General features: G+C 32.5%; 6 protein-coding genes across 6 annotated transcripts; 4 read left to right on the top strand and 2 right to left on the bottom strand.

Annotated features, from left to right (window-relative positions):
* Nucleotides 1–8,506: 8,506 nt before the first annotated feature.
* LOC147803447 (uncharacterized) lies at nucleotides 8,507–9,832 on the bottom strand. Its single transcript, XM_087151317.1, has one exon. It carries the CDS (start codon nucleotides 9,830–9,832, stop codon nucleotides 8,507–8,509), a length of 1,326 nt encoding a protein of 441 aa, XP_087007443.1.
* A 24,843-nt stretch (nucleotides 9,833–34,675) lies between these two features.
* On the bottom strand, nucleotides 34,676–67,048 carry LOC107456476 (uncharacterized). Its single transcript, XM_016074348.3, has 5 exons — nucleotides 66,232–67,048; nucleotides 60,208–60,313; nucleotides 47,333–47,439; nucleotides 41,959–42,131; nucleotides 34,676–40,749 (listed from the first exon to the last, which is right to left on the bottom strand). The coding sequence occupies exons 1-5, from the start codon at nucleotides 66,365–66,367 to the stop codon at nucleotides 40,474–40,476; spliced, it is 798 nt and encodes a 265-aa protein (XP_015929834.1). The 5' UTR covers nucleotides 66,368–67,048; the 3' UTR covers nucleotides 34,676–40,473.
* On the top strand, nucleotides 38,138–39,038 carry LOC139426886 (tigger transposable element-derived protein 4). Its single transcript, XM_071187012.1, has 3 exons — nucleotides 38,138–38,255; nucleotides 38,355–38,584; nucleotides 38,640–39,038. The coding sequence occupies exons 1-3, from the start codon at nucleotides 38,138–38,140 to the stop codon at nucleotides 39,036–39,038; spliced, it is 747 nt and encodes a 248-aa protein (XP_071043113.1).
* Nucleotides 48,454–51,399, top strand: LOC139426779 (uncharacterized). The gene is made up of 2 exons (XM_071186725.2): nucleotides 48,454–50,993; nucleotides 51,093–51,399. Exons 1-2 carry the CDS (start codon nucleotides 50,390–50,392, stop codon nucleotides 51,131–51,133), a joined length of 645 nt encoding a protein of 214 aa, XP_071042826.2. The 5' UTR covers nucleotides 48,454–50,389; the 3' UTR covers nucleotides 51,134–51,399.
* Nucleotides 51,503–54,548, top strand: LOC147803446 (uncharacterized). Its single transcript, XM_087151152.1, has 2 exons — nucleotides 51,503–51,660; nucleotides 52,463–54,548. Exon 2 carries the CDS (start codon nucleotides 52,464–52,466, stop codon nucleotides 54,531–54,533), a length of 2,070 nt encoding a protein of 689 aa, XP_087007278.1. The 5' UTR covers nucleotides 51,503–51,660; nucleotide 52,463; the 3' UTR covers nucleotides 54,534–54,548.
* LOC147803445 (uncharacterized protein C17orf113-like) lies at nucleotides 61,289–64,081 on the top strand. Its single transcript, XM_087150454.1, has 2 exons — nucleotides 61,289–61,807; nucleotides 63,218–64,081. The coding sequence occupies exons 1-2, from the start codon at nucleotides 61,448–61,450 to the stop codon at nucleotides 64,079–64,081; spliced, it is 1,224 nt and encodes a 407-aa protein (XP_087006580.1). The 5' UTR covers nucleotides 61,289–61,447.
* Nucleotides 67,049–72,089: the final 5,041 nt, after the last annotated feature.

The following is a 72,089-nucleotide window of genomic DNA, read 5'->3' as shown; positions in this document are numbered from 1 at the left end:
CCACCACGGAGTCCAACCAAGGGGATGCAAGTAACAGAGTGGAATCTGTTACTTAACACCGATGCTGACCAATAGTTATACGACCTTGAGTCACCCCTGAGGCAGCCTCCACCCTTAACGAAGTGCCCAGTAGGTGACCCCGGTCTTGACCCTAGAAACAGATGACGATTGTGACCAGCCGATTGATGCACACAGGCCAATATGCACCTCCCGTTTACCTGAAGCACGGGCCAAAGCAGTGTATTGGGGTACCAACACAAAGCAGTGTATTGGGTTCCCATCTATGTCCAACACAACAGAGTGGTAATCAAACACAGATGACAAGCCCTTACCAGTAAATTTGGCAACCACGACAAGGGGGAAGAGAAAGGGGAAAGTAGGAGTAGAGGGAGAGGAAAACGAAGGGAGGACAGATCACTAGGGTACCCCGGGGCGTGACTCCCTGTGTTTACCTAAAGAAGGTAAACCCCCTCAGGGGATGCAAAAGAGAGAGAACTTAAATTGGAACCAAGACTATTTGCTATGATGGTATTGGAAATGCGTTTGTATTATTGCATCACTGAGCACAACATTGCCAAACATGTAATGCCTTATTTCCCCCAACAAACAATGACATTGGGAGAACTTGATCTGATACATAGATTAATGGTATTAACGAAGGGAGCAGACACTGAAACTCACAACATATCTGTTAATATCAATTTAGATTTTATTAAATGGAATCTTCAATTGAGATATGAAACATTAAGAGGGGTTGCATTAAAGTTAGATCAAATGTTTGACACTCCAGGATTAATGAATTACACTCATTTATTTTTTGAAGAAAGCACAATGATGTCTTCACATAGGTTTCAACCACCTGAAGGCCATTCTCCGGGAGAACACTATCCGCCGCTCTGTGCTACTGTATGGGGTAAAAAACAGAAAAAACCTCACATAGGAGGAAATGAGGGTTTAGCACAAAAACGTTGGACTCTAGACAATCTGATGATATTATTGTTCTCCTCTTTTCTAGCTCAACTACAGATGACCATAACAGGTTCAGGAGACAATAACGTTTTGAGATTAAAATTAATGAAGTTAGAAGCTCAGTTGCCTGATAAGCAGTATATGGAGAAGTATGAGAATGAAGTGATTGAGCAAATAGAGGAATTCATGAACATATTGGAGAAAGTAACTGAAGAAGTCGGTCTTCCTATAAAAAGAGAGGAGACAGGGATAAGTCAAAATGTTTTCATTTATGGGAAAGAAATCCTAGTATTCGGAGCATTTTTACCTGGAGCTTTGAAGAAGATAGGAAGAGTGTATTTTGATGTCAATGAAATCTACCCCACATGTGAGAGCAAGTTGGTAACCATCCATACCTCTTCTCAAGCAGCAGCCCAAAAAGGTGACAATCCTTTAATATCTTATGCTATAGCCCTTATTGCATCTTATTATTCCTTACTTCAAGATCTAAAAACTCCCTCATATTGGGGTGAAGCACTTATATATTCGCTACCAAAAATGGAAGAAGATGAGTTGTTAAAATTTGTCAGATTTTGCTGTTTGTATCCTAGATCTTTGGGCGGCTTTCCTGTATCAACTCTTCTATCTTATTTGTACAGGGGTCATCCTGATCCAGTGACAGAAGGATTGTCCTTTTTAAAAATATTAGGACATGAATTAAAATTGTACAAAAATGCCATGCAATATATAATCCAAGATCCAATATTCAAGAGCACCCAAGATCTTACTATGTTATTACAAGATCCAACTGCCATCAATTGGCCAAACCCTATTATTGCTGTTAATATACTTAAAAATCTATTAACAGCAACTGTTTAAAAAAAAAAAAAGCATTGGTTATACCAAGCTTATCACAGTATTTACATGGCTTAGGAGGCAACTCCTGGGAAGCCTGGGCGAAATTGACTAGTTTGTTGTCTATTTCTTTGAAACTTTTCATTTTGAATTCTAGGTCTAAATTGGGATTGTTGGTTATAACTTTGACTAGGCCGGGGAAAATTTTGATTTTGTCGAGGATTATAATTTGGATTACTTGAGTTGTTAAAGAATGGCCGCCTTGGTACCCAGCCTTGATATTGTGGTCTATACCCATTAAATTTAGACTCTGATAATTTTTCAGTTTGGGGTAAGACCGTAGGTGCATCATGAATTATTTTCGAAACAATAGTGAGCCATTCAATTGGGGTTTTAGGTTCTTTTAAAACCAAAAGTGTTCTGATTTGGTGGGGCAAACCAATAGATAGACCCTCAATTATATGTTCATTACTTAAATTTATTTTTCGACCCAACTCTACCTTTTCGGTAAAATACGAATTTAGGTCTTTAGCTTGGCCAGAAAATTTTAAATTTTGAAAATCGTTAAAGCCAAAGGGAGGTGAAAAATAATGCTCTCTAAAAATTTCAATTATTTCTTGATATGAATTACAATTAAGACAGTTATTAATATACAATTTTAAAGCTGAACTTTTAATGAATTTTTGAAAATTTCTAACTTTCCATTCGTCATTACATTTAGCATCTAGAGTTTGTTTTTCGAAATGTTTGAGCCAGGATGTGAATTGAACACCAATGTCAGGCTCAAAGACTAGTATGTCTGGTTTATCCTGTACACTTTGATCCATACTTAATTTTTGTAAATTATCACTCAATTCTTTTTCAGAATTATCTGTATTGCTTTTAGCGTTTTCATCCATGTTAAAATTGTAGTTTTTGCCACTCCGTAAGGGCATTCAAATAACCAAAATAAATTTTAACAATTAAATATAGCATTTAGAAGTAAATTAAATCTCATAGTTGCTTACTTATCGTTACCTTACGATAAACACTAAAACAAAATTTAAAAAAAAAATATTCAATTGATCATATATTACAACACATAATATAATTAAAACGAAACTAAATATCCTATAACATTTTTATGCTAATCATATTAAATCAATTTAATAAAATAAAATTCCCCAAAGAATAAGTAAATTTCAATAGCAATAAGTTTTTGAAAATGCAAAAATAAACAATCAAAATAAGAACAATGAATAATAATTAATAATCATGAAAAATTCATAATCATAAAAATTAATAATCATCATAATGAAATATCAAGAATGAGAAAAAAAAATTTCAGAATATAACCAAAATCTATTATTATTTTTGATGTTCAAGCACCAAATATTTTGATAATCAAAAAATATTTCGAAATTATTATCAAAACAAAAGCACGGATCGAAGTAAATTTTCATTATATAAATACCATTGAAGAATTTACTATTGTGGATTATCACTAAACACTGGGAATCACTGCACTATCACTAAACTGCACACGCGAATAGAATCGTAGCCACCAAGATGAACTTCTGGAAATGTAGAATCGCTGTCACTTTGAAATAGGTATGGACTCAAAAATATGGAACAGGTCTTTAGAGGTATGGAATTCTCGAAAAGGTGAAGCAAACGAAACATCTTTTTTTTTTCTTAATGTTTTCTCCATAGTCGCACCATTCCAAGAGTAAACACGACAGTTAGTTGAAAAGGGGAATAAACCATCTTCTTCGTTAAGATGAGTCACTGACTAACGCCGAAATTAATAAATTTGCAGACTATGCTTTCGATTTCTGGGTAGAAGGGGAAAGTGTCGCCAGCCAGGGTCAAGGTTCATCCAAATCCAATTCTGTAATGGTTATAACGGAAACGAAGACGTCAGGCACTGTTAAAATACAGTTGAGACCACTCCAATGGACACTTGAAAGAGAAGTCCCAAAAATCTTCTTTTAATTATTTTTGGCATCCAATTCCTTTAGTCATGTTTCAAAAGAATAATATGTTTTTCACGAGCAATGTCAGTTCAGCAGCAATTTTGTGATTCATCCAGTTGTATTTTTATTTTCACTTTTGAATTATATTTTGAAGAAGCATTTTAGCAATTATTATCCTGCGCCCGTTTCAACAGTTCTTATAATCCTGCTCGGCTTGTAAAATGATGCAGTCGGACCGAGCAGGAAAACAGACACAGTATTTTAATTAAATCAGAGTAACTTTTATTTGATCATTCTTAGTTGAGTGGGAGCGAAGAAGAGATGTTTACTCCATCAGCAAACAGTCTTTCTGGTAGGGAAAATCTTGCAAAAAATCCGAAAATGCCTTTATTTAGGGAAAAGAGGGAAATCTCAGAAATTACTATTGGTTAATTAAATGGATCACGCGATTCTCACAAAGCTTAAAAGGAAAAATATCCTTATTTAAATTTATGTATAATTGGCTAAAAATAGATTTAGAAACAGGATGTGGCTTTTTAAAAGTATCATTAAGTGCTTCGATTTGAAGAATTAAGTAGTAATAAATTAGGAGTTGTTTTATAACGAAGAAACTAACATAAAAAGATTAATTGAAGCTTTTTATGTTACACACACACATATATATATATATATATATATATATATATATATATATATATATATATATATATATATATATATATATATATATATATATATATATATATATAGCGGCTAAAGCGGGAATTACCAATGCGCAGTCTATAATTGATTATAACCTGATTCAAAAGCCATGAAAAGAGAGCGGCTCATTCACAAGCTGTATCGAGTCATGAGCAGAAAAACCCTCCCATAGAGAAGCAACTTTCTACGATAAGAACCTAGCAGCAAAACATTGTTTCTGGATCACTGTTAAACATTATCAGCAGTCTAAAATATCTCGTAAGACAAGGACTAGCAATCTGGTTGGTTGGTTGGTTGATTAAAGTTTATTGGCACAAGAGCCAAACATGGCTATACTGCGCCAGCCACTAGGTTAAAAAAATTATTTTGTTTTTAAAGCAGAGAGTAAAGTCCTATTTTTTTAACAAACGTAATAAGGTTGTGATGTATAGGGTCACCGATTAAGGATTTAAGATCAGGGCAAGAGTTGCCAAAGAGTTTGTTCCTCAAATGTTCGAATCGTTTGCAATTGGTTAAGACATGCTTAATAGTTATGTCGACTTGACATAGAGAACAACAAGGTGCAGGATCAGCAGTCAGTAAATGTTTATGGGTGAAACGGGAATGACCAATACGCAGTCTATTAATTATAACTTTGGTTTTGCGATCAACGGATACTAATTTGTGGTCTTCTAGAGAGGGAAAAATTTCATGCATTTTATTGTCTTTTTGTTCGCTCCAGTGTTGTTTCCAAGCCAATTGTATTGCAAACTTACATATTCGTTTCAGATCCAAAGGTGTTACGAGTTTCCTGCATACGTTTTGAGTGGTTTTAGCCGCGGTATCAGCGCGGTCATTTCCGTGTATCCCAACATGGGATGGTATCCAGCAAAAACGAATACTGTATTTTTCACCACATAATTTTGTGAAGCAACTTTGAATTTTCTGTAATACGGGGCTTTTTCCAATGTGGGAAAAGCTTGAGATGAAACTATAAGAGTCTGTATAAATAATCCACTTACGGTAAGTTTGGTTTGAAATAAAATTAAGTGATAACAAAATAGCATAACATTCCGCAGTGAAAACTGATGAGTCATGATATAACTGTTCAGATATAGTCAAATTTTCAATGACTACACCGCAACCAACATGATTATCGTGCTTAGATCCATCTGTAAAAATCGGTTTAAAATCAATATAATCATTACGATGTTCATAAAATTTTTGAATAAAAACACTTGAGCTCGTGTCAGTTTTTTTAAAATTATTAAAAACATCTAAAATCCAAACTGAAAGATCAACCCAGGGTGGAATTGTCTCTGTATTAGTAAAAACATGGAAATTTAAAATGTTAAGGTCATTTAAAATGCGGATGATTCTAATTCCAAATGAAGGAATGTAAGAGGGCCGTGAAGAGAAGTGAGTGATGCACTGTGGGTCAGTAATAGTTGAATACAGTGGGTGATTTGGACTCGATTTAATTTTAAAATAATAATCCAATGAAAGTTTAAGACTACGAAAATGAAGAGATGGCTCAGAACACAACGCATACAGACTTTCAACTGGTGAGGTTCTAAATGCACCTGATGAGATTCTAAGACCTTGATGATGGATGGTATCGAGATATTTTAAAACAGATTGACGAGCTGATGAATATACAGGAATGCCATAGTCTAGTTTCGAGCGTATAACTGCACGATAAATTTTAATCATTGAGTCCATATCAGCACCCCAGGAACAATTTGTGAGGACTTTTAGAATATTTAGTGATTGAGAGCATTTTTTCCTGATGTAATTAATATGTGGCTTGAAGGTTAATTTAGAATCAAAAATCAGTCCCAGGTATTTTGTTTCTTCGAAAACCGGAATGACGATGTTATTTAGAGTGATTTCGGGATGGGGATGAAGACCACGTTTGCGGCAGAAATGCACACTATGAGTTTTCTGAGATGAGAAAGTAAAACCATTTTCATTTGCCCATTTTAAAATTTTATTTACAGCCAGTTGCATTTGTCGTTCAATGAGTGACATATTTGTTGATCGGCATGAAATGCGGAAGTCATCCACAAATAACTCGCCATAAACTGAAGCAGGAAGTTGATTTAAAATGCCATTTATTTTCAAAATGAAAAGCGTCACACTTAAAACACTTCCCTGGGGAACTCCCTGTTCCTGAGGGTAAATGTCAGATAAAATTGAATTTATTTTTACTCTAAAAGTTCTGTTGGATAAAAAGTTTTCAATAAAATGAAACATATTTCCACCAATACCACAATTGACAAGATCCCGAAGTATTCCGTAGCGCCAAGTTCTGTCGTAGGCCTTCTCCATGTCAAAGAAAACTGAAACTAAATGTTGATTTTTTAAAAAGGCAAGGCGAATATCAGTTTCTAATTTAATTAAATTATCAATAGTGCTTCGCCCTCTGCGAAAGCCACTTTGATGTTGAGTAAGGCAGTGTCGGGTTTCAAGGAAATAGATTAAACGTCGATTGACCATTTTTTCGAACATCTTACAAAGGCAACTTGTTAATGCGATAGGCCTATAACTTGAGGTCTCTTCGGGATTTTTTCCAGGCTTGAGAATGGGAATCACAAACGCTGTCGACCAGTTTTGGGGGAAAATTCTCTCTGTCCATATGCGATTATATAATTGCAGAAGCTGGTTTAAAGCTGTATTTGGTAGATTCTGTAGCATAGAGTAGTGAATTCCATCGGGACCAGGCGTTGTTGAATGGGTGTTTTTTAAAACATATTGAATTTCATTAAGTGTGAAAGGTTTATCATAATCATTGTTTGAGTTCTTAGGCATTAATTTAATTTTTTCACTATTTCTTTTTGTTGTGGCGAATGGTTCTTGATAACCAGATGAGCTAGAGACCTTAGCAAAAGCATCGGCGAGAGCATTTGCAATATCTGGAATGTGCGAGATAGTTACATTATTACTTTTGAGGATTGGGATATTATGCTGAGTGTATTTACCGGATACTGCTTTTATTTTATTCCAGATAATGTTGGAGGGCGTATTATATGTTATGGAATTAACGTATTTTTTCCAGGATATATTTTGGGCGTTACGTCGGACTCTACGAGCTACGGAACGAGCTTTTTTAAATGCTATGAGGTTATCAATAGTAGGGTGTCGGCGGAAAACTTGCCACTGTCGTTTTTGTACCTTTTGGGCTTGTTGACAATCATCGTTCCACCACGGTTTTGGATGTTTCGGCAATTTATGTGATGACATTTTTGTACTTTGTTTAGCTGCTTCAAGTAATGTGTCTGTGAAATATTCAACTGCATTATTAATACTAGCTTGATTTATCAAATCTTCTTCGACTTGTATGCATGATGTAAATTTAGTCCAATTTGTGGTGTTCATCTTAAGTCGAGGAGTTCTGGGAATTTGGTAATTATTGAAAGCGGTATGAGTAAGTATTAATGGAAAATGGTCACTATTGAAGAGATTGTCATGCACATGAAATGACCAGTATGGAAGTTGAGATGGACAACAGATAGCTAGATCTATGGCGTGAAATGATCGTGAAGGTGCGTGGAAATGAGTGTTTTCTCCTGTATTCATAATGCATAAGCGATGATCGTCAATAAATTTCTCAATTATGAGTCCTCTACTATTGGAATCAGAGCTTCCCCAAATAGGGCTATGGCCGTTAAAATCTCCCAATATTATAAAGGGTTGCGGAAGTTGAGAGATCAAGTTATCTAAATCAGTTTGAGACACGTTATCTCGAGGAGGGAGGTAAATGCAACAAACTGTAAGCAGAAATTGAATGGAAATTTGAACAGCAATTGCTTGTAAATGAGTGTTAATTGTGATTGTATGGGATGGATATACAGTGGAAGTCATGATCATGACTCCACCACAAGCTTTATTATTGTCTGTATTGTCTTTTCTAATTACATTATAGCCGCGAAGTTTGGTTGTTTGATTTGGCTTTAAGGAGGTTTCTTGAATACAAATGCAACATGGTGCGAATTTATTAATAATGTCAATGACGTCGGGTTTCGTAGAGTTAAAGCTTCTGCAATTCCAGGATATTATTTTGGCCATTACCTTTTAATTTTAAGTTTTGTATTTTTCGGACAGAGGTTTGGTGGAGTATCCAACCCTTCATCGATTTGCATTTGTGGGTTTGGAAGTTCATCTGCAGTATTTTCATCTGTGCTCATTGCATCAGATTGGGAACATTGATGTTCTTGCTGATCTTTAGATTGTTTTAGTTTGTTTTTATGAAATCTGTTTTGCCTGCTTTTTGGTATGTATTTGTGTTTGGAAACTAATGGAGACTGGGTTAGTTTCTGTTGTAGTACACTTACTAATTTTGGTGTCAATTTCAAGTATTTTTGTTTTTCTGAAGTGCTTTGTGAAGGTGTTATAGATTTTTCAATATTTTGTGTTTGTCGATGAGATTGGGAAGATATTGTTTTTGATTTGCTAGCTGTTTGTCTTGGTGATAGAGTTTTTAGTTTTTCATTATGTGGCTCTGTTTCATTGATATCATATTGGATGCCAATAGATTTTGTACTTTTTGTGTTAGAAACTGCGGCAGCATATGAAATATTTTGTCGGGGCTGGGAATTCAGGAATTTAGCTTTAGCTTCAGTATAGGATAAATTTTGTAATACCTTTATGTTTAGAATTTGTTTTTCTTGTTTCCATTTCAGACACTGACGAGAATTAGCAGAGTGTGGTTCGTTACAGTTTATGCATTGCTCAGGGAGTGTACAGGTTTTAAATGTATGATTAGGTTGACTGCAACGCGAACATGTTTCTTTTCCTCTGCAGTTGTTGGTTGAGTGACCGAATTTCTGGCACTTAAAGCAGCGCAATGGATTTGGTATATATGGTCTCACTTTGCAATTGATATAGCCTACTTTAATGTCGGTAGGTAGCGTGGCTGAGTTAAATGTCAAGATTAAGTGTTGAGTAGTTATAATGTCATTGCCTTTTTTAATAGTTATATGGCGAGCATCGATTACATCTTGATTAGAGAGTCCTTGAACAATATCAGCAACAGAAAGGTCTTGAAGAGATTTAACAGTGATAACACCTTTGGATATGTTTAGAGAATTATGAGGAGTTACAATGATAGGAATATTGTCTATTTTATTTGATTTCAGAAGAGACATAGTTTGCTTATTTGAAACTGTTTCGACTAGTAAATCGCCAGATGGCATTTGACGCACATTTTTCGGATTTCCTATTTGTGATTCTAGAAATTTTTGTACTATAAATGGGGACATGGTGGAGAGTTTCTTTTCTGATGAGCTAAGTATTAAGAATCTAGATTTTGCAGCATCAAAGTTTGGACATTTGGAAAGATCAAATCTAGGTGGATATTTGTTGAGACTGGGTGAAACACCTGTTGAAACCATATCAATAGATAATTTTCGTCTGAACACTCTCACGCCCACCACCGAGCCCAACAAGGGGGGTAGAAACACCGGCTCTGAACACCTCAGCCTCGGTGCTCTGCCCAGAGTAGTGTCAGATATAGTACTACACCAGGGGAGTGTGTATCCGCCAAAACGATCAGAGTTCAGGGGCACTCTCCTTATGCAGCGCTAGTCCCTAGCAGGATGCTAAGCATGTCCTACCAGCCGGTTGAAAGGGAGGGGGACCTAACCTCCTTCCACTCGTCTACAGTGAAGCTCGGGCCAAAGAGTACGCAGTCTACCAACTCCGAGATTGAAATGCCCCCTTGGGCGCCACACTCGTATGAGCGAGCAGACAGGTAGCTCCAGGCTCCCGTTTTCCACCTTACGAGACGCAGCACACGGCAAACGTGCTGGTCAGCAAAAGCTAACGTTGTTAGTCTGTAAGTTTTAGAGAAAAATTGGTTACTTAAAATAAATAGGTGAAACATGATAGATCAGGAAACCTGACAAAAACAGTAAAACACAAACAAAAATCTGAAGATCTGTAAATGATAAAGTGTTTTTGAATGAAATGAAATAAAATTCGCTCGCTAGGTCATTATAAATATTTGATAAAAAGTCGGAAACTCAAAACAGGACCGTCGCAAGAGAGAAATGGAAAAATGCTCAGGTCCGGCTCGGGGCCCCGGGTGCGCCGTACCCGTCACACAAGGGTGTGCCCCTGGGGGGGACTAGCAATCTGAGGACATGCCAATGATGACGGAAGCTTCATGTAACTCTTGAGAGATGGAAATGACGAAAAGTCAAATCTAAAGCAATGGCTTAAAAGAGAGAAAAATCACACCCATCCGGATATTCAAAACGAAATCCTTGAAATATTTGGGAGAGAAATAAGTCTTCCTCTTATAGGGAGAATCAAGTCGATTTCTCCTTTCATTTTTTCCGTGATTTGTGATGGAACGAGATATTTCAGGAGTTGAGCAAGAAAGTATTTGTATAAGGTGGGCAGAAGACAATTTAGAACTCCGCGAAACATTTCTAGGATTTTACAAGCCTCCGGCAACAACTGGAGAAGACATTGCGGCACTCATAACTGGTGTCCTATTGAGAACTATAACGGAGCAGCAAATATGAGAGGAAATAAAAAGGGTGTTTAAAACATCTTAACCGTGCGCAACAACCTCTTGCTTATTATATCTACTGTGGCACCCATTGTTGTGATTTAATCATGAAAGATTTTTGTGATTCTTCAAAGGAAGTGAGGAATTTCTTGGTTTATTTACATCAATTGGGAAATTTATTTCCAAATGCTAAGGTGAAATCACTATTTACTTTCACTCAAGAATATTTGGCGCAATGTCCTTTAATCAATGCAGGTAGAATAAAGACATTGTGCCCTACGCGATGGATTAATAGGCATTCTGAAATCAGTGAAGCTCTTAGAAAATATGATATAATCCTGAAAACCTTAGAAGACCTAGCATCGAAAAATTACGATGGGACAAGTGGCTTACTGAGCACTTCCCAAAATGGAACGGCCTATTTAGGACTGATCATGGGAAAAGAAATAATAGAAATGCTAGAGAATTAAAATTCAAATATAAAGTTACTAAGAAATAACAAGACCAATATTTTGTACATTTGCTGGCACTAATATTGCTCAGGTTAACATCTCAAATGTCCATATTTCTTTTTAGTGCTGATGAATATATGAATACCGATCCTAATATGAATACCGAAGAACATTGGAGTTACAGATGATCCATTTTTCAGGGGGACGAAATTATAAAATAAAAAACAGGCAAACTAATTCTCCAAATTTCACTCATAACAAAAAAAAAAAAACGAAAAAAAATTTATTATTGAGGGGGACCATCGCCTCCAACGATACTCATGCTGAAGAAAGAAAAAAGAATCATGTGACGTCGGCCCTTTTTTCCCCCAATCGACTTACACTATCAGTCGAAGGGGTAAGAACAGAGAGGGAAGAGTATGCTTTCAATCGTTTTTATTTTATTCTCACAACCAAACTGACTTTTCGATGCCTATTAAATACAAGGCTGTCACCCAATTTTAATTTGAGATATAAAGAAAGGTATTTCAGATTCTCTTTATTTCTCTTGACAATTATACCAAATATAATTCTTCAATCAAAGTGTTTTTGACAGGGAGTAAAGTAGTATGCATTTTTCTGTGTTTGGATTTTTGATTAGCATCTTTGTTATTATGCTTATCAAATCTCAGGTGAATTTTTTTTTTTTTTAACATCATCCAAACCGGTCGGTTGAAACTGTAATAAATTAAGTGTTTAGAAACTGACAAACGTGTAGTTTTATATTTGTGTACTAATAATCACAAATCGCATTATTTATTGTTTTAAAGTATAGAGGAAAATTTCATAGGAGTAAAAATAAATGAAATAAAATAAAAGTTCATTTTAAAAATTTAAACTAAAATCCAAGATGGCGGGGATAGAGGCCTCATAAGAAAAGTATATTGACCTATCCATTGGACAACAAGAGAACAGAAAAACAAAGGTATACCAACGGCATGCGGTAATCCCAGGTAGTCACCCTCCTAAGTACTGACCGCGCCCGATGATGCTTGACTTCGGTGGGGACATTCCCAACTAAACCACGGAAGAGAGCAGACGTCCCTTTCCCTCTCTCCGATCGACGTTAGTTTTGGATTCGTTTTTCTCCCTCAGCTGGGAAACATGCGGCGCTCCGCGCAGCCGAGTCATTCTACAAACTATCAAAACAATGCACACGATTGCGATAGATCTTCTATAAACTCATCATCATCGTCTTCGATAATGGATTTATACGAAAATCACCAAGGTGAAAGCCCCCATCTCAGCAATTACGAGCAAAGGCCGAACCATTATCCACATTGCTATTCCGATCATAGTTCTGGTTTCGCTTTGAACACCGAAACTCAACAAAGATGCTACGATAGATCATCAAGAAATTCATCATCATCATCATCTTCGATTATAGATCTGTCTGATAAACAAAGAGAAAGCTCCCATCTCGGTAACTTCGAACAAAGGCCGGATTTTCCTCCACCCTCCACACCTTTTACTGATGTAAACAAACACCCTACCAAGCCCGAAGAGGGACCATCTCAATACTTACAAACGACACCTGTGCTCCCCCTAACGAATGAAGAAGCGGAGAAACATTTTTTCATCGAGTTCAACGAAGGGCCCCCATACCCTCAATATAAAGACTCAATTGGATTTCTCACTTTTTTCGATATATACGAACATGTATTAGCCCATGGACTACTATCTACCGTGGACAATGCGCATACTTTCGATCTACTAAAAAACATACCTATTCCAGTGCCAAAGGAATTTGTCTACGAACTCTGTGATTGCATTAAGAACTATAAAGCACTACAAACTTTTATGAAAAAGCTCACTGATGAAGAGAGGAAAATTATCTTTACGGTGAACTACAATAATATCATGACAAAAACAAACACCATTCTTCGCCAAATGGGTGAGTCTATACTGAATACCAACTACTCTTTTATTATAAGCAATTTTTGCATTGTTCGTGATTCATTCCCTTTTATCATTACCCATGATCAGAAATTATCGTTATTCCCAAATTTAACCAACCAATATGATCCCGTTTTTAATGAATGCCTTAATGATTTTATTGTTAGAGATTTGTCACATCCCCTAGAGATTGCATCCAAACACATTATTGATATTATAATGCGCACTCTCCAGAATGAATTTTACGATAATTATGATCCCACCCCCTTTTCAAAAATGTCAAAAAGGGTTTGCTCCCCTAACACCGATGAAGAATATCCTTCTAATAAAAAAAGGAGTAACAATTGCTCGAATTCTTTCGCCCCCTTAACTATGCTGATAATTCAGCTAATAATTTCAACCTCCCGCAATCGAATCAAAATGGAAACAACATTACGGGAGATTCTAATCCTCCCCATGATAATAATAATTATAGTAATGCTCCCCCGCAACCTCCACCCCCCAACCCACCTGCTATTATCATACAAACCGATCAACCTTTCGCTAAATTACTAGAATTTCTTAACTCCTCCCTGAACTTCAAAATTACTGGCAAGCCAACGGGAAATCATCTAAAAATCTTCGTTAAAACACCCGAGCAACACAGACTTACTACCAAATTCCTTATTGATCAAAAAATTAACCACTACATTATAAACCCCCGAGCCACCAGACTCCTTAAATTCGTAATCAGAGGATTACCATTAAACATCTCGATCGAAAAAATTACAGAGGACTTAAATAAAATAAATTTCATCCCCATAGAAATAAATCAAATGAGATACCCCAAGGGAGATCGCAGATTACTCCCCCTTTATCTAGTTAAAATGCCAAACAATTCCTTGTCGTACAAGTTACTAGAAATTAGTGAACTCGGCTATTTTCAAATCACAGTCGAAAAATTCAAAAATAACTCATTCATATCCCAATGCCATAGATGCCAGCTATGGAGACACTCCAGCAAGTTTTGTCAAATGCCACCCAATTGCGTTAAATGTGGAGAAGATCACCTCTCTTCTAACTGCCATATTACTGGAAGAACTAGCGCACCTAGATGTGCCAATTGTCAAGGAGAACACCCGGCAAACTACAAAGGGTGCCCAAACATCCCAACCCCCCCCCCAAATAGAACCAAGTAAAGTTTAACCAGTTCTCCAACTATCAAAACTTCGATAAAACCCCCTATTTTAACCATAGAACGGATTATAACAAATATGAGCTAACGAATAACACCCCCAACCACAAACAACCAAAAAATAACACTAACTGGTACAACCAAACTTACTACCCACATAACCACCCGAGTAACTCACACGTCACAGCCCGTTCCATACAAATTCACCCCAACCACAACGGACAACATTCCAATGATAACGAACTCCCCCATCATGACTTCCTAAACTCTCTACAATTAATACATGATCTTTTTAATGATAACGTAAATATTTACAACTCTTGCCTTAAATTAAACTATTTCCCAAAGTCATAGAAATTAGCCACTATTATCCTTTTTCCAAAACCAGGTAAAGATCCAAAAATTCCAGCCAATCACAGGCCGATCAGCTTGCTTTCCACCATATCTAAGATTTTTGAAAAAATTATCTATAATAACATCAAACCTTTTCTAAATCTACTCCCAAATCAACAATATGGGTTTAGAGAAAACTTATCTACAGAAAAACAACTACTTAGAATTGTAGAATATATTAGCAATGGTTTTTATAAAAAAGAAACATCAGCAATGCTAATGCTAGACGTAAGCAAAGCGTTCGATAGGGTCTGGCACAAAGGCCTAATTTATAAACTTCACCAAATGAACTTGCCAATAAACTTCGTCCAACTTATTAATTCATACCTAATTAATAGAAAATTTCAAATTAAGTCAAATAAAAAAAATTTCAACCATTAGGAAGATCAGTGCAGGGGTACCCCAAGGGAGTATCTTAGGCCCAATACTATACATTTTATACACGGCTGACTTTCCTAAAAATGAGAATGAAACGCATCAGTTGAGTGCATATGCAGATGACACAGCCATCATCTCTAAATCCAGAAACCCTAATAATGCAATAAAAAATTTAAAACCCACCTGTGTTGAAATAGAAAACTGGTGTAAAGACTGGAAAATTAAGATAAACGCAGAGAAATCGCAATTAATAATTATCAGAAGGAACAAAACCAAAATGCCCATAACTGAGAATTTAACACTATTCAACGAAAATATTCCAATAGTTAACAATGCTAAATATTTAGGTATCATCATAAACAACAAATTAACATGGAATGAACACATTGTGAACACAATCTCAAAAGCCAAAAATGTTTCCTTTGCACTCAGATTTCTAATAGGCAGATACTCAAATCTTCCATTAAAAAATAAAGACTATTATATATAATGTGCATCAGGCCCATTCTCACATATGGTACCATAGCCTGGGGTACAGCCCATAAAACTCATCTAAATAAACTTCAAGTTTTCGAAAATAAAAGTCTTAGACGAATTACTGGAGCACCCTGGTGCATGAGAAACGAAGATATAGCCAAAGACTTAAACATTACACCTCTAATAAACTATCTAGAAATCAGAAAAGCCAAATTCTTTAATAAAGCACTTGACTGTGATGCTGCAAACTTTAATGATCTTTTTAAATTAGAACTCATTGTAGACAACATTAATCATAGCCCCTCAACCAATTTCTTACTCTCCGATGGCATTTTATCAAAATTTTATAAGCATTAAATTTTTAATTAACTGTAAAATACCCCATAAATTTATATAACCCTTTTTTCTCTTCTCCCTTTCTATGATAAAGCTGCTGCTCTGTGCACCAATGAAGCCCTCTAGGGGGAGGGGAGGAGGCGAGGCAGTGTAGCAGTGATATCAAACCTTAATTTTATAGTATTTCTTTGATTTTCAATTAATATAAATATTACTATTTCAATATTAAATAATCCAATTTCGTACGAATACTCGATTCCCATTGGCTGATGCAATTTTGCTTAAACATTGTACTTTTCCCGTGGATTTCCCAATTTCTCACGTTATTTAACGAATACCACTCGTTCTCGCTTCTGATTGGCCGTCACTCACTCGACCTAGCGAATCAATTTGCTGTATATATTTTTAGTTACATCTATTGATATTATTACCTACTACTATATATATTTCTTAGGACACTACGCTGTAAATAATATTTATTCGGATTTCTATTTTAATCGGACTTTTGCTCTTAGCAGCACCTTTTGTTTTTATTTGTATGTTTTTTACTGATCGTTTTTTGTATTATCACCTTACGACTCCTACGCTCGTTGCATACGCAATTAATTTAAGATGAAGCGGCAAGTGCCGAAAGGCAGGTACCGCGTATTCAACCATTACATTAAAGCATACCTACTATCACCATTCACCAGACACGGACAAGCAAGGTTATCCTGCAAAACCGGTTCTTATGAGCAACGACGAAATTCACGACAAGGCTGTAGCCGTGGGTCAGTCCGAGTGTCGCGGGGGCCAGTCCCCCGGACGGTCGGGCATCCCGGCTACAGTTCCTCTACTTCCCGAGTCTACCCATTAACCCCAGCCCTTATCAGGGCTCTCCGTAACGGAAATGGGAGACGCGGCCGAGCCACGGGTTGCGGAACTACTCGGCACCCTTGCAGTACCGACGGGGACGGCTACGCCAGAACCGCACGGGCTGCCTGGGAGCCGTGTAGGATCCAACATGGTTAGGAACGGCCTTCCCCAACAAGAATAAATTGGAAGAATAAATTGGGATTAGACGAAGAAATCCTAGTTAAAGAAAATGTGAAAGACCTAGAAGAAATGAAATATGGAGTTGATCGACTAAAGTAAGTCATCAGCAATAGAAGCCCCGACAACGAAATGCAGGCGATTGTCTCTATTTTAACCAGCTACGTAGAGCAATTAATTGACAGAGTCACCAATGACGGAGACAAAATTTCCAAACTTCAACAGATAGAAAGTTATTACATCGAACATATGAACTCTGAAACCAAAAAGAGTACTGTTAGCAATATAAATACAAGAAGCGAAGGTCGCACTGGTAGACGAAAGACATTAGATTTGTTAGGATGGGTGTTAGACTTTTGTAATATGGCCAGTTCATATTTTTGTATGCTTAATTATTAACTTTTATTGGCACTTTATATTTATTAACATTTATTGGCACTTTTAAATAACCAAGGTAATTATAATACAAGCTTAAGTAGTTCGGTTCATCATCAATAGAGGGCGACACCAAATGCTCACACCTCCAGGATGATGGTTGAGTCCTGTTGTCTGGACCAATTGGAGAGGACCGCTGTCAGCGCCACCGCCTGCAAACTAAGGCAGAAAAACCATTTTCTCGCACTCTGCCCTTTGCTAGCATCAACTGGAGACGTCGATCCTTGGAGGTTTGGTCGCTAGCGACTACCCGATTTTAAGCATGCTGTCCCGATAAGTTTATATTTTTCTTTTTAGCTGCAGCTAAATTAAAATTTAATCTCTAAATGAAACTTAAAATTTAATTGTTAATATTAATCTAAAAGTTAGTGCCAATTTAATCATGTATTCCAAAACACTGCTAGTAAAGCCATGTGCAATTTGTAAAATTCATTTATATATTCATATCAATATTTTATAATCAAGATGATTTTGTTTTTCTAAAATGAATAAACTTAATGATTTATTTCTTTAACGGATTTGTTTTATTTTCAACTTAATATTCTTATTTTTCAGCTTAACTTTTCTCATTAGTTGTAATCACGTTCGATTTGCATTCCTTAATGTTGTATCTTTATTAGTAAAACACTATACGATCAAATATTTTAGTGCGGCCTTTTCGTTAAATTCTTTTTTCATTTAAACCGATACAACAGATTTGAAAGAGCCAATTTCCAAAAAGCATATGATAACTGATAGGAATTACCCCCCTATATTCCTATCAAATAAATTTCACATTCTTAATGATGAGCAGGAGACAAACGAAAATACTATGAATATGGACACTCATAATATTAACACCGAAAATTCTGCGGAAAGCAACAAGAAAAGAAAAGCATCACCTGAGAAACAAAACGCTGCAAAAAAAGCAGCTACGGAAGAATACACCCCTGTCTCAATAGATGAGAACTTGTGTGATTATGAAATTAAAATAATGAGCCATTTATTCAACAAACCAAAAAGAAATTAAAACCACCTCCCATTATTATTAAAGGTGATTTTGACTATAAAGCATTCTTTGAATATACTAAAGATAACAACATTGAGGACTATGGCTGAATTGTCAGAACGCAGTCTAAACTAGGGAGTTTAAACCTCGGTTTCGCGGTTTACGTAAACCTGGTCTAAGCGAAAAGCTAGGCTTCATTGCTCAAACGTAGTTTTGCTGCAGTTTAACTAAACTTAGCTTATCGCATGTAATGCATTGAAACTTCGCCCCACGTGATATTTTTATCCAATCAACGGGTAGAATCGAAGCATTATAGTTACGTCATTACATTTTCCCGTTTTGTTGCAAGTAGTTTTCGCACTTGTATTTTCTTCTATATTTATCTTCTTCGCGCTTGTATTTCTGACAAAATGGAAACTATTAAAGAAAAAAAAGAACTTAAAAGAACAGCAAATTTTTCTGAGTTTGAAAAGAATTCACTCATAGAAATTTGCACCCAACATCCCGAAATTGAAGCCAAAGCCTCGGACAATTTCGCAAATATGCAAAAAAGGAAGGCTTGGATTAAGATTCATGAGCAATTTATTGGAATTAATGGAGGAGAAAAAAACCATTGGGAATCTTCAAGGTAATTCATTTCATTTTATTTTTAACTTAATTATTACTTGATATTATTTGAATACGCAGATAATTTTAAGATAGCTTATGATTCATATAAATATAGAACGATGTCGCGCAAAGTTTGTAAACAATCTGATTGCATCATTTGAAATTCTAATGAAAGATCACAAAACACGGTAAACTGTTCAAAGGAGTCTTATGGTAATTATAACATTAAACCAAAGTCTGAAATGACTCATAGAAGAATCAGACAATATCTAGAAGAAAAAGATATAGGTTTCTACACCTACCTCCTCTCCTCAGAGCGAAATCTCGGAGTAGTCCTCAGAAGTGTTCTGCAGGATTACACTGATGAAAACATCGATAATATCTTATGGAGAAATCATAAAACTCCCACTCTGTATTGTTACTCTAAAAAAAGAAGGAAATTTTAAGGACATATATAAAGTCATCCACATAGATAGAATTAGAGTAAAAGTCGAGAATTACAGAAACTGATCAGGCACAGTGGCCCAATGTCACAATTGCCAGAATTTCTTCCATTCATCCTCAGCATGCCATCTTCCTCCAAGATGCGTTAAATGCGGAGAGAATCATCCAACCAGTGCTTGTAATAAGAAAAAAGAAGACCCAAAATGCTGCAATTGCGGGGAAAAACATCCCGCAAGCTATAGAGGTTGCACTAAATTCCCTGTGGTTAAAAGGTAAGAACCAAAAAGAACAGAAAAAGTGTTCCATAACAAATCTTATGCTGACGCAGTAAGAAAGTCAGAAACGAAAGATTTAAAAAGCATGGTTAACGAAGTTAAAAAAGTATTCAAAGACCTTAACCTCTCCGGAATGTATTTATCGATGCGGATGTCGTAATAATTTTACTTCCAAAAGTTATGCTGAATTCAGAGTTCACTTCATTTCGATACAAATCTTTTTCCTGTGAATTATGAAGATCTTGCTCCTTCTACATCACATGATCAGAGTAATTATTTACTTTTTTAAGTTTTGTATTACATTTCATTAAATAATTATTGTTACACTGTATAATATATGTAATAAAGTTACTCATGTATTTTACTAAGTGTAATTTTAGGAAATCAGAGTAAAATTGCTTTAACCTTTTATCTACTGACGGTACTTATAACTGCCAATTACTTTAAAACTTTATAGGATGACAACCATTACTTATATTCTGATGGTATGTTACAGGTACAGTCTTTTAACTCTACTTTTTCATGATAGATGGCTGTAGTTGCTCTATGCTGATGAATTTCGCGAGGAAGAAAGCTATTTTTTAACGGACATTGTGTTCTTTTGCTGCCATTTTGTACGGATTGATTCTTCATCCAAATCTTATTCTGATCTTCCCCATTTATCAACTTTAGCTGGAATGATTCCTCATTCAAATCTTATACTTAATCTAAAGGACGAGGGATATTTTCCTCTTATTTAAGTTTTTTTACATTCAGATAAATTGCAATCTTACCACAGTAACAGATTTTCATTTGATTCAGCACTAATTTTAGCCTTGTTATCCTGTTTTTAAACCTAGTTGATTTATTTTAAAAAAGTTGCTTGAATTTTAATCTAGTTATTTTGCTTTTTACCAGGTTTTAGGCTCGGAATAGTCAAAACATGGCTCTTGCACCGAAAATTGATATCAATCAATCAATGAAGCAGTACAAACAAAAAGGTTTTCGGAAGATTTATCGCATGAATTGTGCGAGTTAAGTGTATTAGAAGTCTTTGAAAAGTTTCTAAGGTAGGCTACCGAAGTGAAGACTTAGGTATTGACATAGTAAAAAAAATTATGAGTCGCAATTCGTATACGAAGTTAAAATCTATGTTGCAATTTAATGACAATATTTTCGCCGAATAAAACAAGGCAAACAAATCTTTAACACTGGGGAGTTTTTCTAACACATTTCTCTGTTGACGAAATGATGGTTTGATATTTCGGACATAATTCTTTGAAGCACTTTCTAAACTCTAAACCAATAAGATTTCGGTATGAACTATGAGTAATGTGTGGTAAAAATGGGTATTGTTTTAATTTATTTTTTTTACTAGGGGCAAAAAAGATCTAATCAAACCCTTCCTCTTGGAAGTAAAATGGTGGTAGAAATGCTATCAATTATTTCGAATCCAGCAAATCATGTGGGGTTTTTCTTAAATAATTTTTTTTACTAGTTACGAATTGTTTGTCATACTGAAAGAAACAGCATTTTGTTCCTGTGGAACTATCAGAGAAAACAGAATGGCTGGAAAAGCATGCGCAATGCAAATATTTTGGCGCCTCAACCAATTGTAAATAGGGATAAATTGCCAAAAGTTGCAAACGGAATTGAGTAGTTCATCAAATCAATGCCAAATGTTGTTGTAATTTCAACAACATATGACGATAGCAGCAATTAATGTCAAACTATTTCTGTGCTAATCTTTCAACAGATAAATGCTCACATTAAGTTTCAATTTGTTCTTCGCTCAGAATTAAGTCTATCACGTGAATTTAATCTGATATGTAACTCAACCTTCTTATTTTAAATTAAATGCAGAGATTGTGTTAACTCGGGGAATGAGTTATCAGATGAATTTATACTTTTGCAGGGGGAAAAGTAAAAATGGGAGATAAACAGATGCTTAGTAATAAAAACTGATTTTGATTATTTAATCAATTTGTTTTTCTTACTTAATTTTCAATGCAACTGATGGAGCACACTGTTTTCCAAAGCAATCTATAAGCTACCCAATCTGGAAAGAATCATATCCCCTACTTCATTTCCAATCTAATGTCGTTAAATAGAGAGTTTGATAAATTATATAAAATTCGATCTTTAATTACTTATTTTTCCTAAAAATTTCTTATCGTGCTTCGACTTCGACCTTCTAGAAAACAGGCAATCGATGAAACCATCGTAAAATTCAAAGGTCGCAGTTCTTTGAAACGTTATATGCTGAAGAAAACCTATAAAAAGAGGCTATAAATATGGATCCCAATTCCAAATACATACTGGAAAAAAAATGAAATAGAAAGAAATTTAGGTGAAAGGGTGGTGCGAGAAATTACTCACGCATTTGACGGGAAAAACTACATTTCATACATGGATAATTACTTCTCTTCATACAAGTTGTTTCAATGTTTAGAAGTTCATAAATTTTTATGTGCAACTGTAAATATGAAGAGGAAATATTTACCTAAATTATATAGTAGAAGGCAAAAGTCTAAAGAGAAGTGAATTTGACTACGCGTCAGTAATGAGGACATTAGTTGCATAAAATGGAAGGACAAGAGGTGCGTAACTTTATTATCGTGTTTACCTAGCTGTACAGATACAGTGATCATAAAACATAAGGGAAAGAGTGGGGAAAAGCTTGATGTACGGTGCCCCTATGCCGTATGAGACTACAACAAAAACATGGGTTTTATTGATCACTTCTCATTGAGCATTTGTAGAGTCTGTATGAAATCGAGAGTAAAAGTGGTGGCACAGGCTCCCCCCCCCATTTTTTAGATATGACTGTGATAAATGCATATATTTACACAAAATGCTTCCAGATACTAACACAGATATGAAAAATATAAAATAAAAAAAATCGAACGGAAATAATTAGGTGTCCTGTTTGTACGGCTTAACATTATAGGTAAATGCGCAAAGTATAATAAAAACTTTCAAAAATCCTGGCTAACCGATAAAGAATTTTGTAAGTGGATTCAGGTGGTCAGAGATGACCCTGAAAAGGCTTTTGGCAAAGTGCAGCAGAGAGCCAAACGAATAACCTCAGTGACCAAGCATCTACCAAAAACATGTAAGAAATGCTGGTACCATAACTGTACCAACTCAGCAAAAGTTGCCTGCAATATTTTTTCAAAAGACTGCAATTACTTAATTTGAAATAAAGCTAGCTGCATTTGTTGCCTGTCTTACGAGCGTACGTAGTGGGGATCAACTAACAGAACTTTCGAAAAATGAATTTCCATCACCAAGTTCTATTTCTTCGTTTAACATCAACTTAAAAGACAAACCGCACAGAACAAAATTATCTGCCATAATAAGAAGAGTTATTGATCCTGCACTTTTGCATGGAGAAAATCTATGAAGAAATGTTTGCCATAATAATCAATGAATCCACAGATGTTTCCAGTGAAAAGCATTTATGGTAATGCAATAGGTATTGCAACTCAGAAGAGAACAGAGTTGTATGCCAATACCTAGGGTTAATGCATGTAACAGTAATTACTGCTGAAGTCCTTTATGACACAGTAAAAATTTCTCGTGAGAATAAAATTAAAATGGAACAGTGCGTAACTACTGTAACTGTCGGGGCATCCAATTTATGTAGAGTTAACAACTCGTTGTTCAGCCTTATGAAACAGGATAATTCTGTTAAAATCTTTTTGCATTCTCTGCGCCTGGTGTGCTCGCATGATTCCAAGTAATATTGATTACTTACTGAGAGAAAGATACAACTGGCTTCACTGATTAACATTGCGGTGCGACTTCTGTATGGAATTGTTCAAACTTATCAATGATGGAGACAAGCCTTTAAAAATTCTCAAGCAGACTGGCAAGAAACAGCAGCTTGAAGAGAATAATGCAGAAATGGGATGCTTTAGAGTTCAAAATGGTTTCATCAAACTGTGATAGATACTATGCAAGAGAACTCTCAGCAATGTATTCTGATCCTGGTAATAAATTATAAGCAACATTCGTTTTACCAGTTCTCACAGAGATTAAGTAAATTTACTCTTTCAGAAGGATATGGATGATATCTGCAGCATTTAATCAGTTTTACTTTATCCATATTTAGAAGAATTGCATGCCCTTCTGTTAAAACTGCCAAGAATATCCCCCAAAATATCACAGAAGAGGATGATTTTGACAATGAATTTTTAAATTTACTAGCAGAAAAATTTGCTTCTGTTAAGATTATCGCAAAAATGAGAGCACGTGTAAAGAGCTGCTTTACAGGAAGCGAATCGATAAATGATTTGCTAACTTTTGGTTTGTTATAATGTTACTTTTTTTGTCTGGTGACTGAAGAAAAAGGCTTATTAAGATACATTTATAAAGTTATCACTAATGAATCTGTTACTAAGATAAAAGAGCATTGTGACTTTTCAAATTTCAATAGCATAAGAAAATGCATCAGCAAAGTTTCGATTGAATTTGTTGCTGGCAATATGCTGAAAAAACATCTAGGTATATTCGTTAAAACTTTTTTTGAAATTTACTTTATAATTTTTTTATAGACTTAACCATTAATATTTATCATTTCAAATTATTTTTCAAAACATTTCTTTTCATCTCAGATCAGCAGAGAGTCATATAGAGAATGAAGTGGATATGTACAGGTTAAACGAGATCAGACTGCCTGCACTTTCAAGGGACGAATCACGCTAGAGCATTTAAGCAAAGCGTATTAGTTTGTATTGAGATGGTTGAAAACATAATATCAATTCAATGTGATGGTTGTGCTGCAAGCACAGGTGGATGCAAACATACCATTGCATTCCTTTTCTGGGCTCATAGAAAATGTCCAGTGCCATCCGCAACAAGAGTGGAGTGTTACTGGAAGAATTCAAAACTTTCATCAGTTAATACATAAATAAACTTTACACTGAAACTAAGTTTCGGGGAAAAATATTAAAGATCTCCCTCCCATAAACCCTTCCCTCTTGAAATAATGCATAGAAATTGTAAATGAAAAAAAAAATATTAGAAATAAGCAACTCTGCAAAAATTGAAACTAAAATTTTATCATCTTAGTTTTCTAAATATTTACTCAGCTTTTGCAGTTCCCGTTCTTTTTTAAAATGCTACTTTAAAACCTCAAGTAATATTACATTAAAAATTCATTTATCTAATCCAAATTTATGTTTGTTTACATCTTTTTCAAATTGACGCAGGCTATTCTATTCGCTTTTATTACTCAATATTTGTTACATAAGTTGTTTCGTTTTAAATTAAATTTTTGCTTTATTTCTATTTTTTTAATAAATTGTTTTATTACACGAAAAGTTTCGAACACGAAGGGACGAAAGTTTCGTCAGAAGAAGCGAAAGTTTACTGGAAATCAGTCCACTGCCCTTGTTATAGGTGACACTAAAGGGAATGCTACTGATCCTACACAAAGTGCCAGTTCATCTAAAATTGGAAAAGGGTTGACTGATATTTCCTTAAATTAAGATTTTGAAACCCTTTCTGGTAATAGAATTTTTGATATTCAAGTCTTGATGTCAATATTCATGCTACTGTGGCGTCATCACAGAAGATTCCTTCATTAAAATGCAACGCGGCTGGAAGAAGCCGACCAGCCAAATGCAAATCAGCTTTCCCGAACGGCGCGCGCCTGCACTCAACGAGTATAAAAAGAGCTCGCCGTTGATCAGCATTCGATTTCGACTTTAGCCCTCACCTGGAGGTGTGGGCCTGACCTAGCCAGCCGAGTCCGGATGAATTGGTGCCGTTTCTACTTACTTAGATGGTTGAATTTACTTTGTTAAGCTACTTAGTTATTTTTATGAAAAATTTATGGTGTTCTATAATTGCTAAACTACTTCCTTGCCCATATTGTTTGAAGCAAGGACTGTTGTTGATTGAAGACTCCAATCAAACTTCTCTCTGAAATGCAAGGACTGTTCTTTCGTGAAGGGATTCACTTTAAGTGGAAGTGTTGGCAATGGGAGCACACTCAATCTTCTTGTTGTATTAGGAATGAGAATTATTGGTAAAGGATTTTCAGCAGCACACAAACTGTTCAGCACACTTGATGTTCCATTCATGACCAAAACTTCATACAGGGTGCAAGAGATAAAACTGCCAGAGGCTGCATATACAGCAGCACAATCTTCAATGTTACAAGCTTCTAAGTTGATTTCCACTCATAAAAATAGATGTGGTGTAACATGGCAGGAACGAGGATATTCCTCTCTAAATGGATGTGCAGCTGTTCTTTCTGTGGACACGGGAAAAGTTTTGGACATAGAAGTGCTTAGTCAATTCTGTAGGATTTGCAACAAACATGCAAAAGAATCAAGCACATCAAGTAGCTCTCTTGTCAAACATGCGTGCCAAAACATAACCTACTAGAAGGTCAAGGCCTGCTGGCTCAACGATTTCAACTCCGTGACGTCACGAAGAGAAGGCAATAGCGTCTGTAGCTTTAACGTAGAAACGCCATTTAAAGCTCCATTAAACACGTGAATGTTGCAGCAAAATTTCATTTTTTATCGAACATTTAAAGAGATATCAAAGTAAGTAAAAGTTACTATTTTTTTTATTAATGTGTTATGTTTGATTTCAATAGATTTTTCTGTAATATGTTGTAAATTAAGTTTGAAATCGGATTGAAAGCACGTATATAATTTAACTTGCAGTGTTATGTTGTGAGACATTATTTGAGTCTCTAATGTATTTATATGTGTTATTTGATCTATTTCCATTTGAATTATAAAATAACATAATTTAGTATTCAAATATAAAATTACAAAAGCATTCGATTGTATTTTATATTCAATATGCCTGAGAAGAATTTTAATATTGAAGAATTTCTAAATGTACCAATGTTCGGAGATAAAAATATTAGTTTCTAATTCTATATCAAGGTTTGGTGTCATTGTTAACTTATTGTTCCTCTAGTGTGCTGCTAAAATACTTTTAAAAAAAGTATTTTGAATAAAAAAAAATTTAGTGAATTATTACTTAACGTAATTTTTACTTAACGAACACTTATTTTAGAGATTGTTGAGTACATTTAGCAGAATTTTGTTTTTATGAACCAAAACTTTAGAAAATTTATTAAAGAATCAGTTAACTAGGAAATATATTTTGTAACATATTTTTTTGGGAAATAAATTTTTCTTTTTTGATTTTCATTATTCTAATTGGACATTAAGGTATTAATAAATATTTTAGTTACAGCCATAAGTCTTAATGTCTATTTATTTTTCAGGCAGCCAGCATGGTTTATGTGTGCTGCGTCCCCATGTGTCGAGGGAACTATGATGAAAACCATAAAGTTTCTGTGTTTCGGTTCCCTCAAGATGCAGAATTGCAGCAATTGTGGTTGCGGAAAATTCCAAGGAAAAACTACAAAATAACTGCTCACTCAAGAGTAAGTCTTTGATAATTTTTAAATTTAAATGTCAATTTTCATATAATTTCTTATTATTTAATACTTTTATTTTTCTCAATGAAAGGGATTATACTAACATCATTCTCATCCTTATTCACATGTTGATTTTAATTTTTTTCCTTTGTTTTTTTTTTTTCGAGCGATAAATTATTTAAGTGCTGCAACGACTGCTAATAATAATTTGAGAAATATACATAATATCTTCTATTAATTCAGGGAAATTTAGTTTTCATTTTATTAATAAGCATTTATTTGATATAAATTAACCATAGTTGCATGTAGTAAAATAATTGATCTCATTGAGAAAAAAAAACTAATAATAATAATCGAAATACAAAACAATTAAAATTTAGAAACGACAAAAAAAACGACAGAAATTCAATTATATTATATTGTGAATATTCATTGTGTGTTATTAATTATAGGTATGTGAAAAACATTTTCGTGCTTCCTCCCACTTTGATGAAAGGACTGGAAGACATATCTCGTACACGCTGGATCGGCCTGAGAGAGGCAGTCCCCTGCATATTCCAAAATTGCCCTTCGTATCTGTCCTCAGCTAGTTCTTCAAGAGAGAGTCCTTCAGCAAAAAAGCAGAAAATTGAAGAACTACAACTAGCTGAGGCATTAATAGCCAGAGAAGAGGCGGCATGTTTGTATGCTGAGAATAATAGTTTCGACTCACTGTCAAAGCTGAAAATGCTGCTAGGTGACAAAGTTCTGCCAAAAAACTTTCATGCCCTTTTCAACGAGGAAAAACAGGTGAACTTTTCTGATGAAGATGTACCAAATGTTTTATATGTTGTTACTGTTTATGATAATTTATGTATGCATGTTAGATTTAAAGGCCAGAAACTGCTAAGACATGATGGTAAAAAATTACCTATAGCTGTTGGCCAAATAAATGACATTTTTGATACATTGGAACGTCTTGAGAAGCAGCAACTTGATTCGAAAGATCCAATTACTTATTATTTGGAAATTGTTGAGGATAAACTAAACATAAGGTTTCCCTTGATTTTATTTTAGAGCAGTTAAATTTTTTAATGTATAAGCCTGAGAGGTTTAGGTATTCTTCTAATACTCTAATCCTCTCTTGCTTGTTATTTTACATTTCCCCCCAAGCGTACAAATTCTTGCGCCAGTCTGGTACTTTAACCTTACTTGATCCAAGTACTTAACGCAAAATTAGTGCTAAGTTGCACACGACGCCACAACATGAGCAATGTGATTCAATGTTTTTAATGTATGCAAAGCAAATGATTTCATCTCTGCAAGAAGAGCAACGATATGTTTCTCTGATGCTTGATGAAATCCACATTCAACCCTACCTTGATTACAAAGGTGGGAGTATGTCATACGATAGTAAAGGTCTAGCAACTAGTGCTCATACCTTTATGATTCAAAGTAAACTTAGTTCATTTAAAATTGTTGCTCATATTGTGCCTGTCGTTACTATAACTGCAGAAAATTTGCAGGCTTTGATTAATAGAGTTATTATTGGTCTAGAGCATATTGATTACAGAATTTTTGCTGTAATAACGATGTCGCTTTTCTGCAGTCCTCCAAAGCTGAGTTATGTTTATCCTCACCTTTTTGATAATTCACGCCCTCTTTTTTATGTAATTGATTCAGTACATGAGGTTAAGTGGCTTCGTAATAACTGGATCAATCAAAAAAATGGGCAATATATGTATTACCCCCACTTTGATTCTGATACCGAAAAGATACAAACTGCTAGCTTTGGCTCTATTCGTAAACTATACGAGTTAGAATCAAACAACAAAATTTTCAATGCTAATACTGCTATTGCGTTGCGAGAACTTGGTTCAAAGCCCAATTTACTTGACTGTAAAGAAACTAGTCAATACATTGACATTATATCTACTTGGTGGGACATTGTTAATGTAAAAACCCCTTTCAAAGGTAAACGCATACGTAAAACTGTGTGTGTGAGCCTCTAACATGTGATGAAAAATATATTTTCTTGCACAAGTTTCTAGATTGGCTAGAACGATGGGGTAAATTAGATTCAGACAGTAGTAGACTAACAAAGGAAACTCTTACTGCTTTGTAAATTACTACTGAAGCTATAATCAATATGACACAGTATTGCATTACTGAGTTAAAAATGTCATATGTGTTGCCCCGGAAAATCCAGACTGACAAGTTGGAGTCTAGGTTTGGGCAGTATCGCAGTATGGCTGGTTCTCAGTATCACATTTCCGTACGACAAATGTTTGAGACAGAAAATAAGCTGCGCTTATCCAAACAACTGAGACTGTCTTCTCATCATAAAGGTGATATTAGTATCACCTTTTTTGATGATAAAGAAGTCAGTTCATCTGAAATGGAACCAATTGATGACCACTTTAAACGTCAATGACTCTGATATTTTTAAAGTGAAAGCATCAATGCCTGTCATAGTATATTTAGCGGGCTATTGTGCTCAAGCAGCACTAAAGCATACTACTTGTACTATGTGCAGGGATCTTTTGGTTCGAGATAAAGAAATGGATTGTGTAACTGAATTCAACCTCATCAAAATTTGTGATCGAGGTGGGTTATTGTATCCGACAGAGTTTGTGATAAATGCAGTGCTTCACTCTTACATTGTTGTACAAAAATTGGTTAGTTCTAATTATGAAGAAAAATTTTCAAAATGAAACTGAAAAAACAACGCCTCCTATTATAATGCGCAGAAGGGGCATTATAATAGGGGGCGTTGTTTTTTGTGTTTTCTTTTCTTCTACTTGCTTTTGAGGTTGATGCTTGACCTGTGACGTAGTGAGTTTTTATTTTTCTGATGATTTTGATTGAGTTTCTTTTCTTAATTATTTTGAATGTATCTTGTTCTTCCTGGACCTCTATACAAAACCATCGGGGTACTGAGGGAGATATTTTAAGCATTTGCTTCTCCCTCAATTAGAAATGGTTTTGTTTTTAATGGCTACCGAGGCCGGTACCCCCTGAAGACGTCGGCTTCGGTGGTCATATTTTTATTTCCTTCGTTTCTTTTATTGAAGAATATAAAGTTACGTGTGCACCAGTTTTTAATCTTTTTACTATTTTATTAACGTTAAAATTTGCATCCTTAAAATATGTGACATCTATTTCTCTGGAGATGTCTCCTAAATTTTTTTTTCTTCTTGCAATGTAATATGTATTTTCTAAAATGTTTTGAATTTGCTATTACTATTTTAATTTTACTGGCTAGCTATAAGAAATCTTTATAGTGCTTAAAATTGTTATAATAATAATTATTATGAGAATTTTAAAACCATGTTTATCAGGTTTAGTTAATAAAAAGAAAATAAATTCTTCCAAATCTAAAACAGAAAATATGAGGCGACAATATTCAGTATATTTTTTTTTTTTTTATTTTATCGTTTAAATTTTTAATTATTTTTTAACCGGTGCACTTTGATGCTGATCAATGGTCTGATTTTGATGCAAAAAAATTGAAGAAAACTGCTATCCCTACTATCTTTTCATACGCTCAAGAAAGAGTTGTAAAAAGAGGGAGTTGCTTGGAGAGGGAGAGTGATGTTGAAGTTGTTTGTGCCCTCAAGAACAGCTAGAAAAAGGTGTTGCTACACTAAAGCGACTAAACACTAACTTGCAAATAATATTAAGGAAAAAGTCACAAGCGGTCTATGAACAAAAACGAGTCGACAAAAGAGACCTCAAAAGTAAAGTTTCTAATGCCATCTTTAATGATGATCAATTGGTTGCTTTAAAAAAGAAATCCATGGGCGGATTAAGATGGTCAAATAAAATCATCGAAGTAGCCCTTGGGCTAAAATTTTCTTGTGGTACAAGTGGATACAACCACATATTGTCTCTAAATTTGCCTTTTCCTTCAATAAGGACTTTGCACAGAAGGTTGCAAAATTTAAAATTCTGCCCCGGAATCTATGAGGAAGTTTTTGATTTGTTGAAAATTAAGGTCGTGAATTTTCACTCCTCCCAGGATAAAATATGCAATCTTGCACTTGATGAAATGTTTATCACCGAAAGTACAGAATTTGATGCCTTAACAGGAACATACTTCGGTGATGTTACTTTTCCTTCTCAAACTGGAAGGGCAAATCATGCTCTTGTTTTCATTTTGGGTGGTGTTGGTACTCGCTGGAAACAGGTTGTAGGCTATTATTTTACTAATGGTTCATCTTGTGGGAGTGAGCTAAGGCAACTAATTGATGGTATAATAAAAAAATGTCACGAAGTAGGTTTGCAAATTGTTAATATAACTTCAGATATGGGATCTGGAAACAGATCAATGTGGTCAAAATATGCCATATCGTGTGGAAAAAATACTAGCTGCAAAACCCACACGATTCCTCACAAATCATTACATTTATACCAGATGTTCCTCATCTCCTTAAAAATGTCAAGTCATCACTCTTAAAATAAAATCTGGGAGAACAAAACATTTATTATTTAAGTAAATATAACCTCGTCTAATAAAGTTGAAGCAGTTCACTTAAAAAAAAATCTTAACTATCAGAAAGATATGGAGCTTTCTTTAACTCCAAAATTAACATTTGCCCATCTGGACAATAAGCATTTTGATAAAATGAAAGTGTCAAAAGCAGGTAATGTTTTTAGTTAGGATGTTAATGCAGCCCTCAACTTTTTTGCTAGTGAGGAAAATGATCCCTGTTTGAAAGCTACAGCCTGGTTTATTCAACTTATTCATAAATGGTTTTCACTTATGACTTCCAGGCATCCAATAATGGCCATCAGTAAATTTGATAATGTTCAATACTTTAAAACAATAGCCTTTTTTGCTGAAATAGCACTTTTCCAAAACTTAAAAATTCAAAAATAAAATTATGTGGAAACCTATTCAAACAGGCATCATTATCACCACTACATCTATGCTGCAACTACAAAGTTTTTTACTTGGTGAGAAAAAGTTTAAATTCATATTAACATCCAGATTTAGTCAAGATTATGATGAAATTTTTTTTTAGTTTAATCAGATCTAAACAAGTAATTCCAACAGCATTACAATTTAGAAACCATTTAAAATTAATTTGTGTTGCAATGCAAAGTTTTTTAAAAAATGTGGGGGTAGCTATGATATTGATGAAGGAGAATTTTTGCCTGGAATTATAGAAATATTCCAAAACAAATCAAAGTCCCCAAATAAAATAATTCTTCCAAAAGATTGGAACAAGGGAGCCAAAACCATTCTTAGTGTTGCCTCTACAACATTGCTGGCTACATAGTATCTAGGATAAAAAAAATTTAATGCAATGGTTTTTTAATGCAAATATGTCTGACTTTAATTAAGCTACCTGTTTCCAGTGGGTTCACGCATATATGCAATTAACTCCCTGATACATAACATACTCTTAAAACTGCTTTGCTTAAAGCTAAACTTTTGGTTTAAGTTGTAAAAAATATTCATGTTAAAAAAAATAATTTTTGAATTTTTAAAAAAATTCTTTAAACCTAGTTTTGTGTATTTAAACATTAGCAACTGTTCTTATTCTTTTACATTCATTACTTAAATGCTCTGACAGAAAGAAACAAATTTATTAATGTATTGAATATTTAGTACTATAGTTCTATTATGTTAAAAATAGAAAATTATCGCAATGGATTTGAATAAATTTGCTCATTGTCTTTTGTCCTGAGCTGTGCAGGTTTCCGAGAGACTGCTACATATATTATCATCACAATAAAATTTTAATTTTCAAGTGATATCAATTCATGATTGGGAAATTTGTTTTCTTTATTTCCGTTTTATTATTTTATTCCAAACAAAAGAATAAATGTATACATCCTAAGAATGAGATTTCTTTAACTTATTTTTTCCTATTATCTATCATTAAAACAATTAACAAACTTTAAATTTTGTTGTTGCAGATATAAAGCATTTTTATGAATTGTTTTAAATTTTATATACATATGTGCTTGTAAAAATATTATTAACTAACAGTCTTGACAAATATTGTGTACATAAAATTAAAGTTTTGTAATTTTCAATTAAAAATAAATAATTATTTAATTTTTATAGATTTTTGTTTCATTTTCAAAAAAAGTATGGTATGAATTTAAATTTTTACAATAGTAAATATCCATATAATGTTTAAAATCCTTTTTCAAAATGTATCTTTGACAATTCAAAATAGAATGAACATTCTTAATATCATATACTTAAAATTCACTGTTATAAACGAGGGCAATTTATGTTCTCCTCGAGAAAAGAAATAATTATTTTTTAAATTACATACTCTCTTAATATTAAAATTTTAAACTACTTGCCCATGCACAACAAAATAAATTAATTTATACTAAAACAATAATTCTATGTCTATTTATTCATTTATATGAATATATTGTATTTTTAAGTAAAAAACAAGCTTTAAATATATTTCTCAAAAAAAATTTTTTTTTTTTTTTGTTTAATTACTGAAAAATAAAATTATAAATTTATGATATTAATATTTCAGGATAGAATTTTGTTGAAATATTAATTTCAACGTAGAAAACAATTTTTTAAGCAATTTTTTAAAAGTCAATCAATTGCCAGTTAAAAACTGTAAAGATATTACGTTGTTTTAATGAAATGATCTATTAGGAAAAGAAAAAAACATTTTCCATCCCATTCCCTAACAAACAAACTAATTCGAGAACTACACTGCCAAACATGGAAGCCCATGATTTAATACCTATTTTCTGGTAACCCGATCCTATTATGCGCTTGCGCAGTTTTGCTTTTGACCTCGATTCACCCCACTCCTGTTCACTGAAGGCACTCTAGTATTGATAAGTTATTATTGAAAACATAAAAATTTATTACGCAAGCATTTTAAAGAAACAGCCTTTTTAATTTAAAGATCAAGAAATTTATCGTTTGGCGATACTATCTGCCAAGTATTGTTCATTGTATGTTTTCTTTTTATTGCAAGGTAATTATTAAAATTGAAAATTTTGCCATGGAAAAAAATATTTAGCACATCAGAATTGAATAAGTCTTGTGTTGAGAAAACAACTTTCATCATTTTGGTAATGCTAGAAAAAAAAAAAACAAGAAAAAGATGTATGCTACTCAAAGGTTATTATAAACTTTATGTTTGATGCAAAAAGAAGATCACTGGGGCACCTCGGGTTCGTGAGACCCGTGTTTACCTAAAGATGGCAAACCCCCTGAGGAAAAAATTGTTTTAGTGAATTGAAGGAGGGAATCAATGACATAGGATCTAAAAAATGATATGCTGAACCAAGCAGTAGTTTAAAACAAATTAAATGATTCAGTACATACTAGGTACATGTACATACTAGGTAGTACATACTAGGTATGTCAATGAAATTAAAAAAAAAAAAAAAACTTGAGAAGGAAAACAAAGAGAAAACTTTAAAATATCAATTTTATTAGGACTCTTAATTTGGCTTTTACCCACAGGTACTCATAAATAAATTTATAAAATCTTCCATACATGCTTGAAAATGAATTGAGAAATTAAAAACACACATAAAGATGCAGAAATAAAAGACAGATAAATCTAAGTCTATTTATGAAAAGTAACAAAAAATTACATTTAATTTCCATTCTATTATACAAAATTTATTTTAATAATCATTGTTATCACTTATAACTCAAAAATTAACTTCAGCAAAAAATCCTTCAAAAATTAACATACATACATTACTTCTTGCATGTGTATCTGACTAGATATATATTTAATAATATATACAATTGCACTCAAAGAAAACTGACTCACATACACAATAATGTATTTTAAAATTTAGAGAAAAAATTAGAATAAACTCTGCAAAATAAAAGCTAATTTCACATTACTTGAAAATTAAACATCATTAAACTCATGATTCAAATATAAAACAAATATTTAAATAGAATTAACTAAAAATATGCACATTCATAAACAACACAGAAACTGTAGGTCTACTTATTTAAAATCCAATTCCTTTAAATTTCTTCATTAAAAAGATTGTGGATTACATACAGGTTTAATGTTATTATATTTAAGACAGACAGATAAAAGTTCCTTCGATTACTTTCTGTAGCCGACTAAAAGAACATTAATCTTTTTACAAAACTAAACTTTCAGTTATACTAAGGACAAAAGATATTGAAATTTTATAGTAAATGAATAATCAAATTATTATTTAATTTAAACAGTTTTTTTTAATCCTTTACTGCTATGGACATATGAGTGTCCAGCGAAAATCACCTCTGTGGCCTAAGGGCGCATATGTGCTTCCCATACAAGCCTATGATGTTAATTATGGACTCATATTCTCATTTCTTCCCAGACTGCCTCTAATTTATTAATTCTCAATTGGTACAAATGACTGAAATCTGATAATATCCCAGCAGTTCTTAAGGCATACACCCTCGAGTTCATCCACACCTTAATCCAAATGATTGGCTTGATAATTGCATTGATAGCTTACAGTCTGATAGTGGAGATTGTAGCTGAGGCTTCAACAGCAAAGCATTCTTTGAGATTTATTTCGATACCAGTTCTCTAGTAAGTAATATTGATGCAACCATTAGGATTCATAACAAGGCTGCCTACCTTGTTAACTCTCAGGCACAATCCAAATTTTGGGATACTCCAATCGGCTCTATTGCCAGTGCAATATTTCTAACAATGAATATTTGACTGCTAATTAAGGCAGGATAGTCATTGTTTTAGCCACCCTACCCATATTCTATTGCCTGTAGTGAAATAAAGCAAAATATCAGCTGTGCAATTAAGAATTGTTCTGCGACTCAGGCAACGGGAGAATCCCGAAAAACCTCTAACTTACACTCTCAACACACCTGGGCCCCTGCCAATTTTAGACTTTTGTCAAAACAAGACATTTCATGAAATCACTTATGCAGCTCCTCTTTCATCAACTCCTCGAGAAGAACTATATCCACTTTTGTTCTATTTTTACTCTTCAAGACAAGTATTTTACGATGAGCAATATTTTCATCAAGCTAGTAATATTTTCACCAAGCTTGTACTAGGATGTCAAAATTTTTTTATCACTAAACTTTTCTCAGGTATAGGGAAAAAACATATTTCATTGATATAAATAGTGGTTATCTTTAGTTATTTCTTTCTAAAGTAACATTTAAGCTACATTTATCTTATAATTTCAACATAGAATAATTACTCAATAGAGTATAATTATTAAATATTGATGAAATAAATAATTTGGGAAAAAGAAATAAGGTTACAATACAATAGAAACAAGCAACAATAAGAATCATAGAGCAGAACACATCGCTAAAGATAATATTGTAAAAGTTTGATATGTCACAAACATCAAATTCGTCAACTTTTTTGATGTAGATTCTCGAAAATCTATACGATTCATTATTGAGATCAGTTTGAATATTTCTACAATACAAGTTACAACATAAAAAGCTCACAGCTAATGATGAAATAATTTTAGCTCCATCTTCTGATTAATCAAATGTCATATTTTCTGGTCTCTTTTAAGGGTTACAACTTCTTCAAATTTATTCCTTAGATCATCTGACAATCTTTAAACATATTCAAAAATAGCAACAAAAAAAATACTACCTTGCATAATACAAAAAAAAAGTATATCACAAAAAAAAATTTAATAATAATTGAATTGTTTGAAGGGCTTATTGTTGTGAACAATGAAAAACCATAATTTATTTCTGATCAGTCTAAAAATTGTTTAAACAGCAAAACCACATTTTTCAAAAAGATTAAATGGGTTCTATTTTTTCTAGAGGTAATTTTTTTTCCCTTTAAATTTCTCTAGGATATGAACTTCAAAATAACAGCAAAACTCAATATATAACATTTATTCATAGTTAGACCTAATAAAACACATTCCCTTATCAGGCTCCTTAAAAGAGCAAATATTAAAGTTAAAAATTTCAACTTGCACAAATAAGTTATACTTCAGGTTTGCCACAAATTCAATTACAGTCAGACCTTGATAATTTGACACTTGCTTAATTCGTCACTCCGGTTATTTCGGCGTTTTTTTTCAAGTCCCGATAGATTTGCATTATATTCAGTGTTAACAAACTCCGTTTACTACGTCATGGGGAAATTATGAACTCCGGATAAAATTACACTTTAAAGAATGTGGGAAATTGCTTTTCTCCAGTCAACTTTTGCGGAAATTTCCACTTGGCTAATTTTGCCATTCGCACTAGGCAACTGGTTCTTGGAATTCGGACACTGGAAGCGTTTTTCCCCTGTCCTTTTGTCATCTCACCCCTCCTTCTACCACCTCTTGCAGAAAGAGTTGCAATAATGCTCCTTATCTCTGGCCTTACGAGGGGGTAATGGATGGTGGGGACGGGAAGAGGTGGCAGAAAATGAGCACCTTGGAATCGCTTTTTCAGTCTCCTGCAAAACTTAGTACAGCGTAGGGGTGCGGTGGTGTCTCGAGTCTCTAGTTCAGTGCCATGGCGAGTAAACTTGGATAAAAATCTTGGTCATTGGATGAAAAGCTCCAAATGATAAGAGAATTTGAGCAATCTGAAATGTCTAAGGCTGCTTTTGCGAAACGGAAAGGAGTCCCCCACACAACGTTCATTGCCATTTGGTCCTTAAAGGATAAAATTGAAAGTTCTTTGCCTGTTCAGGATGGCAAGAAGAGAATGCGTGTTTAGACCTTCGAAGACGTTGAAAATGCCCTTGTTAAATGGCTTAGAATGGCCCAAGCCCAAAACATTCCAATTTTAGGACTTATCTTGTAAGACAAAGCTTTGCAATTTGAAAACGAACTGGGTGTCTCGGAGTTCTCGGCGAGCAACGGCTGGTTTGAAAGGTTCAAAAAGAGAGACATGGACTTTCCCTCAAAAAGATGTGTGGAGAAGCAGAGGCCGTTGATATGCGTCCAGTTGAAGAATGGAAAAATGGACTCTTAAAAGATGTTCTCCAGCGTTATAACCCTTGTGATGTATTCAACCTTGATGAGACAGGTCTCTTTTTTCGACTTGTGCCTGACAAGACTTTGACTTTTCAATCAGAGGACTGCTCAGATGGGAAGAAAATCAAACAATGAGTTACCGTTCTGTTAGGAGCAAACACGGATGGTTCCGAGAAACTTAAGCCTCTGGTCATAGGCAAAAGTCCAAAACCAAGGTGCTTCAAAAATGTGAAGTCTTTGAGTGTGTCATTGGAAGCAAACTCAAAATCTTGGATGACCTCCAATGTTTGGGAAAAAACTCTGAAAGAGTTTGAGAAGAAATTCCATGCAACAAGTCGTAAAGTGGCGTTTGTTGTGGACAATTGCACAGCGCATACTGAGGTAAGAAACCTTTAATCAGTGGAGTTAGTTTACATGCCGCCCAATGCCACTTCAGTTTTACAGCCCCTTGATCAAGGAATCATTTCTTTCCAGCTTCAAGAGACACTATCGGAAACATCTTGTAAGAGACTGGATTAAAGCCATTGATGAAGGCAGAGAATGGAAACTAAATCTCTTAGATGGCATAAATTACATCCACAGGAGTTGGGCTGATGTGACCGATAAAATCATCAAAAACTGCTTAAGGCATGCTGGATTTGTTGAAAGTCCAAGCTCGTCAGAAGATATTAATGATGATGAAGTCCCTTTATCTGAATTGCTCAGGCAACTTAAAGAACGCAACAAAGATGTGATAGATGAAGAAACATACCTTGGAATTGACCAAAATCTCGTGACATCTCCAGAACTAACCGCCTCGGAAATCTTCCAAAAATTAAGCTCTGCAGTGCATTAAAGTTCTAAGAAAATATTTTTCTTCAATATCTGTCACGGAGGAAGATTTGAACTCTGTGTACAAACTCAAAAAAAGAATTATGTTAAGTAATCCCCATACCAAACAAATCCGTATTGATGGTTTTTTCATTCCTAAATAAATAAAAGTAAGTATTTACATACTTAAGACAAGCCATACTGTTTGTTTTTCTACTCATGCTATGTTTTAATTGAATTGTCTTAATGCAAATTCTTTAACCTTTTTTTTTTATTTTAAAAAATTGAAATTTCGCTACTGCATGTAATAATTGTTAATTGATGGATATTTTCTCAATTTTTTGAAAAACAATGCAACTCCGGTTCATTCGTCACTCCCTTCACTTTTCAGAGGTCCCGAGAGTGTCGAATTAACGAGGTTTGACTGTACATTTAATTTAGCATTGAAAAAGTATTAAAGGAACACTTTTTAAAAATTTGAAAATAAAAGATCTTTCCAAAAATCAAAGGTATAAATATTGACCTAGTTTATTTTCTATATAGAAAATTCTGTAGCAGTTATACTAAGAAAAGACAAATGTAGACACTTCATAAGATTTAATGTTATTACAAAATAGCTGTGGAAAAAAAAAAACTACTTAGTTTAAAGTTATTGGCATAAACACCATTGATGGCTATTCTGCATGATGCGAACTAATTAGGAAGAAAAAAAAGGAAAACAAAAAAAAAGAAGGAAGATGACTAAAATTCAAAGGAGTTATTGATATCTGATTCAGGTAGCAATATGATATTTTACACACTCCTTTTAATATTTGAAAGACATTTACTCGTCGTATGTCATTCTTAGCAATTATGGCTTATCAATGTTTCACAGTATGCCCTTAATAATAATACAAAATAATAAAAATCAAATGGAAAAGACAACTGTTTGATAAACATAGTTGCCAACTTGCTTTGCTTTCCAGTAACACTTTTGTAAAATACGTAGTCTTAGTAAAGTAACTAGTTTTTTTTTTTAATTCTACCTAGAATTTTAAAACATTTTAGATTAAATGACTTTATGCATAGGTTTGAATACATGCTGTGGTAGTTAAAATAATTGCAAATTGAATTTATTAAATCAAGAAATAAATATTACTGCATAAATCTTGCTAATATTTAGATAAATTTTATATGACCGAAATAGAAGAAATGTCAAATGTGTACAAAACAATCTCTTCCCCTTCAACTCCCAATGAGTCATAATTTTCCAATACTAACGTTGATTAACATGATTATAACAACAGTATGAAATAGAAAAGTTGGCAACTATGTACAAAACAAAAAACAATTTTCTGCAACTCCAAATATGCAAAAAATTTTCTATTGCATTATCTGAAACAGATTTATATTTCAGAACAAAATAATCTTTAATTTTATACAACATTTAAAACTTTCTGTATTCTTTTAATCAAGAAGCTTCACCACAACAGTGGAATGATTAGAGCAGTATTTTTAACATATTCAACATAAGCAGGATCTTTACCCCATTTCTGCATGCCATATTTTTCTAACAAAGGTATACCACTGATTCGAGTAATGAGAACCATATCAAATATAGGGCAAAGAACACATAACATTTCCTTTCCTCTGAAAGTAGTACTGGCCGAAAAGTAGAGTCCAAACCAAAGTAAGATTTCTCCTAGATAATTAGGATGTCGAGAAATAGACCAAAGTCCAGTGTTTATAAACTTCCCCTGAAAAAAAAAAATTTAAAATTCTGTGTTTCATAACCAGTACATATAACAAAATAAAGAAGTGATAATAATCTGTTAAAGAAATTTTTTGCTAGAAGGCACTTTTTTTAAATCGTTTATTTTAATCAGTGAAGAATTTTGCCAACATTCACAACTAAAAACTCTTGCTAGGTTTGACAGAAGATGCTGTAAAGCCTTCAGCAAATATTGAGAAATCATAGCAAATCTCAATTTCAAAGGCATACATTGAAAAATTAAAAATGGCATGGCAAAATTCCTCAGTAATAATAAGTCTTGATAAAACAAAGATTTGTTAATGAATATCGAATGTGTGGACAAAATCGGGAAAAAAAAATTATTTAGTACAATGATTTGTTGAAGTGCGAGAAAAAGTTAATTTGGGCAGAAAACCGGCACTTTTAGGTGGTCTTAACCAGTTGAGACACTTCAGACAGACTGGCTTTAATAGGTTAATACCATTCCAAGTGATCCAACCCTGAGAATCTGGAAACTTATAATTGAAATTAATACCGGAATGATGTATAAATGTTACTGTAATAGTTTCTGGGTTCAATGGGTATTGGAGAGATGTAGTTAAGCTTTTTATATTTTTGTCAGAGAAAAGTTTAAATGCTCATGTACAAGATGTTAGGCTATTTTCATAGAGAACCATAACAAAACTGTTGCCTGGGGTATTAGATTTGATATAGATCAGTCATATTTTTATTTAGAAATGTATACTCGAGATTGTTAAAAAAAATGGCTGTAATACAAGTAAACTTTTAACTTAATAAGATTGAAATATTCCTTTTTTGGTATGTGATATAAAAAGTGCTAATAAAAATGCATCAAAAAAGGTTGGCCATGAAAAACATTTACAAAAAATGGTGACAAAATTGGGGAAAAAAATCAGTTTCAAATTTTCTAAAATAATGTAAGATCACTTCATTTAGAATTTTGCATAACTTCACATTTTGGCACAAGTTATCCCATCTCTTAATTTGATATTTTCTTACCTCTTCAAATGAAAAAAAAAATTAGGCTGATTTTTCTTTAGAAATTCGCAACACATATATAAGTATTGTACAAATTGTTATTGAAAAATTGAAACTTTAGTTCCTTTCTACTTAGTTCTTTCTATTTAATATACAAAAACTTTTTTTTCAAATAATTAGAATTATTTTATGTAAAATGTTTTAAAGAACATACTTTATTTTCTGGTATATTGCAAAATACTGATTTCTGAAAGTCTGCAGTGACTTCTATCCCAAATCCAAGCATCCATAATGCAAATCCAAAGTAATCTCTATGTGATAATGGTACAAAATCTGGCCGACTTAAAAGCAAAATTGAAGGTAAAAGAGTAATAAAAACCCAAACACCTGAAAAAGAAATTTCTAAATATTAGCAAAAATGATCATGAATAAATAAAATGAGATTAAAAAATGTCAACAAGATGTGACTAACTTTGTTTCGGTAGTTTGGGTGGCAATTGTGAAAAACCCCATTGTCTGATTTAAACTATGTGGGATTTTAAATGAGTTTGAGTTGGTGATAGATCATACTATTATCCATAAACAAACAACTGTTTTTCACTGAAAAATGCAGCAATGTTATTGATTTTTTAATATTTGGCCTACTAAATTTAAGTCCAGATTTGCTCAAAAGAATGGACAATACAAATGGGGGGAGGGGGAGACTTTCGACCAGTTGCAGAACAAATCCATGCTCACCCTAGGTCCCTTGCCTTCCTCTTTCAGATATGAATATTTGGAACAAATAAGAAAAGAAACCAGTCTTCTATTTTTAATTCACTCAAAGGATGTAGTTTTTAAAATTTTAGTTTTTGCCTGTTAGTTTGTTTATGTCAGAGAGCGATTAAAGTTTTGATTGACGATGCATTCCATTTGGAGTTAAGAGGATTATGCATAACTGTTAACTATGGAGATTTTCCCCCCTCTTATTTTGTTATATTGCATTAAAACCAATTTCAAAAATATAATATAATTTAAATTTAACATAATTATTTGAACTTTTGCTTTGCAAATTACGTTATACAAGTGTGGAAGTTTTTAATGAACTGTATTAATTTTATTAGATTTATGCAGTACACTTAACAAAGCAAATGCAATGCTAGATGTAGCATTTCTTCAATAGATTGCAACAACAAAAAAATGATGTGAAACCCCACTTTGAGACAACAAACACATCATAAAAAATGTAACCATATTTGGTGACAAAAATTTAAATAGCTGATGCATAGCAGAACAAATGGCAGAGAAATTTTATAGTGCTAACTATGCATGAAATACAATAAAAACTGGTTTTTCATGGGTGGAAAGAAGATGCATAAGCATCCATTTCGAAATACTAAGAGGGCATAAAAAGTCATTAGCTCATTCTAGAAGCAATAGCAACTGAAACAGATGCCAATTGTATTAATTTAAATGATTCAGCAAAGAGTGAAAAATCAAAAACTTTTAAGGTTGTGCACACAGTGATAAAAGTTTTCCGTATTTTGACTAATTTCCGTCTTTTGACGGATTCAGTGGGAAAAGTCCCAAACGACCGATTCATTCTTTCTTTCTTTTCCCCGGTTTCGTATGTAGGTTAACGTCAGAGGAGAGAACCGGTTTTCTCTAATGCGCGAAGGTGTGTAGGTTAAAACGTCACTGCAACATGTGACTTCACCTTCTTGCTTAAGGTCGATCAGTAAGTTCTATGCTTGCGCGAATAAATTTCCATTTTTATTTTAATTTTTTTAGGAAAAAAAATTGGTATTGGTTAGAAGAGAAGTAAAGTGAAATGGCGACTTGCAAACTTTGTGGGATTATTTTTCTATCTCATGTGTCTACTAGTTACAGTGTGAGTTATTAAATGCTGTAATGGAATTTATGGATGACAATGATGCTTTAAAAGTTAACGATGTAGGAATAAAAAGTGGAGATTTGCGTGGTTAGAAGAGAGTGATGCGCAAAATAATAAAATAAATTGGTGTAAAAAAATTGAACAGCCAGGTTATTGCTTTTGTTCTCTATGCAATAAAAAAATTAATTAGACCAACAACGGAAAGAAAGTTCTTTTTCATCATTTTAAAGATATTGAGCATCAGAAATTGGTACGGGCTCAAAAATATGTTCATACTTTGCTAGCTGTTGAGTCAGTATTAGCTAAACCTTTAATATTGGATCCTGTTGCAGACCAGAAAGCTGTTGTCACTGCATTTCTATGTGAGAAAATGCTTCCTTTCTCTATTGCTCCAGATATTGTAAATTTGGCAAAATTTTTGGCTACAGATAAAAGTGCCCTTTCAAGTTTTCGCATACTCATGCTACGTACGTTACAACTCACGGTACAGCTAAATGTTTAAGAGAGGAACTTGTTGATAACTTGAAAGGAAAATTATTTTCTTTAAACGTTGATGAAGGAACTAGCAATGCTATGGATAAAGTAATCAATGTATTTGTTCGATTTTATGATGAGGAGCAAAAACTGGTAAAGAAAATTTAAGCACATCAAAGAACATATTCAGCAAGGTAAGTAAACTTTTATTAGATAATGGGCTACAGATAAATCAAGTTGTCATTGTGCTGTTAGACAACTGTAATACAATATGTGGCTGTAAAGCTGGTGTTGAAACTTTAATTAGAGCTGCTAATCCAAATTTATTGGACATTCATGGTGACACTGTGCATATTATAAATAATGTAGCTAAAAAGCTTTTTTCTCATTTTGAAAATTATTTGGAAGGAGTAGCAAGTGATATACATTATGATATACAAGATTCCCCTAAAGATAAAAGTTTATTTTCTGAAATTCAAGATCTATTGAAATATCAAAATGGTCTTCAGATTATAAAGCCCATTGATAATAGATTTATACAAATTTTTTATGTTTGTGAACGACTGTATAAACTTACTGATGCTTTGAAAGTTTTTTATTTTAGTTTTTTAAGTGATAAGGAAAAAAATGTTGAAGCCTTGAAAGAAATTTTTTCACGTCTCAATCTTTCTGTTGATGAAATAAAAGAGATTTTTAGTATTCAAAAAATTTTAAGCCTCCAAAAATTATCAACAGTGAATAAAGAAAGGAAAAATAGAATTGTCAATGTGTTGTTCAATAATAGTGCAAAATATATGTTTTTATTGCAAATATATGTTTTTATTGCTATCGAGGACAAAATTCTGACGCCTGCTCAGATGAAAGAGGCACTTCGAATCTTACGGCTAGGTGTGCAAAACAAAGCCGAAGCGGAACACGTTCATAAACATTATGATTATGAGCGATTCGTAAATGACTTGCTTTGAAAGAATGCTAAACAATCGACAATTGATGATTTCTTTTTCAGTTAATAATTAGCCTTTTGTATTGTTTTCTGCAGTTCATCATTAAATATGTAAGTATACTAACTAATTCTTTTTCTTTAGTGTACATTAATTTCTATTAAATACAGTAGAGTTTTACAGCAACAACTCCTAATTTAAAATTTTTTTTATTTTAATACATATGTAAAAAAATAATTTTTTAGTTTAAATTTTTTTACGTTTACTGTATTGTAACCAATCGGTTATTGTTATCAAATCATGTTCGTCCCGATGTGATCACATTAAGCGCCGTCTACTGTATTAACATTTTGTTATTTATTAACAAAGTATTATTCTTTTCCTTAAAATGAAATTATTCCGAAATTATTTTTTCCTTCTTTCCACTTTATTTTCTTAGAAAATTAAATGTTTGAAAAAAATTAAAAGCTGGGGTAATTTTTGCTTGCAATAACCAATTACTTTGCATTTTTTGTTTATACCCCTGAACTGTAGGTTTGCTAAAATAAATATGGAATTTTTATAAGCCTTATTTGCATTTTGTGTATTTTAATTTTTATTAAAAAGTTTGTTCACAATTTTTATGAAAAGAATTCATATATAATTTTTTGTTTTCTTAAAAAATATTGGGCGGGACACGCCCACTTCTGATTTTGAAATTTTCAGTCTTGACAATTTTTGAAACTTTCACCCCTGCAGTGATGATGTGCCTTAATTTTTTAATTTAAAAAAATTGACACACACAGACCTTGCTATAATGCTTATTTAAAAATCATTCAAGAAAACAAAAAATAGTGCATATACAAGTTACACAGCTGTCCATAAACAGCTGGAGTGCATGGCCAGCATTCAGGGGGGGGGGGAATCTGACAATAACAATAGCTTAATTTAACAAAGAAGGGGTTTTAAAACTTCTTTAAATACTGATTTCGGATGATATTTCTTGAGATCTGTAACAATGGGGTTGGAATTGCAGATTTCTGCTAGCACTAAATCATTAGAGATATTTTCTGAAACAATCATAGCACATGAAAGAAATCTTGATGATTGGATGGGAAAATTGTGGAAACGCTTGACTTTCTCGTATATACTGATGATAAAAAAACCCACATTAAATTTTGGTTTTAGCCCTTTAAAATTTTAACAAAAATGAAAACATTACTCAAAAATAATTTTTTTTTTTTTCAAAATCGGTTATGTAATTTTTCCTGAATATTGTGTTCCTTTTTTTGTACAGGCGTTAGAATTGAGATGACATGCTTTCATAAATATATTTGTAGATAGAATGACAATAATCTTCCTCTTATACATCCTGAATTAAAGACATTTATAACAATTGTTTTAATATTACCAATAACTTAAGAAGCTGGTGCCTCAGAGGATAGAGCAGTCTCCTACCAATAAAGTAACCAAGGTTCGAATCACAGCGGAGGTTGGTTGATACTGAATTAAAATATCTTTAGTGGCAGACGGATCATGGATTAGAATCCTTTTGCCGTCATTCAAACCGTGTTAGTTTTCCTAACATGTAATGCAAATGCAGGTTAGTTCCATCAAAATGACCTCCACGAAGGCTAGTCTGTCCCAATGCTTTATCTAGGAGTTCTCTCGTCTTTTGAGAGGGGTTCAAAAATACAAAGCTACAGAGTTAAACTACATCGATAGCAGTATACTCAGAATTGGGTCAGCTGTTCAACACTGGTTATAAGGAGGAGAGGGAGGAGGGAAATAGATGCTGGTAATTAAGACATATTGTAACTAAAAATAGAATTAAAGTGAGTTCTGCTTTGGATGACCATTACAGATTATCTTGCATAGGACACCTTTTGCATGTGACCAAAGAAGACGTCAACTATGACATGAATAAAAGCATAAAAAATTCAACCAATCTAATTAACGTAAAATGTACAAAATAGAAATAACATGAAAATGTTTTTTCTGTTGAATATTCAATTAAGAATTTTAAGATGTTTACTTTGCATAATTAATAAGTTGGTTACAATATGATGTACTATAAATTAAGGCAATAAACAAATATAAGGAGTTAAAACAAGCAATTATACAATGAACAGATTTTTTTAGTAATTTCTGCATAAAACTTAGTTTGAAAAAAAAACAATGAAAATGAGTAAAAATTTATTAACATTTTTTAATTTATGCATATCCTTTTTTCAATAAATTATGAAGCTGAAAATATTTTTTGAGAGCAACAAAACCCATTTTAAACAAGTAGAAGAACTAAAATATAATTGACATATCACCTTGCATTGTCCAAAGAACGAAAAATCGAAGTGGATTTTCTCTCACTTTATCAAATCGACGATCTTTCCCACTCTTCAGTACTCTAATAAAAAGAAAAGTACCCAACCTGCAATAACATAAAAAAGAATATATTCAAGTGGTTATTAACTTTAAAAATTTAGGAAATAATGGAAATTGGTCAAATAAATTTTATTTCTTTTAAAACAAATCTAAAGCAAGACATGGGAAATTTTTTTAAATCTTTTAATGTGGCTTTAGATGTGCAACTTAAACAGTTAAATAAATTATAACTAATATGTTACGGTAATATCAAATTTTATCAATCATCTAATAACAAAATGAAAAAAAATTTTAAGAAAATTAATTTGCCATAAAAGGTTATTATTTCATATAAAAATGAAAAATCACCAGAATAAAATGTTTATAGAAATTTCTTCAGAGAATTCTTCCAGTAACAGTGACTTAATTGTTTGAAAATTTGTCTTAATTACCTTCCAAAGTTTGAACATCTATTCTCTTGTCATAATCAGAGGATTGTATATATACAATGAGCTAGTGAAACTTTTAAAAAACTTAAATTAAAGCCCTTATACTCTAAAGAGCAAACATAATAGCCAGGGTTGGCTTTTGGCCGGTTGGTTACAACCGGTAAAAACTGGCAGAAACTAAAAAAACTTCGATATTAGTTTTAGTTACTGTTTAATGACATTTTGTTTAAGTAAACTGAAAAATGAATTAAGTTAAGTAATCTTATGGCTGTTTATAAAAAAAGGAGTGACATACAGGTTTAAACAGGCAGTTACTGATTATCATTTGCTAGCTTATATGCTGCGTCCAAAGTATTTGGGATTGAAATCATCATGTGCTCAAGAAGAAAGTGTCAGAATTTTACTCGCCAATATTAACCCAGATTTTGTACCTTATGTCATAGCTTTGCAAAACAAATCGGTCCCATTTCCTGAAATTTATTTTTCCAGTCAAATTTTGACAACTCCCTAGCTACTACATGGTGGTCCAGTTTTAAAAAATATGTAATAGATGAAAGTTTCACAAATCTTGCTTGTTCTTTGATGGCAATGCCTGCTAGATTTGCTGGACTTGAGAGAATCGTTCTGGGGAATTCGGGGTCACTCTTTTTTTGGGGTAAATAATGGTCACTGACTTTTCAGCATTAAAAAATGTTTTCACAAAACAACTAAATTATGTTAACTCATCCTTATATATTCTATTTTCTTCTATCAAGTTCAAAAACAATCAAAGTATGCAGCAAATTAGAGAGAAAAAAATACTTTTCACACTACTATAAAAACATCTTTAAAAAAGATGGTCTAAGAAAATAATGATTTTTTTTAGGATCCATATCAGTGTGTGTGTTAGCCAGACCAATTGTGTTGGTGCTGTTTTATAACAGCAAATAGTCTAAGTTTTCATACTTACATATATTTTTTCTTAATCATTTTTAAGATTAATTTCAGAAGTATACTGATTTATCCCCCAGTTTACTGGGGTAATTCTTGGTCAGTGATATTTTAGTTGCTTTTTTTTATTTATTTTTGTCAGGATAATATATGCAATTTCTCTAACTGTTATGTTTTACTGTAATATTGTATTATACTTAAACTGTAACTTTATATTACACTTTAACTGTAACCATTATTTCTACATTAACTGTTTCTCATGTTCTATTAATGTTAAGACCAATTTCTCACATGCTCATTTTTCACTGGATTTATTCCATGTGATATTAGATAGTTGTTATTAGTTTTTCTATTCAATATTATTAAAAATATTATACCATAATGCCAAGAAACTATAAAAGGAAAAAGGATGCCGAATTGTTTAAGAACAAGTTTGATGAAGCAGTTTTGAAAATTGAAAATTTGAGTATTAGAGCAGCAGCTAAGGAAGGTATTCCATTTTCTACTCTTCAAACCCACTAGCAAAATTTGAAAAATAAAATTGTGAAGAAATCAGTAGGAGCACCGAGAAGGAAGAAAATGAACTATCTGTTTGCTTAAAATGTATGGTAAAATGGGGTTTTCCACTGTCCAGAGCTGAAATTAAACTGGTGGTTGCAGAATTCATTTCCAAAAACATAGAAGGTACGTCCGACTCATCAAATTATTTGAAAAGATATTGTCAATATAAAAACAATGTGGATGAGTGGAAACCTGGGGATGAGTGGTTGTCTGCATTTCTTGTAAGACATAATCTAAGTAACAAGAAGCCCAGAAGTTTGGAAAAGTCACGTGTGCTAGCAACTTCAAATCCTTTTATCATGTATGAGTTTTATGACTTACTTGAAAGGGAGTTTGGTGATCTGGATCTGAACTCTTCCCCATTGCATATTTAAAAATTGGATGAAACAGCTATGTTTATGGATCCCTCAAGAGGAAAAGCTGTTTGCGAGAAGGGGAAACCTATCGCTCGATTGACTCCAAAGTCAGGAAGAGAGTCCGTCACAGTGATGGCTAGTGTCAATGCCAGTGGTGAAAGACACCCACCATTGATTATATTCACTTGTTTGTGATGTAATGTCAAAAGAGTGTATGTACCGTGATTGCATAACATGCAAAGACAAAGCCATTACTGTAGTAAATGATGAAAAAATAGAGGATGAAAGTTTTTACAACAAATGGGTAACAAATAAAGAAAAAAGAGTGAACAATAAAGGTAAAGAAATTACAGTTCAAATTACATCCAAGAATAAAATTAATTGCAAAGTCAATGAGATGTTTGCTGAAATGCAAACTAATTTGCCTCAATTTCTAAAGCCCTGCTACAATGTATTCCACCAGTTTAGGGCAATGAAAAACTTGCAAAACAATCTTGCGGAAAATGAAATTTTAATAATTGATTTTTCTGAAAATTATGAATGTAAATATCACACAGAAATTAGATCTGCTAATTTTGGAGCAAGCAAAAGCCAAATGACTATTCACACAGCTGTACTCTACTGTAAAAGTAGTGAATGAGACAAAAAATGTCATTCTTTTGCGACAATAAGTGGATCCCTACGACATGACGCATGTGCGGAATGGGCACATCTTTGTACAATGATAAAAGAAGTAAAACAACTTTTCCCTCATGTCAATATAATTCATTTTCAAAGTGATGGTCCCACTACACAATACAGAAACAAGACAAATTTTTTTCTGTTTGCTCATTTTGCTATTACATTAGGATTTAAAAAGGCAATGTGGAATTTTAGTGAAGCTGGTCACGGTAAATCACCTGCAGATGGCATTGGGGGTTTCATAAAACACTATGCTGACCAGGCAGTTGCACATGGAGAAGACATCACAACAACGGAACAATTTTTAAATGTTTTCCGAAAAGAAAAGGTTAAAGTAACAGTAATAGAAGTGAAAGAAGCAAACATTCATAGAGTTGAAAGCATTGTACCTAATTGGCTAAAAGCTGTAAAAAATACAATGTTATTGCACCAACTTGTATGGGAGGAAAGCAATGAACCATGTTCCCATTTTTTGGTTGAGCCATATTTATGGTCAATTGAAAGACTCCAGGGGAGAAGGAATTCAAATATCTTGGGCTCTTCCAAAAAACTAATAAAAAGAGATGGAGTTTCTAAGAGATTCCCATCACAAGTACCTGTAGGACAATGGGTTGCTGTCATTTTTGATGATCAATGGTTCCCAGGTATGTAAACTATTTTTTATTAAGCATGTCGTAGTATGTATTGTTTGCTTTTAAATGTTATGTATTATATATAAAAGTGATCAAGACTTTAATGTGCAGGTGTTGTGGAATCGGTGCAAAAAAAAATGTCCTGGAAATAAACTGTATGTCTCGTTTGAAAACAAAAAGCCATTTTTGCTGGCCTACAGAAGACAAGCACCAAATAGCCACGGAAGAGATTTTGTGCCTTATTAAAGATCCTCATATTCCCGTAGATATTTCTTTTTTTCAGAAAAGGAGCATATTGACAGAATTTTTGAATCTGTATTTAATAAAAATAATTAAATTTACACAACCAGCATTCTGTATTAATTCTATTATACTTGCTAAAATATATTCTAAACATAGTATGCAGTAGGATACATAGTATGTAGGATGGTACATACTATGTACCATCCTTCCTCCCATTTCACAGTCATTAGGGCAATTCCATATAAACAGTGACATGACCATAAAAAAAATTTTTCAATTATTTCTTAATAAATTAAGTGGATAATTAATCTGAACTATTGTAGCAGTTGTGACAACAGCTTATTTTTTGTTAGAGTTTCTTTTTATCAGGATGGCAACACTTTAAAGTCAGCTATTACAAGATTTTGTTCTACACCACTTCAATTTTCAGCAAAAGGTATGTTGATTTTGTTATTTTATAGCCATGAAAGTTTTATTTCTTGATTGTTTCAGATTAATACATTCATAAGCCTTATAAAAATAATAAAATAAATTGTTAGAATCAAAGTAGTTATAACTATTATTCATAAATGATATTAGGGTCTGCTACAAGTAGCATGAGTTACTAAAACATAGTTATGTTATCATTGCAAATCTATTAAACTATCAATTACCCTAAAAATAATTTTTTTTAAAATTTTTTATGTGTTTTAATCAAAAACAAATCTTTAAGAGAAGTAGCATCCAGTTTTGTTATGTTTTTTTGTATAAAACTATTGTAGCATGAGTTACCATGTGGTAACTCATACTATATTTAGGAAGTGAATTAAGATGTTATTTGCATAAATATTATATAAAAATTAAGTTTTATTGCAATAAGTTAATAAGTATGATAAAGATAAGTTTGTTCTTCGCATGTTTATTCCATTCTTAATAAGTTGTTTTTATTATTGTCAACTTTTCCTTGCTTTGCTCCCTATCACAAACAAGTCTAAGTTTAAAACTTTATAAAAGTTATTGAAGGAGGAAATTACTCAAAGATGTTATTGGAAATTAATGGTATTAGTTAAAGTAAAATTCAGACATTTCGATGTTATTGTTGTAAATAATCCATTAAATGTAAAAGGTATAACACATTGTACAATATATCTAAAAAAAATATCTATACACCAAAATTTTAATTTAAGGTAAAAGAATAGTGAAATCCTGCTAAGTTAAGCTCCATAAATTAAAACTTATCATATGTCTCTTTCTTACAGAATGGCCTTAACAGCTGCTGAAAAAATGAGAAAGAGAAGACAAAAACTTAAAGATGAAGGAAATTATGCGAAATATAAGGAGAAACACAGAGAGGCAGCTAAAAAAAGCCGCGATAAAAAGAAAAATGAAATTGATCAAATGACTCCAGTGGAAAGCGAAAAGGTGAGAAGACAACAAAGAAAGAGATCCAGAGAAAGTGTTGCAAAATCAAGATTCAACAAAAAGGAAAGGTCATTTAAATCACAACAATACCCATATAAATCACCTTGTTCATTGGGAAAAGCAGTTGCCCGTGCCAAACGGGCATTACCAAAGTCCCCACGTAAAAAGCAGGCAGTAGTGAAACAGCTTATGAAAAATATTGTCCCGAGTCAAGAACGCAATGTTGTAATACAGAATTATATTGGAAAAAATCCTATGAGCAGTGAAACTCTTCAGATAGTTAAAAACTTTTATATAAGAGATGATATCAGTCGACAAGCTCCAGGAATGAAAGATGTAGTAACAGTAAGAAATAGTGATGGTAAAATAAAAGAACAAATTCGGCATTTGTACAATTCTGTTTTGGAGACATTCTCTTTATTCTGTAATGATCATCCCGATATTAAGATTGGCAAGAGTAAGTTTGCTGTATTACGTCCAAAACACGTATTTTTAAGCAGCAAAATGCCTCATAATGTGTGCTTATGCAAACTTCATGAAAATTTTATTTCTGCTATCGAAAGCTTCAAGAAGTATTGCCCAGAATTCCCAGCTTATTCCTCAGGATTTATGAAAGATTTTCTTTGCGAGAATGCTACTGAAAATTGCTGGCAAACTTCTTGTAATAAATGTGAAAAGTTTTTTGAAAATGGTATTGAATCTTGTTTTGCTACATCTACTTCAAATATGGCTGAATGGAACAAGTGGAAAGATTTTGAAGGTAAGTTAACAAAAGTTGTAGAAGAAGGTAGCCTCGAAGATCTTGGAAAATACATAGTTTCAATGAAAAAAGATTTTTTACTTCATTGTTTCATTAAAAATGAACAAGCTCTAGCATATCAGATGCAGAAAGGAGAGGTAGGCTCCCAAAGCACCGATTTTACCACTGCTTTGCTACAAATTGATTTTGCAGAGAATTACACTTGTGTTGCTCAGGATGAAATACAAAGTTTTCATTGGGTACAGCCGCAAGTGAGTCTGTTTACTATTTCGTCGTGGTATAATGGACAGCATCACCCTGCTGTTATTGTATCCAATGATTTAGATCATTCAAAAAGAAGTATAATTCCATATTTAGATAAAATCTTTGAAGATTTCCCAGAAAGTGTTATTCTGGTCAATATATGGTCGGATGGCCCTTCATCGCAGTTCAAAAATCGTTTTATTGCAGCTGCAATCCCTATATTGGAAAACAAATTTAGAAAAAGAATTATTTGGAATTTCTTTGCAACATCACACGGCAAGGGCCCGGTTGACGGAATAGGTGGGGCTGTGAAACACCAAGTTCGAAATTACGTAAAAGCACGCAAAGGCTCTGTTTTCAATGCCTCCGACTTCAAAGCTGCAGCTGAAAGAACTGGATCGGATATAAAAATAATTGAAATGAAGTGCAATGAAATAGAGGAACGAAATCAAAATTTAAATATGTGTTCAATATTTGAGGAAGCACTGCCATTAGAAAGTATAAAAAAAATGCATTGCATTTATGTGAACCAGGAGAAGGTGACGGGTGCTCTGTTAACCAAAAAAATACGTTCCAGTTTAGCAGAACAAAATTTACCAACTAAACCTCCAAAATTAAGCATTAAACTTGGTACTTACCTACTTATTAAATGTTTAGGTAAGAAGCAAATTTTTAGGTATGCTGCTATTTCACAAGGTGAAGTTGAAGATGACGGAGAAGTAAAGGTAATGTTTTTAAGAAAGAAAAACATGAATAAAAAAATTTTCATTTCAGATGAAAATGACATTTCCTATGTGACATTCGAAAACATCATAAAGATTTTACCAGATGCAGTAATAAAACAGAGTGGGAGCCGTTTCTTCTACGAATTTAAGGATGAAATTGATGTTCTTGAACAACGTTAAATGTTTTAATATTTTTTTTAATTTTCAATAAAATAATGTTTTTTTGAATACTTAATGTTAAATAAATATCAAAATAATATTTTATTTTGTTTCTGTAATCATTTTTAAAAGTTATTCATCTTTAATGTAGCATGAGTTACCAGTACTGTAGCATGAGTTACCTTATACTTGATATATTTTGTCAAATATTTAGTTTTTTTAAACTATTAAAAATAAAACTAGATGCTATTTTGTGATAAGAGTGATACATACAATCCACTCATAAGACTTAAAGTACTTAACATGTAGAATTTTAGCAGAAATACAGGTTTAACTTTTTTTCTCGTAACTGAGTGTCTTTTTTGGTAGCATGAGTTACCAAGCTATTTTAATTAAAATTTCAAAAAGTTAGAGATTCTTAGGATTTTTAATGGTATCATTAAAAAAAACAGAAAAATTGTAATCAACCTAAATTTTGTTGAAAGAAAATAAGTGCAATATTTATTATTGCATCGTATTTGAAAGCTAGATTTCTAAAAATCTGTAGCATGAGTTACTGTGGAATTACCCATTACCATCCTTGCCAAAAAATTGTTTAACCTTAAATTATTTATGTTTGAATATTTAAATATATGTTTTTAAGGTACTTAGATTTAATGGTAATTTCAGTTGAAAACATAATTAGGCTAAAAAACTTTACTTGTCAAAAATAAACAGTAAGCACTCCATAATACAAAAAAATTAGAATACGCTAACCTTTTAAAATTTTATTTAAAAAAAATTTAATCTAGAATGATTTATTTTGGTGTTTTTCTTTAGATTATTGCTAATGTCCGATTAGAAACCTTCAACAAATTTACAAAAACTGTATTTATGGAATTTTTACATCATTTTCAACATAGGATGGTAATGACACTTTCTGACAAATTTACATATTTAAACCTCATTAATGCCAAAATAAATGAAGATGTTTCATGGATTTTAGTATTTTTAGAAAAATACATATATTGTCTTGTTAAAAAATGCCAAACTGCACCCTTTGTGCAAAGTTGAAAAATTAGAAGTGCAAAATCACACCTTCCCAGATAATTGCCCATATGTAGGGGAGATGGGGGATGAATGGGACACTCAGCAATTAAACAATTCTTCAGATTTCTTTTTTCACCAATAGATGGCTTTAGTGTAGCATAAATCAGAACAGAAAGTGCAGGAATATGGCTACTGAATTTTTCTTGTGAAGCTGGAAAGTTTAAGATCAACCTCAAAAGTAAATATTTCATATTTTTTACTCTCTTAATTTTATAAATACTAACCAAAGCCAATAATTTATATTGTGTTTACTTATCTTATATTTTAGTTGTAGAAATATATAATTTATATTATTGTCCTATGAATGAATGTTTTGCAAAATGGCTGCAAACCAAAATGGACAGGTTGGGGATGAATGGGACTGTCCCATTCATCCCCCAATGTAGTAATTACAGGTATAATTTATTTTTCATGTGATTTTTTAATGGTAACTATAATTAAAGAGGCTTTAATATGGAAATTTTTATAATTTTCCTTTAGCTTTTTAAAGAATTAAGTAATAACTACGCTTTTAAACATTCATCATGCAGATAGATTTTGCAAAATAACCAGACAATCAAATTTTATAAGAATTATAATTCTAGAAATGAATTTATTCTCAGAAGTATTCCCTTCACCCTAATTTAATAACCCTATTACTTATAATATAGAAATACTAAGTATATTATTTTTACATATTGTATGGCAAATTAACAAATGTTAAAATCAAAACATTTTATTTTAGTTAATTAAAGCTGTGAGTTAGATTAAATAAAAAAACAATGCTTTTTTAAAGATTTTGTTTTTGAAGAAATATTTATTTTCTGTGTACATACATTCATTTGCCCAATAAACTAAGCAAACTTATTGAACAAGTTTTTGATTTTCCAAGAAACTTTACTATTTTTAGACATATTATGTTCATAAATAACAGAATTCTAGCTCATTGTGCAACTGAGCATAAAAACACTAAATAAAACTAACAGCAGTTATTGGGGGGTAATGCCTGCCGCCTCCACGTGGTGCCCCCTGGATACTCCTCACTAGGTAACTGAATGGCAGGCAAACATCATGATGAGCGAACGAAAAACCTTGGATACGGCATCATCCGTCGCGCCGGTTAACAAGGGATGCGTTCAGGAATCAGGCAGAGGTTCCTGTTCGAAAAGTGTTATACAGTCTCCAGTAGCATATGGTAAGCCCTCGGGCGAGCCCAGTGCTAATACCGCTGCTTTGCAGTCTGCTTCGGATTCTGGTGAGGCGTCCAAAGGTTCAGGCCCTTCCTCTGTAGGAGTCTCTGGTCCCCAGAGGCACTCGGGGGGCAGTATGTCTGGTACCATTGGGCTGTCCAAGAGCCAGAAGAAGAAGTTAAGGAAAATGAGGGCCATTGCGGCGAGTGGAGGAGCTAAGAGACCTAGGTCTTCTGATGCAACACCCTCTCCCAATGGCAATGTATCTGCAACTGGCAATTCCATTCCTCCTGTTTTTATTTTCCCCCGAGTGAAGTATAAGGACTATTTTCTAAGTAATGCTCCGACTGGAAGTCTAGGTTTGGCTACGAAAAGTGGATGGATGACAAAAGGGGTAATTTCCAACTATTTTGCATCATATAAAAGAACACATGAAATCTGATATTGAGAACCCAATTCTGTTATTAATTGATAACCATAATTCCCGTATTTTAATTCAAGCTATTACATATGCAAAGGAAAATGGTATCATATTGCTTTATTTTCAGCCACACTGCTCTCATCAGCTACAACCGTTAGATGTTGCAGTTTATGGTGCGTTTAAAGCGGCATGCAAAGTCGTATTTAATGACTGGTTGCTGAATAATCCTGGTAAAACAGTATCGATCTATAATATTCCTTCATTAGCAGCCAGAGCATATTACAGATCCTTTACGCCAACTAACATAATGTCAGGATTTAAAAAACCTGGCATTTTCCCATTAAACAGACTGGCATTTGGAGAAGAGGATTTTTTTGCAGTTACGTTACTGACCGTGAAAACCGGGGAAGCAATGCAAATGCTGCAGAACATAGTGTGATAAATGAAGATCTCCAAGAAAATGAATTAGAAGATGGTCAAACTGTGCCACTACAACCAACTACTCCTGAATCTGTACGACCACTTCCTAAAGCTGCCCCAAGGAAAAAGAAAAACTTGCTAAGGAAAGGAAAATCAAGAGTGTATACAAGTACACCTGAGAAAATAAGGATCGAAGAAATGGAAAAAAATAAGCTTATTGAAGAAAAAGGCGAAAGAAAAAAAAAGAAAACTTTTTTTCTCTAAGGAGAGCAAAATGACAAAAAAAAAATCTGTCTACCTCTTCTGATTCAGAAAGCTCTGTATCAAGACAAGATCGATCATCAGAGTTTGAAGAAACCATATTAAAACCTATTACAGACACAGATTTAATAGGCATTAATAACTTTGTGTTGGTCCTAAAAAAAATAATGTTTTTCACTATGTTAGAAGAGTTGAAGCGTTATACGGATCAGAGGATTTCGATATACAATTCCTCAGAAAAAAAGAGGGACAAAACAGTTCTTCTAAGCTAAGTGAATCTTTCTTTTACCCTGCTGTAAAAGATGTTTCACAAATTTCCTGACATGAAATTGTAGCCCAACTACCATTGCCGGACATAGCTGGTCGTACACTTCGAACTGCTTCACAAATAACTTTTAATGTTGATTTGTCAAATTATATCGTAAAGTAGAAGAAAAATTTCAAATCTACAATCATTTTCAAATAAATAAAATTTAAAAAATAGCTTTTCAGTATGTTGATTTGTTTCTGAAATATTTTCTTTATCAAGAAAAAATTCAATTAAAAATTATAATCACAGGCTTAACCATTGATAAAAATATGCTTTATTAAGGTTTAGATTTATTAGGGATAGTTCTGTTTAGGTAAAATTGATTTCTTTGTTTTCAAATTCAATATTATAAATTGAATTACATTGCTTGATCAATATTTTAATTTGTCCACACTAGCCCCATAGCTTGAGCCCCATGACATGGGGCTAGTGTGGACAAAAACAACCATTTTTAAAAAATACATTATTAAAGAACTATACTACCAAATGTTTTAATATATCATCTAAAATATGTGCAAAAGTACAAATTAATGTAAAAAAAATACTAGAAGTCTTAAAAAAAGTAATTAGTAATATGTTTTTGCCAAAAATGTAAAAATTGTCCACACTAGCCCCCTTCTCACCTATATATAACCTAAAAAGCTTCCTTTGCCTTAATTCTTTACTGTTTTTTTTTTGCCTATCTTTTGAGGGGAAAGGACACACTGTCTGATGCAGCTAAGGCAGTGAATAGCTAATGTTACTTCGGCTGCATGTTCACCATACAGTGTATGGCAACAACGATCACAACAAGAGGGGGGGTAATCACATCCTTTGTTATATATATTTGTCCTTAAAGCAATGAACGTATCTTTGTTACGAATAGCAGAATGAAGGTTAATGACCCTACATTGTGCTTTAAATAAGGAATTGCAAATTCGACTGCCCTGGGTCTAAGGACACAGTTTCTGGAGTTTAGTAGAATCACAAACTATAGATTCATTCATTTAAACAATAAACTTAACACTCCATCGGGCGCGTTGATCTGACAGATACAGACGTGTCAATATCTCTGCTTTTGTCCCCTGAAACATTTTCTTACGACCTTGACCTTATCAGTATCTGTCCATCTGGCCCCCTGCTACTTTGGAATGCAGTAGTGACCAGTTCGGTGTAGGAGTATTTCCTGTTTCCAAGCTTGTTTGGAATTTTGTATCTGTTAGATACACGCGCCCGATAACGTTTGTCTCGTGAAGCTACATGGAAGTATTGAGATTCCCTGAGCGTTTTTGATTTATCTTTTTCCTACGATGAGTGCTAAACGCTTTTTAGATTTGAAAAATCAGAAAGACCTAGAGCTAGTTCATAGTATTCTATTTAGTGATGGAAATGAGGAATTAAATGCTGAAGAATTTGATGAAAGTGATGCTGACGAAGAAGATATTTTAGAAACACGTGAAGCTGATTGTCATGGCAGTGAAAGTGTTTATAATGACTCAGAACTCGATGATGATGTTAATAATGATTATTTTTATGTAGGAAAGGACAATAATACTTAAATGGGCAAAACAGATCGGAAGAAAAAATTTGACTTAAATTTAGAATCGGATTCAATTATAATAATTGATTTGTCACTTTTATATTATGTATTCTTTGTGCATAACTGTCCTTTTTATAGTTTTTCAACAGTTTAACATGTTTTTTTAAATGTTTTTTGCAGCATTTAACTTTTGTAATAGCGTTTGTGATTAATAAATAAAAATTATTATTGAAAATATTAAAAAATATATAAAAATTAAAAATATATAAAAATTAAAAATATATAAAAATTAAAAATATACATAAAAAACTAATAAAAGGTCCGGGTGTAAAAGCCTGGACCTAAAAAGAGTAAAAATAGGAGATTTAAAGTAATACATATTAACAGAAAACACACAAAACAGAGATGTATCTGACAGATACATCGCGCCCGATGCCGTAAGTTTCGAGACGCGCCCGACGGAGTGTTAAAGAGAAAAAAAATATAAATTCCTATGGTCTCTTTACCTCACAGCCCATGTAGAAATCATTCCAGCTTGAATCATCTGTCTCAAAGATCTTTCTGGTACCCATGTATGGCAGAGATGAGATAATATGACAAACGTTACGCTTCCTAAAGAATAATTAATGATGAGAATTTTTAAAAAAAGGGGGGAAGTATAACATTATGGCAGTTAAGTAAGTTTAAAATATTAAGATCAATCCAAAAGTCAATTAATAACTACTAACCTATCTTGTGTTAATAATTTTATCATAATCACTTTAATCATACATAACAGCTCACTAGTGTTATAAATAATTGAAACGCTAGGAATAGACTCTTTTCTTCATAAACTGAGTTTTTTTCTCGTTACATTTTCTCATCTACAGTTTTGCTCATTTCAAATAAAAAAGCCCAATCGACGTAACCCTTGTGCTACAGACACATACCCTCCAACTGCTACAGAATTTCCATAGTTTCAGAAATCTTCTTTTCAGACGGTAGCAAAATGAATGTCTTAATATTTAAAAAAAATTTATTTTAGCATCATGGAAGACATTTACGCGCTATAGCGCGTAAAATACACAAAAAATTGAAATCGGACGCAAAAAAATGATCGCTACGCGTCCCACGAGACGCGTAAATTTTTGAAGAAAGTTTATACATTTCCCGACTTTTTAATCTTTGATATCGAAACATTTTAATAAAATCGAAAAATTGGGACGCAAAAAATAAATCGGTATGCATCCTCGGTATAAAAAAAAAAAAACCTGTCTCCAGAGTTAGACCAACACATGTTAGACACACAGGTGGGAAACCAGTTCTATGACTCAAAATGTTGACCATTATAGCAGGAAACATCCTACAAGACTTTCCCCCCAAACTTCTTTTCTCTGCTGAAAACAGTGACGTCATCGGAACTGAGGGACGCAGGTGTTATTGAATGGGGGGGGGGAAATGACCGTACCGGATTTAAGTGACCTCGAATGAGCAAGTAGAAAGAAAGAGGTTGAAGGGGTTTATTTTCAAAATATCATAGTACACACGTAGAAGATTAGGGTTGATTGGTTATTTAATACCTACGTCATGCAATCACATTTTTAGTGGCCCCATACCCTTTATTTTCGAAGGAGGTACTTACGCACCGTTATATTAAGCTATATGTTACTTTTAGTTCAGTTAGAGTCAAACATTTTTAATGACCTGACCTACGCATCCAAACTTTTAATTTTGTTTTATAATTAATACATGTGCAATAATTAAACGATGCCTAAAGTACATAACTTTAATATTAGGTGGAAAACTGAATTTAATTGGTTAGTCTACGAAAATGGTAAAATGTTTTGTGATATATGCCGCAAGGCACGAATAAAAAATGCATTCACCACTGGCTGTGAGAATTTTCAACGTAGCGCACTAGTCCGGCATATTGACACATCGGGAAAAGACTCTTCTGCTCATCATTTACGTGCTCTTAATATATTAGAACAGCAACGGTCTTTTAAAGTGTCATCTGAAAAACAAATTGCTAATTGTGTTCAAGATTATTCACAAATGCGAACGGTCTATTGGATGGCTAAAGAAGAAATAGCAGAAGCTAAGTTCCCCGCATTAATTGAATTGCAGGTAAGTTTTTATTTTAATTATTAAAGAATTATAATTTACAAAAATTTTTATGTTTATACAAGTAATTAAATAACAGTTACGCAAGGGCCGTATTATACGGTTTGAGTCGTGACCACGTGTCAAATTTCTTTTTTAAATATTAACTTAAATGGTCATTTTAAGTATAAATTAGAAAAGTGTAATAGGATATATTTTATTTAATGCTATAAATATTAATTATTTTTGTATTTCCGCACCACAGGCCGTGATACGGAATTCAGCTTTCAATTATTCAAATAAGCGCCACTTTTTCTCTTTTAGGGTTTCCTTATAAAAAAAACAGAAAGATAGTTTTCAAAAATAATTAATTATAAAAGAACATAGTTTCACTATTTTGTCTTCTCTGTAATGCGTATTTTTATTAATTTTTGAGTTTTTTTTTGTTCGGTTTATTGATTGGGCCGGTCGTTTACAATAAATAAGAATCGAATTGTGCCATTTTGTCTTTGCTGTAATGCGTATTTGTTTTCTCCCTACGATTTCGCTATAAAACTTTGGATTTTTTTTTTGTGGGATTTTTTAAAAAGGGCAAATCGTTTAGAATAATTAAATAATGGAATTGTGCCATTTTGTCCCCGCTGTAATGCGTATTTATTTTATAGCTACGATTTCTATATAAAACTTTGAGTTTTAATTTTGTGGGATTCGTTTTTACAATAATTAAATAAAGGAATTGCGCCATTTTGTCTTACACGTGATTTGTATTTTCATTCTCGCTAAAATTTCTCTATAAAAACTTTGAATTTTATTTTTGTGGGATTCATTAAAGGGGCCGATCATTTATAATACTTAAATAAGAATGGAATCTCGCCATCTTTTCTTCTCTGTAATGCGTATGATTATTCTAGCTAAGATTTCTCTATAAAAAGTTTGAATTTTAATTTCGTGGGATTTATTGATAGGTTGATGGTTTTACCGTTTTTATCTTCGTTGTAGTGCTTATAGATTCTGTGTAGATTACATCATTTAATGATTGTTTAAATAAAATAATTGATTAAAAAAACTTATAATAGTTTTATTCCTCTAAGAAATGAATTATGTCATTTTATTTTTGTGATTAAAAAAAAGTTGTTTTTTTTAAAAAAAAGTCAATAATTGGTTTGCAACTACTTATGAATTAGATTAAATTTTAATAAATTGACTACAATGAATAAGAAATTTAAAGTTAATTATTTTTTTGTACACTGCAAAATATATAATGCAATTTTAGAATTGTAATTTTTTTATTAATAGAATTTTTTTTTTCACTTACACTTAAAAAAATTTTTTATTATTTTGTTTGTTTTATATTTATTACGACACATGTTTGGATAAAATAATTTTAAAACCCCCCTTTTTTTTAAATATTCATATATATTTTTTTTATTTCAGAAAATGAATGGGGTGAATTTTCAGACTAGTACTTACCAATCTAAACAGTCTATCTCTGATATGACATCAGCATCCGCCCAAGCTATTGAGGAACTTTTGATACAGAAATTTAAACCATCATCTTTTTTCGGAATTATTTGTGATGAGTCGTGTGACGTTTCAAATTTTAAAAAACTTATTGTGTATTTAACTTACATAGATGAAGATGGGTATGGTAAAACCGCGTTTGTGGACATATTAAACATAAATGATGGAAAGGCTGATACAATTGTCAATTCTTTAAAATCTACAATGGAAAAATTAAACATTGATTTAAATAAAATTGTTGGTCTTGGCACTGATGGTGCAGCAGTAATGACTGGCTGTAAAGGAGGTGTTGGTGTGCGATTAAAGACTGCTGGTGCAACGCATTTGCTGCAAATTCACTGTTCTGCTCACAGGGTTTCTTTGGCCTTGTCACAAGCAGCGAAAAATATTAAACAGACTAAAGACCTGGAGAATACTTTGCAGCAACTTTACCATTTTTTCGATGATAGTCCTGTCAGAGAATCTGTGCTACGTCAAATTTTTCAAATAAATGAAATATCGGAAATAAAATTGAAAGAACCCAAAAATGTTCGATGGCTGAGCTTGTATGAAGCGGTGAGCGCTGTAATACAGTGCTTTGGGTCCATTGTAGAGGCACTTGAGCATATCGCCGAAAAAAAGAACGATTTAAACTCTGTAAAAGCAAAAGGTTTGTTGTCAAAAATAAAGAATGCCAATTTCCCATTTGTTTTTTTTACTTGCGATCATACTGGACGTTTTAGAGCCAGTAAAAAAATTAAATGTATTATTTCAGCATCAAAATGTGATTTTCTCTAAGGTGAATGTAATGGTATCCAGTTGTATAAGTGTTTTAGAGAATCTTAAAGGTAATAAGGGGGAGCATGAAAATAATTATATTGAAAATTGTACTAATGATGAAGATGATGTTGTTTATCAGAATATAAAACTTGGAAAGCAAACTTTAAATGAACATTTTAAGTCTAATTTTATATCTGAAGTTGTAGGTAATTTAAAGTTTCGTTTCCCAGCGGAGTCATTAGACGTATTAAAATCACTAGATTCGATGTTAAACCCGTTTAATTATCCAACGAATTCAGAGGAATTACTGAATTATGGGTCAGAAGATATTGATTTATTGATTAGAACATTTGGAGAATTGATTTCTGGTGATAAACTTAAAAATAACTTTCAGTATTTTAAACAGATCGTATTAAACTTTAAATCTATGAGTATGAAAGACTTTCTTAGAATCTTCATTAAACAGTATAGTGATGAATTTCCAGAATTTTCTAAATTAGCAAAGATAGCCTCAGTATTGCCAATTTTATCAGCTGATGCTGAGAGAGGCTTTTCAGCCATGAAAAGAATAAAGACATGTGCTCGAAATAGGATATCTGAAGGAAAACTGAAAACATTAATGATGATTACACTTGAAGGGCCAGATATGTCAAATTCCCAAGATGTAATTATAAGAGCACATAAGATATTTAAGTCTTGTAAAATACGTAGAGGGGGAAGCAGTGTAAATAAGTAGAGAGGGAAGCACACTAATAAAAATATTTTACATAAATTTAGATTTTGTTTTATTTTATTTTTCTATTATATTTCAATATTAGCATATTACAGCATTATAATTGTTATAATTCATGTACTAATAATCTATTAAGTATTTTTCAGAAAGATTATATTTGTTTTAAAATTTATGTAAAGGACCCATTTTTTTTCAAAAGGACCCAGTTTTTTAAAGTCATGGGTCCCAGGGACCCGGGATTTTGAAAGCCTAGTGTCTTCCCTGAGCATAACTTGTCCACTATTACTTATAAAAGTGCAGGCCATATGGCTAGATTCTTAAGTTCTGATAAAAGTTTTATGAGAGATCCATTTGCTTTAAAAATTTCTACTTTGGTTCGCTACCACTAGAAAGAATTATTTTCAAAATCCTCATAAGTTGGAGGGTATGCAGACACGTGGAAAAATACATTAACTTAAAAAAACTTTACCGACAGTGATAGTTATTTCACATTATAAGAGATAATTTAATCTTGAAAAAAAGTTTATCTAAATATGTTAAGAGAAAAAGGTTATTGTTAAATAAATCCATCTTAACGAAAGCAATGGTGACAATCATGATAGTTCATAAACACTATAACCTTTTTAAGTACGAATCAATTTAATTCCTTTCACTGTGAAGCATACTTTTAATAACACTTCAGTAACTTTTCGATAAGAACTTTATGTATGAAGCTTTAAAATAGATAATCAGCAGCTAAATATGTACAAAAGCCAAAATACTCCATCAAACAAAATTAGAAGTACATGGTTATACCTAAAATTTTGCCATATACATGTACTCTACAAAAAACACAATAGCTTTTTTAAATGATTTAAATCTTATTATTTATATTAAACATTTTTACTATTACAAACAGACTACATTAACCAAAACATTTCTTCTTACAGCTTTATATAAGATTTAAATTTTTTTTTTTTGTAGAAACTGATAAAATATGAAATGATAGTTATAAGTCTTTGCTTTAAAAAAATCTACAAAAATACTTGCTACATGTAACATGTTACTCTCGACCACCGGCTATACACTAAATTAAAAAAAATAATGATAAATTCCTTTTGCAAACACTTATTAAAATTATAAACTTGTTGAAAAAATTAAATGTCTAGGTGAAAACACTAGGTGTACTAAAGAATTTTATTCTCACAAATTGGCAATATTAAATTTTTTGTAGATCTGATCCAATTCAAACACTATTTAAAAATATTTAAAAGATCTCAAATTTCAATCACTATTTTTTTTTTTATCACTTTCACGTGGAAGTAAGCCAATGTAGTTTTTATAATCAGATAATTCAATTTAGCAGAGTGGATCAAATCAAATAAAGCAGCTTGCCAGGCTCTTGCAAATTGTAAATGTATTAGCACCAAAAACATTGTATAGATACTCTTATTACCTGTTATATCGTAAAACTTTTCAGTCTTTAGAAAAGAAGAAACAGCGAAAACAGCAAACTGAATAGCGAAATCAACCGCCGCTAGTTCAAGAAGAGGTTGTTGAAAATTGAACATGCTGGAAATTACAGTTCCCATGTAAACATTAGTTTTTCTTTTTCAATACGCCTGAAACCAATCAATCGAAATTTTATCTTCTTGGCACTCCACAATCCGCATCATAAGACTGGAAGTGGATTTTGGCTCTTGTAACTATGACAACAATAGCTGCTTCAGCGATCAGTGAAAAAGGAGCGTCAATAAAATTAGTTAATGTCACATACTTACGCTTTTACCTGACTTACTATGTAAGGAAAAGGGAATTTCGAGTAGTCGGTGGCCCAGCGATATAGATGGGAATGATCATTTTGTTAGCTCAATTTTGGGCGCGTTCCATTGTAGATTGGAATTAAAATCTTCACCCAATAAAGAAAGCAATTTTTTTAAGTGTTATATACTTTATCATATCACAAGGCATGAACACTGAACAAGGAATTATATAAGAAAAAATAATTAAGTTGATAAATTTTGAATGATATATCTGTTAAGACTACATTTTGTTTCACACACTCAAAATTGTATTTCCTTATATCAATACTTTGAAATTTAATATTCGTTGACTTTACATTATTCATTGTGCTAGCTTATTTAAGGAGAAGCTAGCTCCCCTAATAAGATATTCACTCTTTTGTTTACCTTCCATAAGTTTTATTATTATTAATGCTGATGATACATTTTACATTATGGATTTTGTTCAGAAGTTCATTAATAAATTTATCGTAAATTAAGGTAGTTAAAAGTAATTTCATTTATGTTAGAATAATCACATAGAAGAAAAAAGACATACTAAAATTGAAATTTTTTTTCTATTGAATTCATTAATACAAAATAAACAAATGATAAAAATACATAAGATACAAATATGATAAAAAAGTAAACAAATATAATTAAAAAAGAATCATAGTAAAAATAGGGATTTAAATTAAAGAATTTTTTTATGGTCTCTCTTACACGCAAACCTTCATTTCGCAGAGATGTATTTCCCATGGAAAATAGTGGATGCATTGTAATATCAAATTCATCTTCACTTTCCTCTCCTCATCAAAACTTTGGTCATATGCTATATTTTTCTAAACACATAGATTGTGCAAAATGGCACAGGCGTTGATGATTTTACTTGTTGTTGTGGGTTCAAAGTGTAGCATCATGTGTTTAAAAAGACATCGAAATCGCGATTTCAATAACCCATTGGCACCGTTCAACACAGTTTCTAGCTGTTGAATGAACCTTGTTAAAATTCTCTTCAGCACTCTTTGGATTCGGATCATGGTAAGGAATTATAAGCCATGGCTCCAAGGGATAGCCACCATCGCCTGAAAAAAATAATAAACGAGAAATCAAAATATAGAAAGATTTAACTCTCTCTTTGAGGTTAAGATTTTTTAAAAATAAAACACCAGAATCAATAAAATTATTTTAGTTTGGAACTAGTAGAATAATTTATTATCATTATTGCCACAAAATATGTGGTTAGAACTGAAAACCACAGTCCTTCATAGAGTTAACAGTCTTTTTTTTTTTTTTTTTTCAAACACAAGATTGTTGGTTGGTTGGGTTTTATTGGCACAAGAGCCAGAAATGGCTATGCTGCGCCAGGCACTAGACAAGATTGTTACTAGACAAGAAAATTGCCTAGCTAGAAGTATGATTTATGTCAGGAGTATGATTCATAGCTATTTTAGTTTTTAATGAGCATGGTGCGTGCTTGACCAGGGGTCTGTCCAGACATTTTGTGAAAGGTCCTGTTTTTGTAAAATTGTGAAGAAAAAAAACTATTTATAATTTGTGAATTAACTATACATAATAAATTTATAAGCGCTAAGTCACATTCTTTCAACCAGGGTTCTGCTTTTGTGAATAAGTGCAAATAGGGTCCTGTTATTGCAATAATTGCTAAAAACCTTTTCAAGAAGTTTTTAAAATGTACATAGATACAAGATTCTGCTCAACAATTGATGCTACTAAATTAGAGATGCAGCATACAAATATTTGATATTTAGCCTATATTGCTCAACACAGAATATTCATTTCAAACGAATAATGGAGACAAAATCACACTTTTTTAATAATTTCAATTGACATATTTTAAATAACACAATTTAGTTACGTAAAACTTTTAATGTGTTACGCATTAAGTAAACTTAAACAATTCTCAAATTTATAATAATTCAATTAAAAAAATTGCCACAAATTAATTTTTATTTACATAATATTCAATTAATTAATTTTATGAATAAATATAAATTGAACAATTATTTATTGACAAAAAAAAAATATAAAAACATATGATTTAACATTAATAAGAATGCGCACACGATGTTTGTAAAAGTAGAAATATTTTCTCAGAATACTACATTTGGAATTTAAACTTAGGGAAACTTAGTTTGTCTCGAACCGTCTGTTAAAAATAATTCGTTATAAAATGTTATTTTGCTTCTGCAAAATTAATTATAATAATTTACTTACCAAGAAGACAACCACTATTTGCTCCAGTCTCAAACTTTTGCTGCAGAAAATCTCTAATTACAGTTTGCTGCCAGATGAAAGCATCATGGACACTCCCAGGAAATTTGGCATTAATGGACCTAATCAGGAGCTTGTCATCACAAATCTAGAAAAACCTAATACAGTAAAAATGAAATTGATTTATTTTGTAACTATTTAATAAGATGAATACAATATTATAATAATAATAAAACTTATTTTTTTCACTCTTCTAAGAAATGCAATAAATGAAAGAAAAAACTTCTCTATAAAATATAATTCTATATTAAAATTCATTTATAAAATGTTTGAACTATAATGATAGATGATAAATATTAAATTTATTATTATTGCAGCTAAATCATCACTTTCATTTGATATTTTTTGTTAGATAAAATTCTTCAATTTATTATATAATTTTTGTGCAAGCAAGGAAAGGTTATAAGTCATTAAACTGCCACAGTTACTAAGAAAAATCTTTGCAAATGAAAATTCGATACATGCAATCTTATATCATTTGGTACTAATACTATTTTCACCAACCAGTTGAACATTTATTGAAAACTGTTGTTTTCTATCAAAATAACTATTGCTCCTGATGTTGGAGCCATCCTGTATTGGTTGTTTGATTGCAACATGGGTGCAATCAAGAGCACCGATCACACCCGGCATTCCAAATGCGGAATAGCAGCTTCTTTTCAGTGCGTGCTGCTCTATCTCCATCGCAGAAAATCTTACTTCCTCTTTCAAGAGACTTTCACACAATGCCTGGCTCACAGCAGCAAGGCAACGACTGACAGTTACTTGACTGACAGCCAAACAAAAGTCTTTCGCCACTGTTTGCTGGTAACCACCAGCAGCATAAAACCTTAGAGCAATCAATACCTGAAAAGAAATCAGTATTCTAAATTTAGCTAAAAATCAATACTAGGATATTTTTTGATTTTTAAATTTCTCAAACTATACACTATATTTTAAAGATGATAATAAAATGACACATTTTTTTGTAGTTTAATTTAATAAACTTTGAACTTTTTAAATACTTCTCTTTCAACAGTATGCTTTGTTTTCCATAATAGACAACAAAGAACTAAGTTAAATAAATAAATTTTTAAAAATTATATTATCAGGCGAATTCTTAAACAATGTATTATTCTTATATTTTTTGTTTTCCGTATCATTTTCTTGTTTTCTTAGTGTTATTATGTATTGTGTGTGTTTAAGAAAAGCCCAATTTCTTTACCCAATTTGAAAATATTTTACAAAACATGCAAATTTTTGATAGATATTTCAACTTAGAAATAACCATAATGCAACAAAATATACAGATCTTTCTAGAATTTCCATTTCCTAAATTAATCATAGCTTATCATAAATATTTCTTCTACGTTAGAATCAAATTAGAAAATAAAATTTATGAATTTTTAAGCATTACAAATGAAATAAAAAAGATGGACAACATAGTAGCTTGATACACAATTAACCAGTTTGCATTATTTAGATGCAGTTCTGATAAATGAAAAAGTAACATTATAACTTTTATTGGTAATAACTAAAAAAAAGTTGCTGAAAATTGAATAAATCAAGATGCAAATTCTTAGAATTAACAAGCAAAAGAATAATTATGGAACAGTCGTTAGAATAATAACACAATAGTCTGCTTTAGAATTAATAATTTGATAGTTTAGAATAAATTTAATTAATTAAATGTGATACAGGTATTATATTTAAAGAAAAATATAGCTATAATTCAAGAGAAATAATGTTTATTTACTTTAAGGTGTGGTGGTAGACCTTCTTGCGGCAAGAGATGTTTAATCTTTTCAACAACATAAATTGTTGTAGATTTATCTAGCCGAAAGAATCTAATAAATAGGGTATCACTGAAACTAAAGGCATCTTCCCTATCGCAAAAAATTCTGCGGGGAATATTTTCAATCCTTTCTAACTCAGCGATTAATGCTAAACTTAAAAGGGCAGCCATTGTTTCAATTTCGAATAGGATTCACGAGCGATTTGACTGATGAATTCGTAGAAACTAGTGATCGAATACAATTCGTCTGCTATAATTGTGAAATTAGAGATATTCGTTCACTGTAGAAAAATGACGTCACTTTCCTCTTCCTAGCTCGTTCGAAGGCTGCGAGTTTACAGCTCCTGGTTCCACTCCAGTCGTTTCAAAATGAAACGAGTTTTGAACCAGTGCGAAACTGATCGTTTTTTAATTCGAACTGAAATTGGTTAGTGTCGCACGAAGTGCACTAGTTTAAAAGTCGGTGTGCTTGTTGAGATAACAAATTAAAAATGGCCGGCAGTGGTATTGGAGAAATGGATTTTTACCATCAGTGTGGAAATTGCAAGCTTTTCGGCCGAGAAGAGAAAATAAGAGAACATGTCGTCGCTTTGAAACAAAAAGGTGGTAACTCAAAAAAAGCAAGTTTCTCAGGAGAGCGATTTCTAACTTTTCAGGAACTTCCACCGTGGGTTGACTCGAAGCTATGGCGACTATTGCAAAATAGTTTACATTTAAAAAAGCCTGTTTCGTTACATTTTTCAATGAACCAGGCTTGATTCTTGTAGCATTTCTAATTTTGTGGTAATTTCGAAATAAGTTAAGGTATTTTGAGTTGCAACACTTTTCTCTAAAACTTTTATTAAAAGTGGAGAATTATTTCAAAATACAACGATGTTCTTCAAAATATTCTCCCGAATATTACATGTTTCATTTCAAATTTTGACATACAACAGTGTAGGAAAAAAATCGCTCTCCTGAAAAACTTGCTTTTTTGAGTTACCACGGCTTAGTTTCAAAGCGACGTTATCTCCTCTAAGGTTTTGTTGCAACTGGCACACTGCTACACTATTCCCTAAAACCAAGATTGCAAATCGCGCCAATGCGATAACGATTTATCAGCTCTCTAAATTAATTTTATGGAACTATGAAGATAACACGTGTTTCTCTAAAAGGGTACTTTTTTTTACACAAAATGACCCAAATATCTCATCTTTCGATTTTCTTGAGTTACTACGGTTTAGTTTCAAAGCGGCGATGTGAAGAATTGCACTAGAAAAAGTGAATCAATTAATGATTCACTTACTTTTGGTACGTTATATAAAAGAATTATATGTTAATGATAAGGTAAATTACGTACTAAAAGTTAAGTATAGATCATGGAATAGATAATAAATATTAACTTCCAATGTTTATTAATGTATATATCTACACGTATGATACTCTATTGAAAAGTGTTTACGTATTTTTTAGTATATATAATTA

The sequence above is a fragment of the Parasteatoda tepidariorum genome, chromosome 9, assembly GCF_982258835.1.
Source record: "Parasteatoda tepidariorum strain Cologne lab strain chromosome 9, Ptep-v5.0, whole genome shotgun sequence".
Taxonomy (NCBI): Eukaryota; Metazoa; Arthropoda; class Arachnida; order Araneae; family Theridiidae; genus Parasteatoda; species Parasteatoda tepidariorum.
The sequence above is the reverse complement of the archived record's forward strand: the minus strand, read 5'-3'. Positions and strand labels throughout refer to the sequence as shown.

Bases quoted from the DNA above. Each gene is read 5' to 3' on its own strand.
- LOC139426779 (XM_071186725.2), top strand. From the start codon at position 50,390: ATGATAAAAGAAGTAAAACAACTTTTCCCTCATGTCAATATAATTCAT. The intron at 50,994-51,092 runs GTATGTAAACTA...TTTAATGTGCAG, and splicing joins TGATGATCAATGGTTCCCAG to GTGTTGTGGAATCGGTGCAA.
- LOC147803445 (XM_087150454.1), top strand. From the start codon at position 61,448: ATGCCTAAAGTACATAACTTTAATATTAGGTGGAAAACTGAATTTAAT. The intron at 61,808-63,217 runs GTAAGTTTTTAT...TTTTTATTTCAG, and splicing joins CCGCATTAATTGAATTGCAG to AAAATGAATGGGGTGAATTT.
- LOC147803446 (XM_087151152.1), top strand. From the start codon at position 52,464: ATGGCCTTAACAGCTGCTGAAAAAATGAGAAAGAGAAGACAAAAACTT.
- LOC107456476 (XM_016074348.3), bottom strand. From the start codon at position 66,367: ATGGGAACTGTAATTTCCAGCATGTTCAATTTTCAACAACCTCTTCTT. The intron at 60,314-66,231 runs GTAATAAGAGTA...ATTATTCTTTAG, and splicing joins AAAGTTTTACGATATAACAG to GAAGCGTAACGTTTGTCATA. The intron at 47,440-60,207 runs GTAAAGAGACCA...ATGTTATTGCAG, and splicing joins ATTTCTACATGGGCTGTGAG to GTTGGGTACTTTTCTTTTTA.
- LOC147803447 (XM_087151317.1), bottom strand. From the start codon at position 9,832: ATGGTTTCAACAGGTGTTTCACCCAGTCTCAACAAATATCCACCTAGA.
- LOC139426886 (XM_071187012.1), top strand. From the start codon at position 38,138: ATGTGTGGAGAAGCAGAGGCCGTTGATATGCGTCCAGTTGAAGAATGG. The intron at 38,256-38,354 runs GTCTCTTTTTTC...CCGTTCTGTTAG, and splicing joins ATTCAACCTTGATGAGACAG to GAGCAAACACGGATGGTTCC. The intron at 38,585-38,639 runs GTAAGAAACCTT...ATGCCACTTCAG, and splicing joins ATTGCACAGCGCATACTGAG to TTTTACAGCCCCTTGATCAA.